Raw genomic sequence first — 72,089 nt, 5'->3', positions numbered from 1 at the left:
TGTAATAAACTACAATTAAGTTAGAGTTCATTTCAATTTGGTAAAAATTTATTGTTTTGTGTTGTAAAATAAAATTAATCAAACAAATCAATCTATACAAATTTATAGTTATGTGAATTATAGTCCACTCAAACTGTCGTTGCGATAAAAACCGCACAAACTGTCGAATCAATCTAGATCGCATATCAGAAAATCCTTTGTTCATCAAGTTCAAATTCTATAATCTGAACATAAAACTAATGTATTTTACACATTTAGATTATACAACTCAAACTAAAACAAATACACCATTTTATAAGATTTTAAACAAACCCGATCTTTGATAAATGTGTTCGGATTAAAATTTATAATCCGAATGTGTAATTAATATATTTTACACATTGAAATTATATTCAGACCAATGTTTTATAGTAAAATACATGTTCAACTTATAATTCAACCTGTATTTCACCAAAAGATCACCAATTAGCCTTAACATGAAGAGAAATACTTGTATGGATACGAACCTAAATCCATATTTTTAGGCACTACCAATGAAAAGAGAGAGAATATTGTGGAAGTTGGTATTTGTGAGTTTGTTTGAAGTCCCACATTGCTTAGGTTCCCGGACTGTTGGGTGTATAAATATGTGAGGACAACCTCACCTCTTGAGCTAGCTTTTGAGGTTGAGATCCAAGCATATTTAACATGGTATCAGAGCCGGGTTAAGGACTGCAATGTGGGCGTTTGGCCCATGCCCACGCTAGGCGTGAGGGTGGGTGTTGAAGTTGGTATTTGTGAGTTTGTTTGAAGTCCCACATTGCTTAGGTTCCCGGACTGTTGGGTGTATAAATATGTGAGGACAACCTCACCTCTTGAGCTAGCTTTTGAGGTTGAGATCCAAGCATATTTAATATGGTATCAGAGCCGGGTTAAGGACTACAATGTGGGCGTTTGGCCCATGCCCACGCTAGGCGTGAGGGTGGGTGTTGAAGTTGGTATTTGTGAGTTTGTTTGAAGTCCCACATTGCTTAGGTTCCCGGACTGTTGGGTGTATAAATATGTGAGGAAAACCTCACCTCTTGAGCTAGCTTTTGAGATTGAGATCCAAGCATATTTAATATGGTATCAGAGCCGGGTTAAGGACTGCAATGTGGGCGTTTGGCCCATGCCCACGCTAGGCGTGAGGGTGGGTGTTGAAGTTGGTATTTGTGAGTTTGTTTGAAGTCCCACATTGCTTAGGTTCCCGGACTGTTGGGTGTATAAATATGTGAGGATAACCTCACCTCCTGAGCTAGCTTTTGGGATTGAGATCCAAGCATATTTAACATGGTATCAGAGCCGGGTTAAGGACTGCAATGTGGGCGTTTGGCCCATGCCCACGCTAGGCGTGAGGGTGGGTGTTGAAGTTGGTATTTGTGAGTTTGTTTGAAGTCCCACATTGCTTAGGTTCCCGGACTGTTGGGTGTATAAATATGTGAGGACAACCTCACCTTTTGAGCTAGCTTTTGAGGTTGAGATCCAAGCATATTTAACATGGTATCAAAGTCGGGTTAAGGACTGCAATGTGGGCGTTTGGCCCATGCCCACGCTAGGCGTGAGGGTGGGTGTTGAAGTTGGTATTTGTGAGTTTGTTTGAAGTCCCACATTGCTTAGGTTCCCGGACTGTTGGGTGTATAAATATGTGAGGACAACCTCACCTCTTGAGCTAGCTTTTGGGGTTGAGATCCAAACATATTTAACAAATATAAATTTATTTAAATTTTAATTTCGTTTTTAATTGACATCATGGGGGTGGTTGAGATAAAAGAGGAGAGAGACAATTTTATTTTTAATTTTTAATTAATTAAAAAATGTGATTGATTGTGTGTAAGTATAGGTGTTATGGTTGTGTCCATGTAAATATTTTTCTAACATGAAAACAAAAAATAATATTAAAATAAAAATGCCCATTAAAAATACATAACATTAAATTATCCAAAATATATAATATTCAGTAGACTAAAATTGCTCCTAAGGTATCCATATTTCTTTGGGATGTTTTGTTGCTTGTCATTATGTTTGTTATTTTAGTAATAAAGTTTCTCACAATAAGCACAGTTATACATCTTCTAAAAATGATTTTTTTTCATGCATAAAAAGCATTTTAGTACATAAAACAGATCTTTGACTAAAAGTCAATGCGTGTTGATTTGAATCAACAGTTTGTGATTTAAATTAAGAATTTCTGAAAGGCATGATTGAAATCATGCATGACTTTAACTCAACAGTTTGACTAAAAGCGTTTTAGTACATAAAACAGATCTTTGACTAAAAGTCAATGCGTGTTGATTTGAATCAATAGTTTGTGACTTAAATTAAGAATTTCTGAAAGGCATGATTGAAATCATGCATGACTTTAATTCGAATCACAAAATATTTCATTTTCTAAAAGTTGGCTCGGGAAACATGATTTAGATCTTGAGAACATAATTCCTCACTTAAAACCTACCCAATGCAATCTCAATCTAATTCTAGACCTGAGTTCCTACTCACTCCCCCTCAATCAAAGCAGTGATAACAAACAAATAAACAAAAAATAAATTCAACTTGAAGACACACTTCAAACAAATCTTGATCTTGCTTAAGAGCTTCAATCAAGAGATACAACACTCGTGCTTAAAATCTTAGAGTGACACACCAAATTACAACTCAAAAACACCCTACTCAAATACAATTATCAAAGTGATAATTGCTTGGATCACAATAGAACACTAAGAACAATAAACCCTAACGCACAAAATGCAACACACTGAATTCTTCACATAAAAATCTCTTCCTCTTCAAGTAGGATTACCAAAATGGTTTTATGTGTCCAAATCTTCCACAGTAGTGACATCTCCATCTTTGAAATTTCCTCTTTGTCTGGTTCCTCCCCCTGTTTCCATGATGTTGTGATATTGGTCTTGACATCTGGTTTGACATGTGATCTTAAGGCTTTGACCTTCTGAACCCTAAGATGGATTCTGATTTACCCACAAATCCTATTCCAGACATGTCTCCAGCTTTCTGACCCACTTGTAGACTGTTCATCATCCTGAGAGATTTGGTCATCTGGTCAAGTTTGGAGTTCAGCATGGTGACTTCACTATTGAGTGAGTGTATGGTTGCAAGATGCTCTTTCATCTCAGATTCTAACTCCTTTATGAGTTTCTTTTGCTTCTCCCCTTGTTGGCACACTTCTGCACTCCTGACACACAACTGTTTATATGATGCTGCCAGTTCATCAAAGGTTAGCTCATCTTCACTTGAACCATCATCAGATACACATACACTAGTTAGTGTAGTGACATGTTTTGCAGATTCTTCTTCAGACTCGCTCTCAGTATCTCCATCAAACCAGGTGATAAATAACCCTTTCTTTTGCTTCTTGAGGTAAGTGGGACATTCATATTTAATGTGTCCAAAGCCTTCACATCCATGACATTGAATCCCTTTGCCTTGGTTGAACTTTTCTTCAGATTTGGATCTTCTGCTGAAATCATAAGCCCTGCTGTTGTCAGAGGGAATGTTCTTGACATTTGGTCTGAACTTCTGATCTATTCTTTTTATAAATTTGTTGAATTGTCTTCCAAGCATAGCTATGGCTTCTGATAGATTTTCATCACTTCCACCATTGCTTTCTTCTGAGTCCTCTTCAGTGCTTGACACAAAAACTATGTTATTGTTCTTCTTTTCAACATTGTCACACATACCCATCTAAAATATTTGGAGGGAACCAATGAGTTCATCAACCTTCATGTTGCTGATATCCTGAGCCTCTTCTATAGAAGTAACCTTCATAGCAAATTTCTTGGGCAATGATCTGAGGATCTTTCTCACCAGCTTTTTTTCAGACATTTTTTCTCCTAAAGCTCCCGAGGTATTGGCAATCTCAAGAATATTCATGTAGAAATCATGGATAGTCTCATCCTCTTTCATTCTTAGATTCTCAAACCTTGGAAGTACCCTCATGAGTTGTTTTGAGAGTATCCCAAACCTATTTGGCCAGTTCACAGTGATGCACCAGTCTGAATATATTCTTATTTATTCCATTGAACAGTGCATTTAGAGCCTTAGAGTTGCCCAGAGCCAACTCTTCCTCCTCCTTGCTCCATTCTTCTTCAGGTATTAACACAGTTTTTCCATCTTTCTCTTTCTTAACAGGATGTTCCCATCCTTTGATTACAGCTCTCCAAGTCTTGCTATCCATAAATTTCAAGAAGGCTACCATACGAGATTTCCAGTAGTCATAGTTAAATCCATCTAGAATGGATGGTCTATTCCCAAATCCTCCATCCTTGTCCATAGTACCAGAATTTATTGTCCCTAGATCTCACCCAGAAATAGACAGGCAGTGTGCCTGCTCTAATGCCAATTGAAAATTCTAGTAACAGAGGATCGATGTCATATCGGATGTTATGACATCCACTACTAAATAGATTATTAAATTAAGCAGTAAGTAAGCAATAACAGTAAGGAACACAGAAAATTGTTTACCCAGTTTGGTGTACAACAACACCTAATCTGTGGGGCTACCAAGCCAGGGAGGAAATCCACTATAAGCAGTATTAATTCAGAGCTAAACTTCCAGTTTACATTCCTCACTTAAAACCTACCCAATGCAATCTCAATCTAATTCTAGACCTGGGTTCCTACTCACTCTCCCTCAATCACAACAGTGATAACAAACAAGCAAACACAAATAAATTCAACTTGAAGACACACTTCAAACAAATCTTGATCTTGCTTAAAAGCTTCAATCAAGAGACACATCACTCGTGCTTAAAAGCTTAGAGTGACATAACAAATTACAACTCAAAAACACCCTACTCCAATACAATTATCAAAGTAACAATTGCTTGGCTCACAATAGAACACTAAGAACAAAAAACCTTAATGCACAGAATGCAGCACACTGAATTCTTCACGTAAAAATCTCTGTCTCTTCAAGTAGGATTACCAATCTTCTTATAGGTAGAACATGGGCCTTGGGCCTAACAAACACAAATTAGGGTTAACCAAGTTAACCTAATTTCCACATAATCAGGGTGTTAATACATATGCTGTAGACGAGATCTTCTACTGTTATCCACTCAGCATTGAATAGATAGTTTCCTAAACTATAGCCTGAGATAAATAAGGAAACATAACAGAAAACATAACAGCCACTGCTGTCAAATACTGATGTCAAAACATCCAGCATGACATCCAACTAGATCCTGTATTAGCTTAAACATTCAAATCCTGCAGTACACTACACAAAGCATGTCATGACATCAGTCAAGACATTATAACACACATGTATGTCTTACCATAAAATGAAGCCAATCATTAACATCTACACCAATAAAGAAAAAAAAGACGTTTTCTCTAAAGAAAATTTAAAGTTATAGCATTTGTCATTAGTTCACAGACTCAAACAAGTTAATCTTAGTGGAATCGAGTGAAGATTGCCGCAGAACTGGAGCTTGGAGTGCTTGGGATATGTGAAGGTGAATCAAATCAAGATCATGGATCTTAGAGATCTTAGAAGTCTTGTGAGCTCTGTGTGGTTGAAGAAGAATCAATAATTAGTTTGTATAGCTTAATGATTAATTCCAAGTATTTCAACATATTATTTTGATTATCATCTATACAAAAGGGCACTGTAAATTTCATAGTGGGATACTACAACCAAATTTCTAATGATTTACTATTCAAGACTGGATTAGGCGCCATGTGAGGACGAAGATATTGAACCAATATAAATTTAGCTTACATTCTCTCTAACTATTTATCTTTCTTTTCCGCTTAGATCTTGCATGCATTAGTTTATATTATTTTTCAGTTGTTTGCATACTTTTAGGTTTATTTATTGTTTATAGAAATTTATTTACTATGTGTAGTTATGTTTAGATCTAATATTTTAAATTCATCTTTTTGCTAATTATACTAAAGAGTTGTAATATTAAAATGTTTAATCAATTAATTCAATTATTTTCAAATTTCTCTATTTGAATCTAAATAGATTTAAATCTTCCATTGTTATTAGTTAATTCATCGTTACTTTGCGTTCCTTAGATTTCCACCGTACATTTATCCAATTGCGTAATTTCTAAAAACCATTTTCAAACTTGTGCTCTCAACACTGTTTTGAAAAATATTTTTAAAAGGGAAAGATCTATTTTCTATTCATCTCCTCCTAGATCATTCTACGCCCATTTTTAAAAGAGAAAGATCTATTTTCTATTCATCTCCTCCTAGATCATTCTACGCCCATATTCACCTACATTACCACCGTGTCACACACTTCCTACCCATCCTCCTTAACCTCGGGTACCATAAGACATTTTGATCCTGAGGATCTAATGCACATCATTGTGAATTGGAGTTCCTATATTGAAAGCTTCACCAAAAAACATCATAGTTATAATATCTCAAATACACGTGTATATAGAAACTAACTTAGCTGCATGATCGACATTTTCATCTACCGTTGTCTTTATAAGTACTCATTCCTCAGATGACATCGATAACTCTCCTTTAAGCATGGAAAACAAGTAAGGATGTGATATCCTAAAATTCTATTTCATATATCCCTGCCTCAATTAAGCTTGAGTGTATTGTGGTTTTGGTTTGTCAGCTTTGCCCGACCGTCCAAGAAAGCACTCTCATATTTTCCTTCACTATAGGTTCGCTATAGCACTATGGGTTTAATTTGGAACTTTGTTTGGGGTATCTTTAGATCATACTACCTTTATATCTGTTTTTGAGAGTTGTGTCAAGTCTTGGAACAAACAAGTTCACCATATTGTGCTAGAGGTTATTATGCATATCTTGCATACAATTTGGATGACAAGGAGTGATATTCGATTTAGCAATGCACATCCATTGTTGCATGCGACTATAATGAAAATCCAAATGACAATCATAATAAGTGAAACAACTATCAAAGGCCACACATATGGAGCACAAGTTGATCTCTTGATTCTTAATAAGCTTCACATCCCCCAACGTAGGATGAATGCACCTAAAATTATCTTGGTCCTTTAAAAATCCCCTATGATATTTCGGGTTAAGGAAATAAATAGGTCTACTATGGATAATTCTTTAGCTTGTGGTGTTATTTTCCATGATCATATGGCAAATTTCTTCGGAGGATTTGCTGAAAACTCCCCTTTATATCAGTATTGCATGCAAAACTTATGACTATTATTCTGGCTTTAGAAATGACAACTACTAAAGGTTAGAGCAATATTTGGATTGAGAGAGATTCTCATATTGCTATTGGGGCTTTTGAAAAACTAGATATAGTCAACTGAAACTTTCCTAATAAATGGGAGAAATTGTCTACTTGGTTTTTTTTTTTTTTTTTTTGAATAGGCAATGGAATTAATAGAGAGTATAAGGGATGCTCACCCGAAAGTACACAACGGAAATACTCCTACCGTTCAAAACAAGAAAGCGGTAGGGTATTCCAAGAGTAAAAGTTACAATAAGATTTACGCCTATAGAAGGAGCAAAGCCACCTCCAAGAGTTGTACACCACCCCACCCCAACATTCATTAAAGCTAAAAGACTCCTCTTTGAATATAATAGCATTCCTTGACATCCAAATACCCCACACCGCCGCCAACCAAATAACCGCTATCATGTCTCTTAACACCGAACCTTTCACATTATGCATAGCAAACGGGAACCTAACAAAGTCCTCGTACGAAAGATCCTTGATAGTACCAATCCACCGATAAGACTTCATCCACACTTCCTTCAAAACTTCACAACCGCCTAAGAGATGTTCAAGGTTCTCATCCTCCTTATTGCAAAAGACGCAAAGTAAAAGACTAGAATCTAAAATGCCCCTTTTAAATAGTTGGTCCTTCGTGGCTATACGATTGTGGATGATTCTCCATCCGAATAAAAGAATCTTAGGCGGAGATTTTACCTTCCATAAATGCTCAGCAGCTTTAACAATGTTAGGATCAAGAGGAGGACCGGACATTTTTTCAAAAAATCTGTTGTAACAAGATTTTACCGAGAAAATTCCGTCCAAGGAAGGCGCCCATATGAACCTGTCAGTTTCGTTAATGACTGGGACGCAGTCTTTGATATGCTGCAGCACCTCTGTCCGCAGCCCCTCATCCGACTCTGCCAGCATACCGAAAATAGCACCTTCATTCCAGTCCCAGCCATTACTATGGAACCCTCCTGCTGCAGCCACGGACAGCAAATCATTACCGGCTGCCACTAACAGATCCGGATAAGCTGCAGCAAATGGTTGCTTCGCTGCCCAGCATCCATACCAGAACGGTATGTCCACTCCATTGCCAATGATACAGTCCACTGCCCCTGCAAAACCATGAGTTAAAAGGGAAATATAATTGTCAGATATGAGCAAGTCCCTCCACCAAATCGAGTCGGTCTTCTCAATGACAGACACATCCCCAACCAACACTTTCCTCTTCACCTCTCCGTATCTAGAAGCAAGAATTCCACGCCAAACCGCATCCTCATCCGTCAAGATTCTCCATTTCCATTTACTCAACAACGCTAAATTCATCACCTCAACATTCTTCACTCCCAAACCTCCTTCGTTTCTCCCCTTACAAACCGTCTCCCACCGAACCCAATGGATAGTTCTTCTACCCTCTCTACCACTCCAAAAGAAGGAGCTTTGAATAGACCAAATTTCGTTGAGAACCTTCGAAGGAGCTTTATAGAAGGACAACGAATAAATGGGTATGGCATTTAAAACAGAATTAATCAAGCTCACTCTTCCCGCTATCGAAAGGTTCAATCCTTTCCACACCGCTAGCCTTCTTCTAAGATGAGATATCAAATCCTTCCACATCGATATTTTCCTAGGACTATCTCCTACCCTCACGCCTAGAAATTTAAAAGGCAAAAAACCAACTTTACACGCAAGAAAACTCGAAGCCGCTTCCATGAACCAATCTCCCACATTGACTCCATAAATGTTACTCTTGTTGAAATTAACCCTCACCCCCGACATAATCTCAAATCCTCTAAGAATAGACTTAATGGTCCAAATATTCGCGAGATCTCCTTCCGCTATAAATATTGTATCATCCGCGAATTGAAGCATACCACACGCATCAAATTAGTTATAAAGAAAACCTCTAAAATCACCCAACGAGGTAGCTCTATTCAAAAGGCCCGTTAAAACTTCCGCGGCTATGACAAACAAAAACGGGGACAACGAATCACCTTGGCGGAGGCCCTTTTCCACGTTAAATTCCTTAGTGACACTCCCATTAATGATAATGGACAAAGAGCTAGTAAACACACATCCTTCCATCCACCTTAACCATCTTTCCCCGAACCCCATTTTCTTAAGAACAAACCTCAACAAATTCCAACTTAACCGATCATAAGCTTTCTCAAAATCCACCTTCATAACGAAACACCTCCTCTTATTTCTTTTGGCCAAATCCAACACCTCATTCACCACCAAAACACCATCCGAAATATTTCTCCCCGGAACAAAGGCCGTTTGGTTATTTGAAATCAACTTCCCTAGGACCCTTTTCAACCTACCCGCCAAAAGCTTTGAAATGATCTTATAAAGGCTACCGACAAGGCAAATCGGTCTAAATTCGGTCAATTTGATAGGATGCTTAACTTTTGGAATAAGCGTGATGAAGGATGAAGTACATCCTTTCGTAAGCTTAGCTTTATCAAAGAAATCCTTTACGAAACACTCCACATCCTTCTTTACCGTCTCCCAACATTGTTGAAAGAATTCCAACGTGAAACCATCCGGGCCCGGGCTTTTATTACCATCGCAATCCCACACCGCCGTCTTAATTTCCTCTTCCGAGAAGGGCCTTTCCATCCACTCTTTTTCTTCAATGTTCAAAGAACGAAAAACCAGTCCCTCCGGGACAGCTCTGTCAATATTCTCCTCCTTGTAAAAACCTTCAAAATGGTCCCTAACTTCCCTTTTAATATCGTCAACACCTTCCACCCTACCCCTCTCACCCTCTAAAACCGATATCGCTCCTTTTCTTTGTCTATTTTTAATAGATTTGTGAAAGAACCTAGAATTCTTATCTCCCTCCTTCAACCATAATTGTCTCGACTTTAGCCTTAGCATACTTTCTTTCGTGTTCAAACAATTCCACATCTCACAAGTTGCTTCTTTCCTTCTCTCCACCAAGTCGTCAATATTTTCACCAAAGTTGTCTACCAACAAAGAATCCATATCGTTAATAATCCCCACCTCCTCCACTATTTTTAAATCAATCCACCCGAATATCTCCCGATTCCACCATTTTAATCTTTCCTTCAACCTCTTAAGTTTCTCAAACAAAACGAAATCTCCCCTTCCTTTAATGATAATCTTACTCCACTCCTCATGAATGAAAGCCTTGAAGTCTTTATGAGTAAACCAAGAATTGTTGAATTTAAAGGGTTTTGGACCCCAATCCACCGTACCGCACACGAGACTAATAGGAACATGATCCGATACATCTCTCGAGCCTATTCTTTGATCCACCACACCCCACACATCAATCAATCTTCTAGAAACAAGGAACCTATCAATACGACTCATCGCTCTCCCGTTATCCTTGAACCACGTAAATCTCCCCCCCACACACGGAACATCCACCACTCCCATACGAGCTATAAACTCTCGAAATTCCTCCATTCCCCTAGAATTGGCAGCCGAACCCGCACCCAACCTCTCTTCTTTCCTCACTACCTCATTAAAATCACCTCCGAGACACCATTCCTCCGCCCCACTTTTGCTCCTCCGCTCTAACAAACTCTGCCACAAAAGATTTCTATTCCGCACACTGTTGGGCGCGTAAACATTCACCAGGTTGATAGCCGATCCTTCCCATAAGATATTAATCCCGACGAAACCAGGCCCCGAGAAACTGAACACAAGATTAAGGGATCCTTTCTTCCACAAGATAACCAAACCTCCCGACGCACCTTCTGAATGTCTAGCCGTCCAATCCACCTCTTGTCCTCCCCAAAAAGATCTCGCCATATCGTCGCTAAAACTAGAAAGTTTAGTTTCTTGGATAAAGCACACATCCACCTTGGAAGAATTTAGAAGAAAACTGACTCTCTTCCTCTTGGATAAAACCCCTCCCCCTCTAATATTATAGGAAATTAAATTCATTATAACATTTTGAAAGTCTCCTTCTTACCCTTCATTCCCAATCTATCTCTCTTCTCCATCTCTTCCAAAAACTCAATATTCGCTTCTTCTTCTACCCCGCTTGAAACACCCAACCTCTTAATAGACTTCCATAAATTACCCCCAACATCAGATAAAGAATTTCTCCCCACCCTATCATTGCAACGATTAAAATCAGATTCAGTAGGAGAAGGGCACTGAACTGACGTACCTTCCAAACTATGTTCTCCTTCGTCTTCCTTAACAGCTTCACCGACGGAATCATCTTTTAGACTAGCGGACTTCCTTGGCGCTATGCAATTGAAATAGGAAGGAACAACTTCCACCCTTTCGCCCAAATCTATCACACTTCTGTATTTTCTCCCTTTGGATTTTGGCACATACAGTTTGGGCTTTGATAATAACAGATTTCTGCATTCAGAGTCAAAGGAAATGTTTTTTATGGCCAGGCCCACTTCTTGCACCGGCCCATTAAAAGAGCTAGACGATTCTGATACAAATCCTTTACACTCGGTCCCACCCACTACACTGTTGGTGGACACCTCACTTAACACCTTTTTCCCCAATATCCTTTCCTCGTTCCCCCCGCTGCCAGCTGTACCTTCATTAAATGCAAGCATGCAAGGCTCATTTAATGCATGAGAAAAAGAGGGACATTCAGATGGTACAGTCTTGCCCAAGACCTTGAAAGCCTCCAAATTATCCTCTCTTGGTGCAACTCTGCTCACCTCCTGCTTCCCTGAACCTGCGACAACTTCCTCCAACCTACTATCTGCCGCCCCACCTACGTTGAAATCTACTGACACCTTCCTGTTGGACCCCACTTGTTCCTCCTCACCTTCCTCTCCGGAACTCCGAACATCCCCGGAGGAAAATGAAACAGAGCTTTCCCCCTCTTCTCCAAGCTTACCCGCCTTGGCTAAAACAATCTGATCGTGAGAATCTTCCCTAACAAACAGGAAGAAAGATTCTCCACCTACCCCCATCTTCACTCTTTCATTGATCAACACCTGAAGATTAGTTTTGATCAAAAATCTAGCTTCTTCCATAGATACTCTCGCCATGGACTTGTCGTCACATTTAATAAAACCTCCAAAAATATTAGCTATGGCCTTGAATAACTTGATCCCCCATACATGACAAGGGATACCAGAAACTCGAATCCACGTGAATCGCTCCTTATCAATGTCTGCAGGTCTCCATGGTCTAATAACACTGAACCATTGCTCCCACCATCTCATTCTTTCTTCAATCAGAATTTCGACCTCCCCATACACTAAATCTTCCAACACGCATAGATTAGGACCAAGGATCGTCACTCTAATGGTAAAAATACCCTCCTCCAGAAAAATTTTCTTCATCTCCATCGCCATACCCGCATTCCTCAAAACCCCGATGAACGCCCTTCCGTATCTGGTAACGTCTTCATCCTCCGCTTCAAAAACAAAGGATTTGACCGCCGGTATAGCTTCTTTTAGAGGGATTCCAGATGCCTTTAAGTTCTGAGTTGCCTCCGCAAAGGAACGGTTATCAACCCAACCTTGCCTTCTGAGGGAAGATTTCGCCTCCGGCTTAAGCTTCGTGTTGACCTCTATTCTCCTAGCGCCATTAACAACCACTCTCGAAGGTTTCTTCTGTGACCTTTGAAATCTAGGTAAGTTAGCAAACAGCCTTTTACCCTCCAGCACCATATTATCCAGCTTCGTTGCCAGCATTCTCTCGTCCTCGACGTTGGCGTATCTGACAAACCCGAACCTTCTCCCTCGTTTATCTCTGTTGGGGGAGACAACCACTTCCACTATGTTGCCCAAGTTCTTGAACTCGAAAAACAAATCCTTCGCCTTCCAGTTGATCCCGAACTCAGTAATAAAGAAGGATGAAACCACCACTTCCTCACCCAGCTTTCCGTTAGCTGAAGCAATGTCCCATCTTCCACCTCCAATCCTCTTTCCCACCTTTCTCCAAGCTTCTGCCATAGCTAAGAGAACACGAAAAATAGAGCCAAGCCCTATTCCTAGAGAGAAGGGATGCGTTGAAAGGGACTGGAACAAATGGAAGCTAGTCCCTATTTTGTCTACTTGGTGTGAATATTGTTTACTCCCATATTTTTTTCGTGAAGAGAATTCTTGTGTTGATAATTTAGCAAACTTTGATCACTCGATTACTTCATTAATGCGGTTGAATACTGTCCCATCCTTTATAAAGGATGAATTCTTAAGTGATAAGTTCAGTCTCCCTTGTTATCGTTTTTCGTAGTTTTAATTTTTTTTCCTTTTTTTCGAGGTTTTGGTTTAGTCCTCATGTACAAGTTTTTATCTTTTTAATTTATATTTATGAGCTATGGACAAGTGATCGGTGTGACTAAGGATGCCAACATAGTTTAGATGTTTAGTTTCTCCTTGATGGCATGATTCTATTAATTCAATATATATAAAATACTCCAATCACATAGAATCTAGAATCTAGAATATCATAATTGGAATATTAATATGGTGGTACTGATACATCAAAGTAGTATAAAACTGACATAAGTACATGAAGTCACATAATATACATCTTGTAAGATAATTTAGGCCGTGCCTTTTCATTGATCTGATAGTCATTTATATACACAATACAAATATGTGGTTATGCCATTGGAGAAAGTTGTCTCAGTGTAGAGAACTTAAGATAGTAGCTCCTGGATGTCCTAAACGGTTGTGCCATAATTCCGTGGATAACGCGGCAAAGGTGGATGGTGGCAAGGATTTATTAGGTGGTATTTTGGCAATGGGATAGAGGTCACCAAAACTGTTACAACTCATTAACAACATTCCTGTCTGAAAATCCTTCACAGAAAAAGCAAAAGGATCAAATTCAACTGACACATCATTATCTATGGTAAACTTACGAACATAGAAAAGATTTTTTATGGGTTTCGGTGCATGTAAAACATTAGGTAATTTTAGAGGATGAAGGGAATTTGGTAAGGATGCATGTCACCAACCAATTACAGGAATATTTTGACCACTATCGACAGTAATATTATTACTCATATTGAAGTAGGACGTGAGATTACCTCCGTTGGCCGTCATATGCGAGGTTGCTCCGGTGTCCATGTATCACTGATCATCAGGAAGAGAAAGTGAGTGAGTATGCATGGCAGCTTGAATATCCGTTGGAGCATGTGAGGAGGTTGGCGCTGCATTGGCGACATAAGCTTGGGACCAAGGATGTCGGGTTGTTCCTTTGGATTTCTTATTGTTGGATACTGACAAGGTGGTGTAGCCCATGGTTGCCATGGCAGGGAGCTCCACTGTTGATATTGATTTGGGTACGGCGGATAAGCCCACTGCTGATGCGGGTAATATGGTGAAGGCCATTGCTGTTGCGGAGTACAACCTCCGCCACGTCCATTGTTTCGCCCTCGGCCTCGTCCATGCTGTCCTCTGCCATTGCTTTGGTCACCACGATTATGGTTGCCGCTGTTGCCGCGGTTAGGACAGGATGTCGATGAATCAACTGGTGCGTCATTGTGAGACGCCATGAAAGATAAATTTTCGACTAAGCTTGACACCTTTTTTTGAAGTGCTGTTTCTTCCAGAATGATCATGGAAAGGCTTTATAGAACTGAGGAAGTGAATCAGCATGACGCATTCGGGATCCCATAGTAGCATATGCATTGGTTAGTCCCGAAATGAGTTGAAGAACTAAACGTTCATTCGATACATGGGCACCAACATTAGCTAGTTGATCAAAGAGAGACTTGAGATGCCGACAGTAGGAGGAAGCATCAGAGAATTGCTCCATATGAGTTCGCAAAAATTCTTGCTCTAGGTAGAGAGCCCTAGAATTCTTGTTATCATAAAAAATGTCGAATAAGCGATTCCACGCGATTTCAGCGGTGGAATTATGTTCGATGATGGTGTTGAGAAGATCATCGGAGATTGTTCCATATATCCACTGCAAAACGACGGCGTCGAGACGAAACCATAATTGTGGATCGGTAGTTTTGAGAGAAGGATATGCGTCTAGTTCAGAGGGAATAATATGGTCAATTACTTGAAAAACTCGAGCCTGAATTTTGAAAAGTTCTGACCACGTGTTATACGCGCCCTTTTCAATGCTTACAGTAATCTTAATGAAATTAGTAATATTTGGGACAGCGAGAGCAGGGTGGGTTGGCTTAGAAGTGGGAGGTGGAGGAGGAGGATCGGTACGACCGGTGGAGTGTGAGGGAGAGTTGTTGTTGGAGGAATCAGAAGTCATGGCTGTTTTGCAGTGGTTGAAGAGAAAAAGAATGAAAGATGGGAAGAAAATAGGTTGGCGGCTGGTTTTAGGGTTTGGGATCAAACCAAGTGTGATACCGTGTAAGATAATTTAGGCCGTGCCTTTTCATTGATCTGATAGTCATTTATATACACAATACAGATATTTTGTTATGATTTTAATAATCATTTGTAATCAATACTAATAATAATCTTTCTATATTTACATATCTAATACATCTAATGTGCGTACAAAATACATGTCAAGATACATAATACTATGATACACAACGCAAATAAGAATAAAAAGGAAAGTTACCTCACATCCATTAAGATATATTGCCTTTCCTTTTTCTTGAAACTTGATCATCTGCAAAGATAAGCAACAACATGGGGTATTACACCTCTTAAATAAAATTTTATCCTTAAAATATGAAATTTACTTAAAGAGGTGCGGGTAACTGGCTTGCATCTCTAATTTCAATTCTCGTAGATTCTTCGGGTGAGATTCTTCTCGCATTACCTTCACCAACGATATCTCCTTGTTCCTTTAGGGACTTTACTGCATAATCCATTATTCGACTTGGTTGCGGTTGGAATGTGAGATCTACTGCAACCTGAATCGTATATGGAAGGATATTTTGAAGAAGATCTGACACAAATTTTCAAAAGTGAGATACATGAAACATATCATGTAGTCTGGATAGGGTAGGGAAGGTGACGAGTGCCAATTGGTAGGCCACATCACCTACTCGACTAATGATCTAGTAAGGAATATTAAGACTTTTTGCGCGTTCCTGAATGTATATTTCGTAATCAAACAGGTCAATCCGGACAAGGAATATTAAATTGTTCCATTTTTTATTTATTTATAAAGAGCACCACTCATTCAACCTCTATAATCATAGATTTTAATATATTAGTGGAACTGTCTTGTGGATTGTGGAGTTCCACTAACAAATCAAATTAGAGCATGAATGCGAAGGAGTTGGTAGATAGATATTGTGCATGTTTTTTGTGAAGTAAATCGGTGTGCTAATTTGGAGACCATGCTGGATGTCTCGATTATTTTGTTCGAAGATTGTCCGTTAGAGATTAAGGAACTTTATGATAGGGGATATTACGGGTTTTGAGGCTCCTAGACTTATTGTAGTGTAATCTCACTTTTTTCGGACTAACGCTCTCTCTATTATAAAAAAATTAAAAATTAAAAATTTCACCAAAAAAGTCGTAGAGTAAAAAGTTTTGTCCAATTTAATAAAATTTCATTATTAACGAATATAAATATAATTTTAAATTAAACTTTGTATATAAAAAATATAGTATATAAATTAATTTGATATATTATATTTTAAATTGATAAAAAAAAGTTTCATCATAGAGTATAAAAATGTTTCATTTTAAATTGATTGAAAATGTAATACATAATTTAAATTAAACGGAGATAGTTTTGATTCTTCAACTTCATTTGGCGACATTTTTTTTCTTCTTATTTTTTATTTTAGATTTCAAAGAATAATTTTTTCGAAAAAAAAAAAGAATAATTTTATTGCATTTTTCTATACTTAACTTATATATATTTTATTTTCATTTTAATAATAATTTTAGATTTCAACGAATTATTTTGTCAAAAGAAAAAAGAACAATTTTATTGCATTTTTCTATACTTATACATTTTATTTTTATTTTAATAATCTAAAATCAATTGTGAAAGAGGTTGAATGAAAGGTTCTTTTCATTAAAAAAGTGAAACGATTTAATATTTTTTAGTTTAAAGATTGAAAACTATTATAATAAAAATTAAAAAATAAAAAATATAAATAGTATTATTTATTTGTGTATTTATTTTTTATTTAAATTTAATTATTTATAAAAAATTAAAAATAGAATGAAAAGAGCATAATTGGAAAAAAAATAGGCTACACCAATATATATATATATATATATATATATATATATATATATATATATATATATATATATATATATATATATGTATATATATATATATATGGATGGAAGAAGTTATTGGTACTAGGTAGTTGCTAGCAAGTGTCACTATTTCCTTTTCATTTTAGCCCGAGCTAGTGCTATCAAGTAGAAGAAAGATGGCACAAAAAAAACGTGGCCACTTTAAAGTTTCAATAATGTTCTTAATTATGGTATGGTATGGTCGATATGATAGAGACTCTTTCTTGCCAAGTATGATCACCATCTTTTGTTCTCATGCTTCCTCAACAACAAATGAATAAAGATAAACAATAAGCTAGCTATAGACTTGAAATATGTCACCATTCAAAAACAACATCTCACTATTCAAAAACAACTTAAAATTAGCCAGAGAAATTAGTAACAAAAATATGAAATATTTCACAAGTTTTTTAAAGCTAAACTTAATGATAAATTTAGAGTAATTATACACTGTTTCTTTTAAATTACATTTGCTAATTTAAATTTCTAGTAACACAGTCCCAAAGCCCATATATTCTAATTCCTAATTGCTCCTTAGTCAAAGAGCTTATATAAATTATTATTTATAATTAAAGTTAAAGAAAGACAAATGATATTGAAAAGATTTGGATTCTCTTATAACTGTATTGTGCACTGCAACGTAGAATCGTCAGACTTAAGAGGTTGGTTCATTGATTCTACTCCGTACTGCACAGTATAATTGCAGTAGAGAATCCATTAACCAGAATGGAGAGAGAGGGAGACATGGTTGTTTAAGTGTGGGATGTTTTGTTGCTCTAAGAAACATTCATGAGAATCAAAAGTTCCAACTCCAAAGAGAATGGTTTGAAAAGGAATCTTCACATTCAATTTGGTCCACAGTGTCCTCCACAAAAAGTTGATTGGAATATTGTATCTCACTCGAGTATTGCATCTTTTCTAGCCCATAATAACCAAAATGAGAGCCATTAGCAACTCCATTATTCATGTCATCCAGCATATCCTCAAATGTCCAATCCATCCTCCTCAAATCACCCTCATTATCATAAAAAGGAGATGAATAAGAATTAGAATTGGCATCATTTTGTGACTCTAACAATGGCACTTGTTGATCTTCTTCTTCTTCAGGAGTACTACTCAACTCAATTGGTGGTGTGTACTCATTGGCAAACCTAGCTGCAATCTCTTGAATCTCTTGTGGGGTAAGAGAGTTATGAGCAGCTACATTGATGGTAAGAGGGGTATTAGGGAAGTTGAAACTAGCTTGAGGACCACGTAGACAATAAAGGGCTGCATCAAATGCTCTAGCAGCTTTCTCTTGTGAGTCATATGATCCTAACCATATTCTCTCACGGCTATTTGGAAGCCTAATTTCAGATACCCATTTTCCCCATTTTCTCTTCCTCACACCTTTGTACAACTTGTTATTATTAGTACTAATAGGATTATTGTTGGAACAAGATGTGTTGTGATCATTGGTAGCATTGATGATATTAGTAGGATTAGAACTAGCCATGTGTGGTCATATATGGTTGGTTTATGATGAGTGGATATAGGTTTAGCTTGCTTTTATATATAAGTTTTGTGATCATTTCCATGAAATTGACAGGTTCATTTGAATGGTTAACATCATTAATGAAATGAAATGTAGATAGAAAAAATATATATATTTTAATACTAACTTTTTCATGGGTCTATTTTTCTCATAAATAAAATGTATAATTTTTTTGTATTAATAGAAATTAGGTGTAGCAAAAGACATTAGTTAGACTTGCACATTATAATGAATTACTATACAAATAATGACTATAAAATGCATTCATATTTTAATGAAAGACATGTTTTGAATAAAATTATTTTAATTTACAGTATTATGTTTGAATAAAATTATTTTAATTTACAATAATGTGATGATCACCTTCTCGTTTATAAAGTTTTACGTTGTTATCCAATAAAAATATATTATTCTTATATGTTATATTGAAATTCTGGTATGACAGACTCAGGATGTCACTCACGATGTCAAGATATCTGATCTGTTGTCAGCTTAGCAAAGGCAGAACAAAATGATCCCCAATTTTTGATTACCCTTAAGAAGAAGGAGTCCATGAGTACTAGGATCATGTTTGTTCAATCAACATAACCAGATTGTACACTTCATTGGTTCTGTAAACGGACAAGTTATCAAACCTGAACCTGATGTTATACACGATGTTACAACATCCAAGACTGAACAGACAATACAATGCAAAAGATAAATAACACAGTGAATTGTTAACCCAGTTCGATTTAACTACCTACTTTGGGGGCTACCAAGCCAAGAAGAAGATTTCACTATCAGTAGTACTATTTTATGTAAACAACCTCTGGTTTACAGATAAACAACCTCTGATTTACCTAGTCACTACCCAATGCAACCTTTATCTTAGAACTCCATCTAAGACAAGAGAAGCTCTACTCACTCCCTAGTGATACCTAACTGTTACAATCCTACAACAACTATTTAAACAATTAACAATAAAAACTAACTTGATCTTACTTCACAGCTTCAATCAAGAACATAATACTTAACTCTTACCTACAGGTTTCGAGTGAGAACAATAACTTCTCTTATCTACAGGTTTCGAGAAGGAAATGACAGCCATCCCACAACCTGGGTGATCTACCTATACAAACCATAATGGCTACATCTTTTCTATACACGGTTTGCTCTCTCAAACTAGGTTACTAAGGTTTCTATTTATAACCTATTCCAAATTGGACTTGGGCTTACAATCGCAACATTACTAGCTGTTACAAATTAGAAGATATCTTCTGCTAAAAGAAAGGTCTTCAATCACAAGTTTCCTAATTTATCTCCTAAATTAGAAACTGCTGAATCTTCAATATTCTGATTTGATTCTTCAATATTCTGACTTGATTCTATTGACCTTTAAATCTGCGCCACATAGGATTACATAATATTCCATAGAAAATTTTGTATCTGTTGAGTATCAGACTGAATCTTCATGTTCTAGTTCTGCAGGCGCGATGTCATGAGTTGATGTCATGACATTCCATATAACATCTTGCTTTTGTACCTGTTTTGTTCTTTTATATTTGCAAGACTTATACATTCTATTACGTTTTGCTGCTATTATATTTTAGCCAAACATAGATGCCAATCATCCAATAAAAACATCAACACATATAAATAACGAGATATATAATTATGACAATATAAAGTTAATTTATAATTATTTGTGTATCAATTTTTTTAAAACATATATTCAAATCATATCTCATATATTGTTAAATTTTTAACATATTTTGTCACACATTCAACATCATCATTAGTGTGTAGATATAAATAGTATTTTTTATCATATACAAATAGTCTATGAAAAGAAATTTAATCTTTGTATTCTTTTAATTCTTATCAAATGATTTCTACTTATACATGTGTCAATTAAACATGTATATATGTAAATTTAAATTTATAATTAAATATATTATAATTCAATAAAAATTAGTTATTATTTTATAGTGCAAGTATCACACTCTTTAAGAAAAATAATATGTAATTTCAAATTTAAACTTATTAAAAAATATAGTTGAATTTAATTCTAATTCAAATTATCTTGTAGGTAAGAATTACCCTAGTTATAAGTATATACTTTTTTTTTTTAAAAATCTTGGTATCCGGCCTTGCGACCGACTAATCCAAGAGGGACTAATCCAAGAATTACCCTAGTTATAAGTATATACTCTTTTATAAGTATATACTCTTAATGCACTCCTTCATGTTCAGAATTAGACATTTAGAACGTAAAAATAAATTATGGGTAATCAGATAGCGAAAGTTTAATAGGAGATGGTTCATCAAATCTTAAACGAGACTCTTGACATGTCAAAAATATATAATTGTACTCAACTCAATCCAACAAAATCAATTTATAAAATGAATATTTTATAAGAAGAATATAAACAAATTAGTATAATAGTTATAACCAATAACAATTGAAATTATATATTTTTCTTGTAATAAAAGGTTAGAAATAACTTTTCGATTTGTAAAAGAAAGTTTATGACCTATGATGACAATGGTCCCAAAACCTTTCTATTCTCAATATATCATAAGATCTTATTTCTTTTAATTTTGTCATTGAAATTCTATGTAAGGACGGAGATAGGGTTAGTGCAAGTGAAATGAAGTAGTTAGGTTATCATGATAGAATTTGAAGCTTCAAACGTGTTGATCAGAAAAAGGTTTAAAAAGTGACACGTGGCATATCACTAGGGGTACTATTACTCTACGACAATGATGCATGAGGACATGGTAGGGCCACACCTTAATTTAATAATAAAAACAATTTTGTACGAAAGAGCACGTGGAGAAATTCCTCAACAAGTTGATGCCATTGTTTTGGACAATTCAAGCTTTTTCGTTTCTAAATTATCTTTTGGTAAAGATATTCTTTTCTTGTTGAATTTTGCAATAGATATTTTCATCTAACAGAAGACTTAATATTGGTAATTTTTAATGTATTGAATGTATATTACATATATAAAAGAAATATGGGTTAATAGGTATTTACACCCCTGTAATGTAAGCGGATTTTGTTTTTCCCCCCTCTGTTGCCAAATGCAGGTTTTGGCAACAGTTTTTTCAAAAAAATCGTTGCCAAAACCTGCCTTTGGCAACGGAGGGGGGAAAAGCAAAATTCGCTAACATTACAGGGGTGTAAATACCTATTAACCCAAGAAATATTGGTATACAAATAATAGATATTGGTATCTTTGTGGTAGTTCCTATGATTAGTTTGTTCACTTGTTGTTGTCTCTGTCGATCTCAATAAAACTTCTTAAAAAATATATTGAGAATGTGTGAAAAAGTCTTTTCTGGTATGAAAAGTTTGAAGTATGTATGGCTTGGCTGGTAGTGATTATGATGGTATCGCCATGGGCTGACCACCGCCAATTATCTGCATTCGCTTTCTCTCTTTAAAGACCGCCTGCCCTTCTTGGTCAGTATGAACAACAAACTAGCTTTGTGATTGTACACAATTTTGAGTGTAACATCCACGTATGTAACACATCACAACAATATACTCATTGTTAAGAAATTAGAGCATATGTGATCTTGATTAACTAGCATAGAATAAACTGTTAATATATGTATGCCACTAAAGCTAACAACAGTTACATATGTTCTTATTTTGTATGTCGGCCAGCTCAAAACATTGACACACACACATATATATATATATATATATATATATATATATATATATATATATATATATAGGAGAGATATATTTACTCCAAGAGTAAGTGTTGAAGACTTACTCCAAATATTAACCATTGATTATCATTAATCTCATTAATCTAACGGGAGCGGGATTTGCTGGAGCAGAGTATGAAGGAAGTAGAGTTATCAGACTCCGATTGAGCAGGTGTTGCAAAGCTTGAGACAATGGCATGTGCTGTGGAGTCAATGACCTTTTGGGTTTGGATTTCCATGTACGTTGGCCACCCTGTTGCCTACGCTAATCTTTCTGCTTCTTGGTTAACAAGGTTCTTAGCTCGTCTTGCCCCTTGGACAAATTCAGAATCAATGTTTGAAACTGGGCATTCTGAGTCTGAAAATTTATGACTGATTGCTCGAGATTCATTTGTGCTGAAATAAACAGCGAGAGAAGATGAGAGATCTGTTGTGGAAACCTGTTATGCGATGTTATGAATGCAAATGCAATGTTTTCAAGGATCTTTAGGAAATTTAGTTTGCGACATTTAGACATTGAATTAGTCACAGTTTCGTCTGAAGAATCTTGGCTTTCGTCCTTGAACGTCCTTATTTGAGAATCAAGCTCACCATATCGAGTGGGCCATCGCCTCTGATTCGGAATACCTGTTCTTCTGAATTGGAAGGCGTATGGCTCGAGGAAAATAAGGTATAGAGTATTTGATTCGAAAGGCATATGGCCAGAGGAAAATAAATCCTCTTGCCCCTTGATAGGAATTCAGTCCTTGATAATTAGCACCTGCAATTGTGCACCCCAAATTCCAAAGATCCTTGAAAGGGTTAGTTAATCATGCTATGTTATGATGTCATGATGTTATGCGAATGCAATGCATCAGGTATGTCGTAAGATAATAAGGACAAACAAATCCTATGTTAAAGCGGTAAAGCGGCAAGCAACAAAGCCATTTTGTTGAAGCGGTAAAGCGGCAAACAACAAAAGATTTGGAAATATTCATCCGGGATTTATCGTGTCCACAGAGATTAGTGCTATCGAACTGTCGTTCAACAATTTCTATGGTTTTGGGATATTTGTTCCCAACTCCATCAACCTTCATTTTTTGGTAGAGAGAGGCTTAGAAACATCAAATGGGGTTGCATCTTGATGATCGGAGGTCGAATTTCTCATCGGTTGGTGTTGACAAACCAAGAAATGTTTGGTTCTTCTTCTTCTCTTCTATTTGTATACTCTATTTTCTTGGGTATGTTTATATATTTACTTTGAACATATGTATATGTATTGATCATGGTGTTGTATAATATATTTGCTTTACAAATCATTATTGATGTCTTCCTTAATCTTCTTGCATTTATGTTTGGATTTGGGTTTTTATAGACATATACCTCACAAATCTTGATTAGGGATGGATATCTATTAGTTTCTAGATTTTAGATATAGATATAGAGCTAATAATCTTTATGGGTGTCGAAGCTTAATGCTTTTGTGTTAGTTGTGTCGGTTGAGAGATCGTCGATACAAATGATATGGATGTCTGTTGTGTTGTTGAGGTTGACTGAGAGATCGTTACCGAGATGATATAGTAGTTCTCTCTACTTTGGGTTAGAAATGACTTAGGATGTGAGCGATGCTTAATGATATTGATGAGTATTGTAGGTTGAGCATAACTGGTCGATAGGTTTAAGTTTGTGATAAGTAGATTATATGCATGCTTGATAAATTTCTTCTCTCTAAAGAATGAATTCTTTTTATGTTCATATGTTATATTTTCTGTTTTTACTTAAAACCCAGTTAACCCAAGCTCAAGAACTAAGAATCTGTCGAACGGCAATTCAGTAGCATTAATCTCTGTGGACACGATAATTTCCCAGATAAATATTTCAAAATCTTTTGTTGCTTGCCGCTTTACCGCTTCAACATCCTACAAACGAAACCTGCGAGGAAAAAAAAGGTTAGTAGCAAACACAAACAAGTCACACAAGTGTCCTTAGATTTAGAGGCTTGCATGAAGTCCATAGGTCAGTACCCTCCCCAATGAAGTTTAGTTGGTTCAACCTGTCCTATATAAAGATCGGGTTCTAGGAAGCTCATATCATTGACCTTTCTCGAAGGCATTATTTCAGTTCAGCAATCGAATCGCTGACCGAAAACATTCTGAAAGTCCAGCTCATATGAGTGTAGCATCGAGTATCAACCAAATTCAGTCGGAACCAAAGCCATCCATCTCGCTACTTTCTAATAGGCCAAAGTCAAGTTCAACTAAGGTTCTAGGGGCAAATTAGTGCTTAATAACACCACGCGGCAGCCAAATGTTTCCCCAGGCCGGATCCCAAGGAACATCAGGACAAACCAAAGTGTCACACTAACAATGGCTACCGTATCAACCATAGCGGTATACGCCGTACAGTCTCCTTGGTCTCATGCCATATACCTAAGGTACACTAGATCCGGGTGTAGGATCTTTCACACAAGAAAATACCCAAACAACCCTTGAAATATAAATCAAACAAGTCAAGCAATTAAAGTGATCCTAACTCTAAGGTAACCCCTCTTTTATAATAGTCCCCATCAGAGTCGCCAGTTCTGTAACACGGTGGGAGAACTGACTATTAAAAAAATGTTGTGGATAGCAAGAGTCGCCACCGACTTTTATTTTATCCAATTAGAAAGGCTAAAAGAACAGAAAAGACCTTTTAAAAGACTTTAAGTTCGGGGGGTAAGTTATACAAAGGGAAGGTGTAAGCACCCTTTGTATCCATGGTTATCTATGGGCTCTTAATTGTTTAGCTCACTTTTGAATGTTTGAATTGTTTGAAAGTAAGTGTAGTGTGTGAATTGGAAAAAGTTGAATAAGGACTTTAGCTTGTAAATAAGCGTAGCCTTTTTTGAAATTGTTTTGAAAAGAGTGTGAAAAAGGTTTTTGAATTTTGAAAAGAGCAAGCAATTAAAAGCACCTATCTTAAGTTTAATGTCTTTCTGTTCTTTAAGATTTTCATTTGAAATGGATATCCATACCATAAGAAGGGTAGGTAGTCCTTTCATTAGATTTCGAAAAAAGGGTCATCGAGAGTTATCGTTCGCCATAAGGCTATCCATACCATAAAGAGGGTAGGAAGTCTCAGGGAAGGATATAATAGTCATTTAGGCAACCAATAAGGATACCTTAGCAATCAAAAAGGGACTATCATCATCTTATCATAGGCAACCTCGAGGGACAATATCATATATTTGTAGGCAACATCGAAGGGACTTATGATCTCTTATGATGATTATGAACTGAGGGAAACATTTGCTAAGGTATCCCTACGCTCGAAGGGACTTGACTATTTTGATCGAAGGTGGCATAAGAGAGGAAACCTTAGGGGTGCGTTTGTGCAGCAATCACGTGGTTCAATTCAATTATATTATCTTGTAATTAGTGAACTAATTTTAATTAGCAAGCTTGTCACTCTCTAAATTACTAACCACGCAATTAAATAGAAAATTAAAGTACGAAAATTAAAATGCGGAAAGTAAAGTCCTACGCTATTACAAGGCTTCGGGATGGGGTATTACAATAAAAACCTGTGGGGAAAAATAGGGCAGAAAATAAAAGGCAAAAATATAAACCTAAACTATTACATGGCTTTGGGACAGTTACAATAAAATTGAACTAAAAAAAAATAAAATTATTACAACCTCGGAGCAGATACAAAATTATGATTAATTAGGCAAACAATAAAAAACAGCAAGGCAAAAAGGCAATCCCCAAACGGGGAAAAAGTTAACCACAGTTAATAGAATCCGATTAATAAACCAGCAAGGCAGGGCAAAAGGCAAACCCAAACAGGATAAAGTTAACCACAATTAATAGAAATCAGGTTAAGAAACCTAACAGGTATAAACCTAAAGGTCGGAGAAACCTAGACTAGGGTTGGTGCTAACCCTAAAATTAATCGATTTTAATTAATCCTAATTATTTTTATCAAAGCCCTTAATTAATTAATTATTGGTTGAGAATCTAATTAATTGAATTAAAAAACCTAATCCTCTGCTAGCAAAAAAACCTAATCCTGATTAAATTAATGTTAATCCTAAAACTAATTAATTAAATTAATTCTAATTATATTAATCATAATTAATTAATTGTTATTAAAAAAATAAAAGTTTGATTTTATAAAAGAATTTCTTATTTTTATTAAAAATAAAAAAAGAAAAGAGAATCACTTTTGAAAAAAGTTTTTTTTAAAAGAAAGGAAGGAATAAAAAAACAATTGAAATACATAAAAAATAAAAAAAAATTATGAAAACCTGGTGTTTGGATCTGGTGTTGCGGGTCCTTGAGGGTGCATCATGAGAAATTGGCCAACAAAGTATTTGGCCAAAACAAGGTTAATGGCCAAAAGAAGTACCTGCAAAAAAGGATAATAATAATGTTAATAATAAAGATAATAATAATAATAGTAATAATAATAACACAAGAAAAGAATTGGGGTTTAGAAAATTAAATTATGGAGAAAATTACAAATAACCTGATTTGGCCAAATACCAAAAGGTTTTTGGCCAAATACTAATAACCTTGATTTGGCCAAAAGCTAAAAGCTTATGGCCAAAAAAAACACTTGGGGTACCCCTTGAGGTCAAGGGATAAAGCTCATTCCACTTGGTCAATCCATAGGAAACCTGTTCATAAACTACTGTAATGTTACGGTTGAGAAAACAAATGGAAAAATAGAAAAGTGATCAAAATAAAATCAAAAAAATAAAACCTGATTATAAATCAAATAAAATAAGATAACGAAGCTACACATTTTTTGAGATTTTTTTTTGAAAATATGAAAATAGAAATTAAATAAAATAAAATAGAAAAACGAGGATGACTTATAGGCTGGAAAATTTATCACTCTGCTGCAACCGGAATTAGAGTGACGGAAGATTATTCGTAACGGTCAGAAACGATGGTAAAGGGTTTTTTGTGGATGGGTGTAAAATCATGAGAGTTGTTGATTGTTAGTGTATGAGAATGGAGAATTTGGTAGAGGTGAATGGTTGGTGAATGGTTAAAAATAAGGGTTGTTAGTTATTTATAAGAAAACATTAGGTTAAAAGGAAAATGGGCTTGGACCTCACTAAGAGAGCTTAATTTATTTTATTTTCCTTATTTTGAATTATTTAAATGAATAATCAAAACAGTTGAAATAAAACAATTTAAGGGGTGATTGGATTAAAACTATGGCCCAATAATAAATTTGCTCAATTTGGACTTTATGCATTGACTCAAAATTTCCCAACTTTCACCAGCCATAATTTTCTCAATTTTCATTATTTTAGAATAATTTTGAATTTGTTGGGAAGCTTAAGATGTCCTCTTCAATTATTTTCGCACTTGAAGATTTTTGTCTTTAAAAATGAAAGGGCAAATTTTGGGGTATGACAGTTACGAAACTAGTGAATCAAATCAAGACGCGTGGAGAAGTGTTAACATCAAGATTGATAACTTCAAAGATCTTGAGGTCAGTGGCTCCAAAATTCGATCACGTTGTAGTAGCCATAGAAGAATCTAAATATTTGTCAAGCATGACAAAAGAAGAGCTTCAAGGGACGCTTGAATCTCATTAACAAAGAATGACTGAAAGATCTGAAAGCAAGACGAAAGGTGATGTAGCCCTGCAGGCACAATCAACAAAAGAAAAGAAAGACAAAGGAAGATGGAATGGTAATAGATGTAGAGGAGGTTACAACAATTTTAATGTTAAAGGTAACTAATAAGAAGGAAATTCGTCGAATAAGAGAAAACCCTCAAACCAAAGAAATCACAGAGGTGGTGTTGCAGGTAGAGGAAAAGGTGGTGGAAAAAACCCGATAAGAGTCATATTCAATGTTACAATTGTCAGAATTATGGTCACTATTCTAGTGATTATCCCGAAAATAAAAGAAATCAAGAAAATGTTGTTGATGGTTAAAATGAGAGATGAAGAAAGACCCAAAGACCAATGGTACATGGACTCAGGGTGCTCATCATACATGACTTAAAGGAAAAATTGGTTTGTCAACATAAGTTCCTCGATGAAGAACAAGGTGAAATTTGCAAATAACAATAATCTAGCTGCTGAAGGTGTTAGTGATGTTCCGATTATGAGGAAAGATGGCAAAAGGTCAGTAATTTCCAATTTATTGTACATATTAGGCATGAAAAGTAATTTTCTCAGCATATGGCAACTGATTGAGAAGAATTACAAAGTTCTGATCAAAGATAAGATGATGTGAGTTCTCGGCTCATGTGGTAGATTGATCTTGAAGGCACCTATGTCTCATAACAGAACCTACAAGATTGAACTTAATGTGACGGAGCACAAGGGTATGGAAACTACAACTGGCATGGATGAATGGGTATGGCACTACAGACTTGGCCATCTCAACTTAAAAACATTAGAGATGTAAAAAGAAGAAACGTGGTTTTAGGTTTACTAGAAACGTCATTCCAAATGAAGTGTGTGAAGAATGTGTTCAAGTTAAGCAACACAAGAATAAATCCAATAAATATTTAGGAAGTAAGTTAAAGTCTATCCTTGAAATGATACACTCAGATGTGCTTGGTCTTATCCAGGTAGATTCGATTGGAGGAAACATATACTTTGTCACATTTATAGATGATTTCAACCAAAAACCGTGGACATAAATGATCAAGAAGAAAAGTGATGTGTTTGAGGTATTCACAAAATTTAAATATATGGTGGATAGACAAAGTGGTCAAAAGCTCAAGATTCTGAGAACTGATGGTGATGGAGATTATGTGTCTAAAGATTTTGATTCATTATGTGAGAAAGAAGGGATTGTGCATGAGGTGGTGCTACCCTACACTCCACATCAAAATGGAATTGAAGAGAGGAGGAATAGAACCATCATGAACATGGTGTGGAGTATGTTGATATGCAAGCATTTACCTAATGAGTTATGGGGTGAGACTGTGTCGACTGCAACATACATCTTTGTAATACAGTGGGATAACTGACTTTTTTGAAAATGTTGCGGATAGCAAGAGTCGCCACCGACTTTTATTTTATCTAATTAGGAAAGGCAAAAAGAACAGGAAAGACCTTTTAAAAAGACTTTGAGTTCGGGGGTAGGTTATACAAAGGGAAGTTGTAAGCACCCTTTGTATCCATGGTTATCCATGTGCTCTTAATTGCTTAGCTCACTTTTGAATGTTTGAATTGTTTGAAAGTAAGTGTAGTGTGTGAATTGGAAAAGATTTGAATAAGGAATTTAGCTTTTAAATAAGCGTAGCCTTTTTGAAATTGATTTTGAAAAGAAGTGGGAGAAGTAATTTTAAAATTTTTGAATAGAGCAAGCAATCAAAATCAACTACCCTAAGTTTAATTTTTCTGTTCTTTAAGGCTTTTGTTTGAAAGGGCTATCCATACCATAAAGAGGGTAGGTAGTCCTTTCATTGGATTTGAAAAGGGTCGTCGAGGATTATCGTTCGCCATAAGACTATCCCTACCATAAAGAGGGCAGGTAGTCTTTAGGGAAGGATATAATAGTCATTTTAGGCAACCAGTGAGGATACCTTAGTAATCGAAAGGGACTATCATCATTAATTGTAGGCAACCTCGAGGGACAAGATCATATGTTCGTAGGCAACATCGAAGGGACTTATGATCTTTTGATGATGATAATGAACTGAGGGCAACATTTGCTAAGGCATCCTCGTATTCGAGGGACTTGACTATTTTTTAATCGAAAGGCAACAGTAAGAGGAATTATCTTAAAGGTGTGTGTGTGTGAAACAATAGTGATTGATTCAAATATTTATCTTTCATTAGGTGAGCTATATTCAGTTAATTGTTATCACTCCCTATTTTACTAACCACGCAGTTAATATATTTACAGAAAATAAATTACGGAAAATAAATATCCTACGCTATTTACAAGGCTTCGGGATGGGGATTACATAGCCAAAATCCCGGGGAAGAGAAATTAAAATGCGGGAAATTAAAGGCGGAAATTAAAGAGCCCTAATTACTATTACATCACAAAAAATTGCAACCTATACACCTTCTAGAATTTAAATGACAGAAAAATTAAATAATTGAGATAAAGGCAATAGTTTAAATAAAAGGCAGAAATTAACACGCAAAATCAAAAGGAAAAATAAAAGGCAAAATAGAAGGCATTTGACAATCACAGAATATTAGATGAGGAAAGAAATTGCGCATTTAAGAAATTCAATGTTTGAAGATAATTTATGATTTTCATGGTGATAAACCTTAAATTTTAAAGGTTAACTTAGTGGCTAAAAAACCTAAATGTAAAAACCTAATGGTTAAAAAAAAACCTAAAGGGTGAAACCTAATGGTAAAATCTAAGGGTTAAAAAACCTAATGGTTATAGTTATTGGGCAACACCTACCTCTTGAGGGCTTCTAAGGTTATCCATGATTTTTGAAGTTGAGGTTAATTACTAAGCCTAATTGCACTAAATTAAAATAACGAAACAGTTAAATAAATCTAATTAGCCTAATTATTTAACCTAATTTACCTAATTAATTAATTAATCCTAAATTAAATTATTTAACTATTGATCCTAAAATTAATTTAAAACTAAACCTAATTTAAATCATAAACCTAATTAAAATTATTAACTAATTATTCTAATTAATTTAAATTAATTACTAAAATAAAAAAAATTAATTTTATTAATTAAAAGAGTTTTGTTGTTTCTAAAAAAAATAATTAATTTAAAAAGTTTTAGTTAAAAAAGAGAAAATAAGAAAATAATTAAAACAAAAGAGAATTAAAAAAAAACTAAAAAAACTTAGCGTATAATCCAGTGTGGCAAGGTCTGAGGAGTCCATGGTAGACCAATGGAGTTTTCGAAGATGCAAAAGCTTTATGCCCTAACAATGATAAACTGGTATTCCTACAACCCGCTCCTCTTTGGCTAAAGGTAGTACCAGCAAAAATAGGATAATAATAATAATAATAATAATAATAATAATAATAATAATAATAATAATAATAATAATAATATAGTAATAATATAATAAAAATAATAATAGTATAATAGTAATAATAACAATAATATTATAATAATAATAGAATTAATTAACAAAAATGGTTAGTAATAATGATAATTATAATAAAAGAAGATTAGTAATGATAATAGTTACAATAAAAAAATATTATAAAAAAGGGTTGGCCTCATATAATTTATAATTTTCCCAAAAAATAAAGAAAAGTTCAGAAAGTTAGATCATGGCTAACAGGGCAAAAATTCCCAAGGGTTTTAAAAAAAAACTATGAACGTAAAAACATAAATTTAAACTAAAATGTATCAACAATGGCCAAAACAATGATTTTAAAAAAACAGGCCTCAGGTATCATCATTGGCAAAAAATATTGTAATTCTAGATAAAGTATTTGAAAAAGGTTTTTAAAAAGGGGAGTTGAAAGATAGTGTTTCGAAAAATAAAGAGGATGTCAAAAACATAAGAATTTTGATAAAAGGTGTCCTCAAGTATCATCATTGGCCAATGGCCAAAGGCCAAAAACTAAAGTTAGTATAAAAACATACATCAGGGGCCTCATATGTTAATCATCGGCCAAAAGGTTTTGAAAACAAAAAGTTTATTTTTAGTTTTGATTAAAAGTTTTAGAAAAAGTTTTATTTAAAAAAAAAAAAAGAAGAAGAAGAAGAGGAGGCCTCATAGGAAATCATTGGCCAAGAACCAAGCAAAAAAAAGAACAAAAGATATTGAAGAAACTCGGTGAATTGTTTTGTATGTAGGAATTAGGAATGAAGAATGGGGTGGAAGGTGTTAAAAAAAATAAGGGTTTAGTTGTGAGGGAGTGAATTGAAAATTTGGTAATAGTTGGTCCTATTTATAATATAAGAGTTAGGTCAAATAAAAAGTAACCATCAATCTATTAACCAATATAATCAAATATTTAAATCAAATTTGATTTGATTTTAATTATTGACATATTTAGCTAATTTTCCTAGAAATAACAATAAAGTAAAAAACTATCTTAAATTGCAATATTTTAAAAGAAAAAAACAAATCTTTTCAAATCTTTTTATTATATTATTGTTTTTGACAATTTCTATGATTAAAAATGGAAAAAGTAAAAAAAAATATTTTAAAATGTATAATTAATTAAATACGAAAATTAATTAAAAAAATAGAAAAATACAATTTTGTGATTTTTTATGAAAATAATTTAAAACAGAAATAAAGTTAGTAACATATAGAGAGAAAATGTTAGACGTGGGATTTGAACCTGGGACCTTGCACCCACAAACCTTACACTCTTACCAAACGTGTCATTACTTTTATTCGTAATAAAGTGGCGTTCGTAGATATATGAGGACAAATTTTAGGGTATGACAATCTTGAACAAATGTTTGACTAAGAAGTTAGAAGGAATCATGCTAGAAGAATGTTGGTATCGTGTCAAGCCTAACTTAAGTCATCTGAAGGTGTTTAGATCTATAGCACACAGATAGTTGAGCCAAATGATATTGATATAATATCATTCTACTGGTGGATACAAACTATTTGATGCTTTGAACAAACAAGTTGGGATCAGTAAAGATGTGATCACAGACGGGCTGAAGGAGTCGGATTGGAAAGACAATGTCAAGAAATATTCAGTGAAAATATTATGTGATGAACCAACTAGTGAAGCTGACAGAGGAATTCAACAACAAGAAGTCATAGGTCAAGTAGGCACAAGCAGACCTCAAAGAACAAGAAACTTGCCTATGAGGTTGCAAGAGTGCGAAATTACATCAGGTGATGTGGTCGATGATGAAGGTGAGTTGGCACACCATGCCTTCTGTGCAGATACTAAACCAGTCAATGTGACTGAAGCATTGAAGAACTCAAAGTGGGTGCAGTGAGTGAATGGGGAAATGAAATCCATCAAAGTTAACAACACCTGGTCACTAGTCAAATTGCCACAAGGCAAGAAGGAAATTGATGTAAAATGGGTATACAAGGTGAAGTTGAATACAAAAGGAGAAGTTACCAGACACAGGGAAAGACTTGTAGCCAAAGGATTTCTTCAAAAGGAAGGAATCGACTTTGATGAAATTTTTGCACTAGTTGATATGATCGAAAAAAGTTAAGTTTTTTGTTGGTCTAGCAAACATGAACAACTAGTATATGTGTTAGATGGATGTGAAATACGCATTCCTGAATGGTTACTTAGATGAAGAAGTTTATGTTGCACAACCAGTTACGTTTGTGAAGAAAAGCCAAGAAAGCAAGGTATACTGCATAAAGCCATGTATGGACTTAAACAAGCTCTAAGAGCTTGGAATAGGAAGATAGATGACTTTCTAAGGGAGAATGAATTTGTGAAGTGTACAACTAAGCATGGAGTATATGTCATTAGAAGCATGAGTAAACTTCTTATACTATATCTTTATGTCGATGACATGTTGATAAAAGGTAGCTGCAAGAAAGAGATCAAAGACTTCAAAGGTCATCTTATCAAGGAGTTCAAAATGTCTGACCTTGGAAAAATTTCACAATTCCTTGGTTAGAATTGTACAAGATTAGTATAGGCCTGATGATGCATCAAAGAAGATATGCAAGTGGGATACTCAAAAGATTTGAGATGGAAGACTATAATGCAACTTCGACACCTACTAAACCAAGATTGTAATTATCGAAGGACTCAAATGAAGATGATGTTGATCCCAACACATTATAAAAGAATTATAGGATCACTAACATACATTTGTAAGGCCTGAGCTAGCATACAATGTGGGTATGGTGAGTAGATTCATGCAAAAGCCAAAGGTATCACACTTGGAAGCCATAAAGAGGATACTAAGGTATCTCTAAGGATCTCTAGACTATGGTATTTTATTTCTTGAAGTTGATGAAGGAAAAGAATGCAAACTCGTGGGATACACCATCTCGATTTGGTGTGGTAATTCTAAGGATATGAAATCCATAATTGTTTATGTGTTTATGCTAGGTGGTGCACCAATTGTTTGGAACTTAAGAAAAGAACCAGTGGTAGCACTATCATTGTGTGAAACAGAGTGCATAGCTACTTATCTTTGTGCATGTCAAGAAACATGGATGGTGAACCTGATCGAGGAGATTTTAGGAAAAACCATGGATCAATGATTATGAAGATCAACAACATGTCTGATATCAATTTGGCGAAGAATCTAATAACACATGGAAGAAGCAAACACATTGATATGAGGTTCCATTATCTTCGAGACCAAGTAGAAAATGGGAAGTTGAACTTGGAACACTGCAGAACTAAGAATCAGATTGTAGACATCACGACGAAGGTTGTGCAGGTCGAACTCTTCAAGAGATTGAGAACTATGATGAATGTAGATAGCTTAGACACAATTATTTAGGCGGTGTATTAAATGTAATTCTTTGTGTAAAAGTATGTATTTGTCAGTTGCCTAAGTATGTAGTTGTCGAAGGAGTGTACTTTGAAAGATTTGGACTTAGCAGTTGTTTTATGTATTAGTTGAGTTAGTTAGAGTTTGCTTGGTGAACAAGAAAACTCAGCTATAAATAGGGAGGTACCCCATTATTGTAAAGTATAGAGTAAAAGCAATTCAATTAGAATTGATATTCAATAAAATCCTCTTCTCTTCTCCCTAAACCCTAATTTTCATATTTCTATCTTTTTCTTTTTCTCTCTTAATTATCTTCTCTCATAATCTTTGCATAGTGGAATCATCTTATAATCAAGGAGTGATTGAAACACTCAAGTGAAGAGTGAAGAATGAGAGAAGTAATCAATAAAAAAGATTGATTCTATTAAAGTCATTAGTATGGTCCATAAATGATAATTACTACATTCTAAATATATTCTTGGATGTTTTAATGCCAAGTGATAATGATCCTTAAACGCTTGTCTGCTGACAACTAGCCTAAGGTAGCCTCTGACTCACAATTTTCTATATCATTTCTTTTTCATTCTCAATCATTGTGAGGCAATGCGTCCTCTTAATTATCTGGGATCTACACAGTCTCCCAAGCATACGGTCTAATGGGGAAAGATGCTTAAGCGAAATGTCATTTGGGTAATCTGATCATTACATATGGACCAAGACTCCAAATCTAACTATTGCAATTTCTTGGGGTGTACTGATCGGTCACCATTTGTATTGTGTTTTCATCAATCTTTTAGCAACAATCTCATCAGCTCAGTAACACAATTGTCCGTCTTTTATAGTTTTCGTTGTTATTTTTTAATGTTTCGTTGAAGTTGTGTGTTTTGCTTTGATGTTTAAAACTCATTCTATTTAAGGTGCTTTGATGCTTGTTTTGGTAGTAATTATGTTTCAGGTTTATGTGGTAAAACCCGTAAGAAGAATGCAGAGCCAAACAAATGCGAATCAAAGTTAAAAATAAAAAACCAGTGTCACCTGACACGGCCCGTGTCAGGAAGCAGGAGAAAAACAGGGAATGTGGCAAGTCACTGGCCTGACACGGGTGCCCGTGTCATTGGACACGACCCGTGTCAGGAAGCCTCGGGGAAATTTCATCAGCAGCATTGGTAGAGGGCCAACACGGGTGCCTGTGTCACAGGACACGGCCCGTGTTGGCAAGCGCGAGCAAATTGTCCAATTTTTATATTTTTGATAGCCTCGACTTCATTAAGGGTAGTTCGGACTTTTCGCATGTTTGGAACTTGAATCAACACTACTAAAACCTAATTCTTATGAGGATTGAGGATCTTGGATCATTGAGGAGAGAAATTCACAGAGAATGAAGGAGAGAGCAAGGGTTTTGGAAGAAGATCTTCAAGAGCACTCGCAATTGGAGATCATATCAACCGATAAATTCTTGTAATGTCAACAATTACTTGTGTTATTTCCTTTATCAGTATGCATTAAGTTACGTATTGAAAGTTTTTATGCATTAAGTTTATTATTCAAAGTGTTTCATGCTTCATTTTATTGGAAAATATTGTGATGTTTTACGGTTAAGATTAGGTCGGACAAACCACCTTAACGCTTTTTGAATTATAACACTTCCGGTAAACCACTTAGGAATAAGGATTTCATCGTAGTGATCATCTATTCTTGGTTGTATTGATATAGATACTGATATGCGATTTAGTGGTCAAGGAATTAAAACTGAATTTTAATATCAAAAAGGTTTGCAGCTAAGGAATTAGGGTAAACTAATATTGAGAATTGATACTTAAGCATTTTAACGAATCTTTCGTAAAATAGCGGTTACATGATTCACAGGGCGGTTCATACATCTACCCTAGCATATTCCATCACACTCGTACCAAATCAATCTACTTATTACTTAATTTCATTACTTTCATTTTAAGTTAATAAAATCATCCCAAATCAATACCCAATATCCTTTTGTTCAATCAAATTCTTATTTTCTCTTATAGCGTCACAGCAGTCCTCGAGATCGATACTTGGATAATCTCCACTTTAATTACTACATTGGTTAAAAAGTAGTACACTTGCTATTTTACCGATCATGTACACAACCCCTAATCAAGAGGACCAGTAGGGATATATGCTTAATGGGAAAATCATTTGGGGCGTGGATTATACGGGATCACTTTATTGTTTAAATTTGTCAGTCATATATTTTATCTGCCTACAAACTTTTGGTCTTTTATGCTTTAGGAAGTGACTTAATGTTTCATGATAGATTTTTATTAGGAATCACAACACTTCTATTTTCATTATTACACCTAATCACTAAGCTTCTTAGTTTCTAATTATTAGGCCTTTCTTATATCTAACGTGTTTCTTTAGTGGTTCTTTACTCCAAACCCTTCATTATCGCTTTACTCCAACACCTAATCACTAAGCTTCTTAGTGGTTCTTTACTCCAAACCCTTCATTATCTCTTTCCAAAAACATTCACAATCAGTTCTCTCTCCCTTCACACTCTCGCTTACGAGTTTTCATGTATTTACTTCACGATCCAAAATCCTTTCAACTCCTACATAGTTTCCTTATTTATTTCTACTTTAGGTATTGAGTTTTTTCCCTTCATTTTATTCTTTTCTTAACACTTTCAATGGTTTTGATTCATGAGTGCGAGGAGTAGGGAGGGTTATTTCCCCTAAATCTGTCTTTGAGAGGAATATGTTGTGGAAATAGTGCATGGCAACATCTAGACGTGTTACGGAAAAAGTGGATTAAAAGTTTTTTGAGAGAGAGGTGTATGACGTCTTTTGTAGGTTCTCCAAGATTGACATGCATTTTGGTAAAACCAACCTAGCTAAAACATGTTGAATAAAAAGCCATATCATTCAGTTTTCAACATGTTGAACAAGATGTCACAACATCACATGTATGTCATCATGTTTACTAGGGCATGCTTGTTGGAGCTGATCTGTCAAGATATATCAAGTGATTTGTTAGCTACAGAATATTGTGGAATATTCAGTTAGCTTATGTGTATTCAAGATTGACTCAATCAGAGATAAATCAGAGATATTTGTTAGTTTTCACAATCTCTATAACTGGAGACAATTTCGGAAATATTGGATGGAAAACCTATTTTCTTGGAGATCAAGCAACATACTTTGTGCAGCCTCCTTGTTGCAGTTTTAGGCCTAATTCAGTCAATACTAATTCTATAAATAGATTGGCCTATACCTAGGTTTAAGTGGAACTGATATTTGTATTTTTAGGGTTCCAGGAATCCTTATTTGTTAGCTGTGCTGAAAGTTCCATATGTGTGCATTCATAAACCTGTAGGTGTTGAATGCAGGTTTAATCTCTGAAGCTGTTAAGTAAGGAGAGTAGTGTCGTTCTCATAAGCTTTTAAGCATTGAGAATTATGTGTTTTTGAAGAGTGTCTTCTACGATTTATTGTTTGTGTTTTTTGTCACGGGTTGTGACAGTGGGGATTTGATAAGGGCCTCATACCTAGGCGAGTCTTAGATAGAAGTCATACGAAGGGTAGTGATTAAGTGAGGAGATGTAAACGGGGGAGTTTAGCTTCGAATTAATACTATCGTATATTGATTTCATCCCTGGCTTGGTAGCCCCCAGAGTAGGAAGGTTGTTCAGAACTGGGTAAACAATTCCTTGTGTTGTTTATCTTTCTGCACTAAGTTTTATTACTGCTGCCGTCTTGTTCCATAATCGTTATCCACAAATATTTGTGTCATGACATCTCATTCAACATCACATATCTGATACTAGAATTTCATCTTTGATAGAACTTCTAATGATAGTGACACTGACTCTATGTCTTCTTCCCCGGGTTCTTTTGAAATCATCATATAGCTCTCCGCAAGCTCTTTGAATAAAGAGGTTTTGAGTTACAACTTACTTTTCCTTGATGAGACTTGGGTAGAGGACTTTTCGAGACGGGTTGGAACTGTCTAACACTGAAAAATGAGACCGATATCATCTTGGAACCCGACTTCCAAGGAAATAATGTTTGCATGTGGTGGCCTCGCGACGTGCCTATTGAGTAATTTTATATCTATTATGGGGGTGATTGACAACTTTGCCATGGGTATCCAATTTACTTTATTCTACTCTAAACTCCTCAAAGCTTTGAATGTTGCCTCATCCCAACTTCATCTAATATTTGGGCTTTTCTAGGGCATTTGAGGTTACCTGTTAGGGTCTCCCATCATTGGCATGTACAAAGGTAGTCGGGTCTGTGTAAGTGTTATGGACAATCAAGCCATATTTTCTCCATATACCTTAAACAACAAGGGCTATAAAGACAAATTTGTTTGGGTTAGGGTAGTGCCCATTGCCTAGAAGTTATATAAGAGGATGATGATATAATTATTTTCCCCTTTAGTGGACTAGTGACCCCGTTCTTATTACGGGTTATGACCCACATAAGTTGAGCGCAACTGAGAGAGAGGCAGTTGATCTTTTAGAGAGATTATGCATTATGAAGGTGCACGATTTTTTTAAGTATGAAGGCGACCTAGAAAAATTGGGTGACTTTCTCGATATATCCTACTTCTAAATTAGTCTTTATTATTTATGCAACAAGGATGATTCATGTTACTGTGATTGAGAAGAAAGCACTTATGGATCAAGCCACATTCTGCTAGGAAGAAACTCTGACTGTTTATCAGAGTGACCTAAGCGGTCTTAAAACCTGGGTCACCATGAAAAGGACACTCGTGTTTGAGGGAACCATGATCATGGTCGTCCCTGTCACGACAATTGCCGTCCTTTGAAGCCCTAAGTGGCCTCCAACAAAGAATAATAAGATGGATGCGAGGAATTCTATTGTTGATGAGGTGACATCGAATTCAATTGACCAGGAAACATGTGGCTTGTTGGGGGAAAGGAGGAAATGTCTGTAAAACTGGCGTTCCTCTACATAGAGAGACGTGGAATTCAAATTTTGGGATCAAAACTTTGATGACTCAAGTTTCATATAAGATTAAAAGCATCACGTCTTCAACGAGAAAATAAATATCCTAACTATGTTGACACCCTTAAATACTCCTTTCTTAAGACCATAATTCATAAATATAAATAAAATAAAAAATATATACAAGGGGGACTAGACCAAAACCCTAAAAGGAAAACAACTAGGAAAAACAAACTTCATAAATTTGTACGGTTGTGGGCATCGTTAGATAAGGTATATGGACCTGCACTTTTAGCTTCTTTATTGATCTTATTTTTCTGTTGCTTTTAGACAACTAGCATGAAACCATCCACATGACCTCTATCACCCGCCCAAGCATTACTAATGACACATAAATCTTCTTGAACTCCCAAAAGAAATGGTACATGTTGAGTGTCCTCAACATCAAAAACTTGTTTTGCCTGGGGTAAATTTAGTGTGTTTGATAATTTTCCTTCAGAGTCAAGCTCTATGTGCATAGGTGCATTTGGAACAAACTCAATTGTCAATTTTCTTTCCTTCATTTTTATTTTTATTTTCATTCATATTTTCATCCTCATACTGGTCTTAGAAATTAGCACTATTAATGTCCATAGGCAGGTTTGTAACTTGTAAAACATTATTGATTGTAGTAGATTTCATCTATAGAGCTGCATTCAGTGGTGCAAAAACCTCAACCTACACCACTCTATTTTCATGTAAATATGTTTTTGGTAATTCCCAAGATTTATTAAATATATTCATTTGCTTGATTCCTACTCTGTTTGATATTTTAAATAATAATTCGAATCCGATGTATGACTAGCAAGAAACATGATTTTGCGGCTGTTAAGTTGTTAATGTTTTAGGACACATGCCCAAATCTTCTGATGATATATTTGTGTTAAATAAGATGTAAATATGTTTAGATTTGAGCTTGAGAAATAAATGAGTTGATTTTGAGTTATTTGGTATGTTTAGAATTGAGTTTGATTTTTTAGATTTGTTAAGGGATAAATTAGTTGAAATTAGAGTACGCCTTGTGACTCTAACTTTTGAATGAAAAATGGTAGAGTTAATTGTGAGTTATGTTGAGTTATAAGTATTTCTTGTTGAATGTTGATGGTTATGTGATGTTGTTTTGACCCTGTTGATGAGCATTGTTGAGAAATTATATAAATTATATTATTATGCCAAGTTTATGTTGAGTGCCTCATGAATAGGAAATTGATTGAGTTATATTGAGATGTATGATTCAGAGAGGAACCACAGTTGTGGCCTTATATTGGCGATGATTTATATTGAGTTTTAGATTAAAAGAGGAACTAGTGTTGTAGGATCTCATTCTAGTGTAGAAGACTTCAAGCAAATGTGGTGATTAATAAGTGATAATGGGAGTAGGATATTCATATGTATATTGTTTGCATTTGTTTGTAGCATTGATAACACAAATTTATATCATATATTTAGCTTAAATTCCATAAATATTATTAGCATTTTCATTTATTTATATTGTTTTATTATGGTGTTATGCGGGTATTTTTGATGTTTCAGGTATTATGTTCGTGCTGAAAACTATTTGTCAAAAGAAGAAGAAATAGAGAAAAATCGATTTAAAAGACAAGTAAAAGATGGAGGTGAAGCATTAGTAAAGGATGGAGGTGCAAAGAGCAGCTGGCCCAGCCCAAAAGAGTGAGCACGTAGCCCACTCAAGGAAGTGAGACGTCCGTCTCATGCTCCTGGAAGACGCCCGTCTTGGGCTTAAAACATGGAGAAGGCCCAAATTGAGAAGAAGACCAAGTAAAGGAGTGGAGACGTCCGTCTCCCACTCCCCTTGTGTTGAATGCAGTATAGGGCAAGCAACAAACAAGATTTGGAAATATTGATCCAGGAATTATCGTCCACAGAGATGGAGAGATGCCATTCAATAGTTTCTATGGTTTCGAGCTCGGGATTGAATGAGCAAAAAGTAAACAAAGATATAAACAGGGATACCAACCCGTTATACTCAACCTACAATACTCATCTATGTTATCACGTATCTCTCACATAAGCGTCCATCTCTGGAGCACAAACGAGATCATCTCACAACTAAGGTTATCTCTAACGCGAAGTCACGAGAACATCCGTGTTCTCGCATCGGCGATCTCTCGCGCGCCGCTCAAACACGAAAGCATTAAGTACAGATACAATCGGTGAATGCTAGCTCTAAATCTATCTCTAGAGTTCAGAACCAACAGATAATCATCCTAGATAAGGATTCAAGAAGTTTATCTCTAAAGCACCCCAAATCCCCAGCATAGAGCAAAAATCCAAGATAACATCAACACAGATTCGTAAAGCAAGTTAAATATAACATTATAATCGGTAAATATACATAAGATTCAAGTAAATATACAAACAAACCCAACCAAAGAGAAATACACAAAGAAGAAGAGAAATGAACCGAAAATCTCCCGGTTTGTCAGCTCCGTTCGACGCTCAATCCACCCCCGATCATCCTTATGCAACCTCCGAAGTTGTTTTCTAAGCTAATTTTGATCTAAGAATGAAGTTGATGGTGTTGGGACTCAAAAATACCCAACCCATAACCTAAAAATGTGATTTTGGCCCCTTTTAACGAGCTGCTGTCTTAGCAGGTCCGCTTAGCGGACCCCCTCCGCTCAGCGGACTCAAAATTGCATCCAGACGCTAATTTGCTCCGCTGGAGCTCCGCTTAGCGGACCCCCTCCGCTCAGCGGAGTCTGCTAAAAATCAGATTTTGTTTTCGCCATAACTCGAGAACCGTAACTCCGAATTGCGCCCGATTCGAAGCGTTGGAAAGCTTATTCAATGCTCTATCCAATAATGAATGAATGGAACCAAAAATGATGATTTTGGTCATCCTTATTTTGAGCCTATGGAAGTCCGCTTGATGGTGGCTAAGCGGGCTTTCACCAAAATTGCAAAATCGAAACCGTGCCTTTGACACTTTATTCCTCAAGGCTCCAATAAGCATGAATATCTATAAAAACAAAGGAAAAACTATCAAATGGTATAAAAGTATATGAAAATACAACTATTCACAAAGTATACGTATTTATACACAAAACGGGGAATTATTCAAACGGTATTAACAAAAGTATCGATAAGTGCCACCATTTACATACTCAAAATATCGACATTTTGGCACTTATCAAACTCTCCCCAACTTGAAACTTTGTTTGTCCTCAATGAATGTCAAATAAATCAAAGAATTGAAAGTAATAAACCAAAGAATTGTGAATCAACAAGTTTTGAAAAACAAAAACAAATGTATGGTTCAACACAAAAACGTATAAACAAAGTAAGTACTTACCACTATCCTACAACGACAACATGTAAACGAAACAAATCCTAAGTACAAAAAGCATACAAAACATTCTAAAACAATACAAGCTCACATCATGAATCACACCTAGCAAAAATTCATCAATGGATGAAGAACACACAAAGGTGAAGGAATTTTAACACTCATCCAACAATCTTGCAAACAAAAGATTAAATTATGCATTCATCCAAAAATCACATTGAAGATATAAAAGCAAGAATCACAAGGGCTTTTCAAGGTTGTAATATGGCTTGGTTAACAAACAAGGGATATATCCTAAGGCTAATCGAAACAAAAACTTGCCTAAACCTAAGGGAGTGATCAATCCACCAAAGATTCAAACAACAAAATCTCGATTAAACTTCTTCCTTAAACACAAGTTTCTCAAACCAATCACAATACTTATTAGCACAATTATTAGCTTCTCTTTTCTTTTTGTTTTTCAAAACTTTTTCATTTTTTTTCTTTCTTTTTCTTTTCTTTTCTTTTCACATTTTTTTTCTTTTCTTTTCAATTTCATAGCAACAACCAAATAAGTACACAACCATTTCTCTCCCCAACTTGATTTCAACCACATCATCATGTGAATACTCCCTACTTTTTAAGGCAAGGTAAAAATTCATACCAAAAATCATGGTTGAGGGTTCAAGAAAACAAAGAATCAATCATCCATGCAAAAATGACAACTAAACACTCAAAGATAAGCATTTAGCAAAAACAACATGGACATTGACAAAAAGGCTCAAAAGGGTTAACAAATGATCACACACTCACAAGGTGAATTGACTATTTGGTTATGGTGGTTGTGCTCAAAATGAATCAAAATGCCTTAATCCTTTTCATGCTTTCATAAAATCAACATAAACAAAAGATTAAGCATAATAAAATCCAGTTAAAACAAAGATTGTGGCCTCCAGCATATGTAAACAATGGAAAGCTTCCTCACATTTATGGTTTGGGAACTAAAGTGATTCAATCAATAAGCAAGTAATGCAAAAAGAATGAATGGCATGGTAATTGTACAAATGAAAAGTTTACTAAACATGTTATGCTATAGAAAGCGATAAATAATTACCTTGGGTGATACAACTTCAAAAATAATATCCTACCATACATCCGCAAGTTGAAACACTCAAGCTTTGGAGAATCACCTCAAAAATCTTCGAATTATCGACAAAATTCGAGAAAAAACAAACAATAAAAAAATTAGAAAAATAAAACTATTATCTACTACTAATAGCCTTGGTGAAAGTGGGAAAAATGAGTGAACCAGGTGGAATGGGAACCCCACTGGTATAGAGCAGAAAAACAAAATTCTGCTATGCTCGCTTAGCGGAGCTGACCTCGCTTAGCGGGCACATCAGAACTCAGAAAAATCAGAATTGCACCAGCTGTTCCAATCACACACCACTTCACCTAAATTCCTCTTAAACAAAAATATAAACAACATTTACAACCGTTGGGGTGCCTCCCAACAAGCGCTTGTTTTACGTCGTTAGCTCGACGCCTTTATTGTTTCGTTGTTTGGAAAGTAGCTTCCTCTCGTCATGTCATGGTGACGTCTCACCGTACAAGCCTAAAGAAAGTGTCCTAACCAACCACTCAACAAACGTTACGGGTAAAAATATATACAATGATTAAACGAACATAAAGGAAAACACAAGTATACAAATATGTACATGAACAAACACATATATACAAACATGAAACACATTTAACTATTAACATACACAAAGAGAAAAGTTAGTGAATGTTGGATTCACAAGTTGAAAAGTGAAGATTTGCTATTAAAGAGCTCATCCGAGATCAACATGTTTCACCAACATTCACCAATAAAAGTATACTTATATGTAACATATACAAGAAACTATATGGTGAACATAAACAAGTAAACATGTACAAGTAAATATATACACTTGAAACTATACAATATATACGTTATATACAAAGCTCAAAACCACGAAAACTATTGCGATGCAATTCACAACCATCCCCGGCAACAGCGCCATTTTGTTGAATGCAATATAGGGCAAGCAACAAACAAGATTTGGAAATATTGATCCAAGAATTATCGTCCACAGAGATGGAGAGATGCCATTCAATAGTTTCTATGGTTTCGAGCTCGGGATTGAATGAGCAAAAAGTAAACAAAGATATAAACAGGAAAAGAATAAACACATTCTTAGAAGAGAAATAACTTATCAGGAATGCAAATATATTCACTCTTCACAAACATACACTTACCAACCCGTTATACTCAACCTACAATACTCATCTATGTTATCACGTATCTCTCACATAAGCGTCCATCTCTGGAGCACAAACGAGATCATCTCACAACTAAGGTTATCTCTAACGCGAAGTCACGAGAACATCCGTGTTCTCGCATCGGCGATCTCTCGCGCGCCGCTCAAACACGAAAGCATTAAGTACAGATACAATCGGTGAATGCTAGCTCTAAATCTATCTCTAGAGTTCAGAACCAACAGATAATCATCCTAGATAAGGATTCAAGAAGTTTATCTCTAAAGCACCCCAAATCCCCAGCATAGAGCAAAAATCCAGGATAACATCAACACAGATTCGTAAAGCAAGTTAAATATAACATTATAATCGGTAAATATACATAAGATTCAAGTAAATATACAAACAAACCCAACCAAAGAGAAATACACAAAGAAGAAGAGAAATGAACCGAAAATCTCCCGGTTTATCAGCTCCGTTCGACGCTCAATCCACCCCCGATCATCCTTATGCAACCTCCGAAGTTGTTTTCTAAGCTAATTTTGATCTAAGAATGAAGTTGATGGTGTTGGGACTCAAAAATACCCAACCCATAACCTAAAAATGTGATTTTGGCCCCTTTTAACGAGATGCTGTCTTAGCAGGTCCGCTTAGCGGACCCCCTCCGCTCAGCGGACTCAAAATTGCATCCAGACGCTGATTTGCTCCGCTGGAGCTCCGCTCAGCGGAGTCTGCTAAAAATCAGATTTTGTTTTCGCCATAACACGAGAACCGTAACTCCGAATTGCGTCCGGTTCGAAGCGTTGGAAAGCTTATTCAATGCTCTACTCAATAATGAATGAATGGAACCCAAAATGATGATTTTGGTCATCCTTATTTTGAGCCTATGGAAGTCCGCTTGATGGTGGCTAAGCGGGCTTTCACCAAAATTGCAAAATCGAAGCCGTGCCTTTGACACTTTATTCCTCAAGGCTCCAATAAGCATGAATACCTATAAAAACAAAGGAAAAACTATCAAATGGTATAAAAGTATATGAAAATACAACTATTCACAAAGTATACGTATTTATACACAAAATGGGGATTTATTCAAACGGTATTAACAAAAGTATCGATAAGTGCCATTATTTACATACTCACAATATCGACATTTTGGTACTTATCACCTTGCCACGTAAAAAAGAGGAGACGCCCGTCTCCTAGATTGTAGTCACTTGAGACGCACGTCTCAAGCCCCTTTTCAACCAACGACTCTTTTCTGGTCACGTGGACGCGCGCTTTAAGGAGAAAAAGGAGGAACGTGAAAACTGAAAAGTGGGAAGTACTTTGCAAACTTATTCCTATAAATACTAGAGGCAAAGTATTTGAAAATGGTCCGAATTTCTGCAACGAAACTCTGCCGTTTTTATTTTCTGATTACATTATTTCCTTTGCAATTTAATTCCTGCTATTCTTTTCTCACAGCAATTTCTACATCGGAAATTGTTGTGAACTTTTAATAGATCTAACCTTACGTTAGATTTAGTTTTTTTATTCCTTGCTTTACTATTTTTACGCCGAATAATTTTCTGAAGAACGATCCAACCGACCTGTGGTGGAAGTTCGAGTACTCGAAGATTCCAAGTTTAATTAATTCAGATTTTATTATTCAGGTTTCTATTTACTGCTTTAATTATTATTGCATGATATATTGTATGCCCACTAATATGCTTATTATTATGAACCGAACCAATTTATGCATGTTTAACCGTATCAATATGTCTGGCTAATTTAATTGAGATATCGGTATGTAGAGTAAGTTAACCGTAGGGATCCGAAATAAGTTGGCTTAAATATGTTTTATTAAATATCACTCGTTTCTGGTTTTGTGTCTAATTAATTATGCTAAAGGTGTAAAATCAATAGAGCGAGAGTTTGAGATTTTAGAACTAACTAAAGTTAAAATCAATAGAGCGAGAGTTTGAGATTTTTAACAGGATAGTAGACACAGGACATTAGTTTTAAGGACGGCGAGAGCGTATTAAAACTAATTAGAATTTATTTATTTTCAAAAAGTGTTTTTAAACCCGACGCGGGACAGGGAGAGCGTACATTAGGGAATACTAGCATGATCCGAGTCAACAGAGCGAGAGTTTGAGACTAGGAGATTTAAGTAGGTAACGTCTTCATGAAGTGAGCATTTTATTAAATATGATGTTTTCAAAAGGCTTTTCTAAATCTAATGGGATGGCGAGAGCGTACATTATGAGTTAGGATAGTAGTCTAAATTAACAGAGCGAGAGTTTGAGAGGAGGACTTTTAAACAACATAGTTAATAGAGATTTTTAATTAAATAAGAACCATAGCCAATGGACCTTCAGATCACCTAAGTTAGACAAAATACATACTGATATCCGTTTATCATTATATTCTTAGAGTTAATATTTTAATTTTCACTTAGAAACAACCCAAGTATTCTTAGCCTTAGCTTTACGTAATAACCTTAGATAACGGTAGGTCGATTCATAGTCCCTGTGGATTCGATATCTTTTAAAACTACACGACACGACTGTGCACTTGCAGTCATCAGATTAATAGACACGTAAAGTCGAGATCAAGTTTTTGGCGCCGTTGTCGGGGACTATTTAAGTCGATATTATAACTCACTGTTACATAGTAGAGACTAGGGCAATTCTGTTCCTTTTCTTTGAACGATTGTATGCCAAATACTCGTTTACAAGGAGGGGGATTAATACAACGAATTAACGAAATCAAACGTTTTATTAACGTAAGACGTCGAATTCATCATCTTCCCGAAGTAGAACCAATTCCAGTTTCTCAGGAATTGATCCTTTCTGATCAACAAACTCCGAAGTTAGAGATGGCTGCTGCTCGTCCTCTTAGAGACTATGCCGCTCCTTCACGAGCTGAACTGCACTCAAGTATCGCACCACCTGTGATTGAGGCAAACAATTTCGAACTAAAACCTTCGATGGTGCAAGCTGTCCAGCAGAACCAATTCTTTGGAAGCCCTGCAGATGATCTGAATCTCCATTTATCCGTGTTCGTGCAATACGCCGACACTGTCAAAGCTAACAACGTCAGTCCCAAAGCTATTCAATTACATCTTTTTCCATTCTCCTTGAGAGATAGAGCTAGAGCATGGCTTCAATCTCTACCCTCTAATTCCATAACGACCTGGGATGAATTGAAGAGAATTTTCTTAGCAAGATATTTCCCGCCTAGCAAAACTGCTATGATAAGAGGTCAAATCAACAGATTTACCCAAAAAGACAATGAATCACTCTTCGAGGCCTGGGAGAGATATAAAGATATGCTAAGACTATGTCCTCATCATGGACTTGAACCATGGCTGATCATCCATACTTTTTATGGTGGTCTATTATGTAACACTAAAATGACCATAGATGTCGCTTCTGGCAGAGCGTTAATGGACAAACCTCATGATGAAGCCTATAACCTCATAGAAAACATGGCGCAAAACCATTACCAATGGGGAGGAGAACGAACCGCTGTAGAGAAATCCCAAACCAAAGGAGGAATGTACAAAGTTAGTGGTATAGACCGCGTTAACGCAAAAGTAGACGCCTTAACTCAAAAGATCGAGAACCTAACCATAACTCCTGCAGCCACCGCGGCAGCTATAACTCCAAACTGCAAGATATCTGGTTTAACTGGACATGTTATTGCTGAATGTCAACTTCTGAGAGGTGTTCCACCTGATCAAGTGAATTATGCTCAGGGAAACCCTAACTCAAACACGTACAACCCTAGATGGAAGAATCATCTAAACTTTTCATATAAGAACAACAATGCGTTGCACGCACCTGGACAAGCACCTGCTGTCCCACTTGGCTATCAAAAAGCACCCGTAGCTGCTCCAAATGCCCCTAGGAATTAGAATCTAGAAATCATGATGGAAAACTTTATAGCTTCCCAACACAAACTAACAAGGATTTCCTGAATCAAAACATTCACAATAGTGAGCAACTAAAACAATTAGCAAACAAAGTAGACGTTTCAGCTACTCACAACAAAATGCTCAAAACGCAGATTTCCCAAGTAGCTCAACAACAAGCACCTACTGCTGCCCCTGCTGGCACATTTCCTGCTCAACCACAACCTAATCCTAAAGGACATGCTAATGCGATTACACTACAAATTGGAACGAACTACGATGGACCTATCGATCCTAGAACTCAAAACGCACCCATGTCACAACAAGAGCCAAAGGAAACTAAAAAGACATCAACCGATGACCAACCCGTTAAGATAAGTGAAAACAACACCGAAGTGGAGACTGAAAAAGAGAAACCATATGTACCTCCACCACCATATAAGCCACCTATTCCTTACCCTCAGAGGCCAGCTAAATCTAAAACTGAAGCGCAATTTAAAAAGTTTGTAGAACTTCTGAAACAATTAAACATAACCATACCTTTCACAGAAGCTATAACCCAAATGCCTTCTTATGCTAAGTTTCTCAAAGAAATTCTTTCGAACAAAAAGAAACTCGAGGATAACGAAATCGTAATGCTTACTGCAGAATGTAGTGCCATCATTCAAAATGACATGCCTCCCAAACAAAAAGATCCTGGTAGTTTCTCCATACCTTGCGTAATAGGAAAGACTATTATAGATAAAGCCTTATGCGATTTAGGAGCTAGTGTTAGTTTGATGCCTCTTTCAACCTGTAAAAAACTAAACTTAAGTGAGCTTAAATCTACAAGAATGTGTCTTCAATTAGCCGATCGCTCAGTTAAATATCCTGTAGGAATCTTAGAAAATATACCTGTGTGAGTAGGTCAATTCTACATCCCAACTGATTTTATCATCATGGATATTCAAGAAGATTCTAATATCCCGATCATACTAGGAAGACCGTTCTTAGCAACCGCTGGTGCAATCGTACTAAGAAGATTCTAACCTTCGAAGTAGGAGAAGAAAAGATTGAATTTATTCTATCTCACTTCTTAAAAGCACCCGCAATAGATGACACCTGCTGTTTCATGGATATCACTGACGAATGCGTCAAAGAAGCAAAAACTGAACCACTCGAAAACCCTGAAATCCTAGAAATCCCTATAACCGAAACAACTGATGATAACACGCAAGAAGAAAGCCAAAACTTAAGCTTAAACGAATGCTTAGCATTAACACCTGATCCTACACCTTCTCCTAATAAACTGACTGACGAACTCAAAATGCTTCCTAAAAATCTAAGGTATGAATTCCTAGACACCGAACTCGAACGACCTGTAATAGTCAATGCTGACCTAGGACGATCGAAACCGAAAAATTGTTAGAAGTCCTAAGGAAATATCCAACAGCTTTAGGCTATAAGATATCTGATCTCAAAGGAATAATTCCCTCCGTTTGTATGCATCGAATTATGCTTGAGGAAGACTCGAAAACCTCTAGAGAACACCAAAGGAGACTTAACCCGATCATGAGCGAAGTGGTTAGGAAAGAAGTTCTAAAACTTCTAGAAGTTGGAATAATATACCCCATATATGATAGTAAATGGGTTAGCCCCCTTCATGTAGTACCTAAGAAAGGAAGAGTCACAGTGATTAAAAATGAGAAAGGTGAAACCATAACCAAGCGAGTTGAATCTGGTTGGCGAATGTGCATAGACTATAGAAAATTAAATAAAGCCACTCGTAAAGACCATTTTCCCCTTCCATTCTTAGATCAAATGTTAGAACGCCTAGCTAGACATTCCCATTTATGTTATTTGGACGGTTATTCTGGTTTCTTCCAAATCCCAATCCATCCGGATGACCAAGAGAAAACAACTTTCACCTGCCTATTTGGAACCTTTGCCTACTGACGAATGCCATTCGGATTATATAACGCACCTGCGATATTTCAAAGATGTATGATGGCAATATTCGTCGATTTCCTTGACAATATTATGGAAGTCTTTATGGACGACTTCTCCGTATGTGGACAAAGTTTTGAGGGATGTCTTGCGAATTTAGAAAAAGTTCTAGAACGTTGCGTGAAAGTTAACCTAGTTTTAAATTGGGAGAAATGTCACTTTATGGTACAAGAAGGGATTGTGTTAGGACATATCGTGTCAAACAGAGGAATTGAAGTAGATAGAGCTAAAATAGAAGTTATTGAAAATCTTCAACCTCCAAAGATCGTAAGAGAAATACGAAGTTTCTTAGGACACGCTGGTTTCTACCGACGTTTTATTAAGGATTTCTCAAAGATAACTAAACCTTTAACCGAATTATTAATGAAAGACGCCGATTTTATCTTTGATGACAAATGCTTAGAAGCCTTTAAAACCCTTAAGGAAGCATTAATCTCTGCACCCACTATGCAACCCTCCGATTGGACTGAACCATTTGAAATAATGTGTGATGCAAGTGATTACGCTGTAGGCGCTGTTCTAGGACAACGAAAGGATAATAAACTTCACGTCATTTACTATGCTAGTAGAACTATGGACGAAGCTCAAATGAATTACGCTACAACCAAAAAAGAGCTTTTGGCGGTTGTATTTGCTTTAGATAAATTCTGTTCCTATCTAGTAGGAGCCAAAATAATCATATACACCGACCACGCTGCAATTAGGTACTTATTAACTAAAAAGAACGCTAAACCGAGACTCCTAAGATGGATCTTGCTACTGCAAGAATTCGATTTAGAAATTAAAGACAAAAAGGGAACAGAAAACGTCGTAGCAAACCACCTTTCTCGTTTAGAAAACCTAGAACCTGAAACCGTACCAATTAACGATGATTTTCCTTACGATAAGCTTATCGCTCAAATAGAAGGAAACGTTTCCGAGGAACCTGTCGCAACCACTCTAGCCATGACCATTACACCCTGGTATGCGGATTTTGTAAACTATTTAGCCGCTGGTGTAATCCCTCATGATTTAAGTTACCAACAGAAGAAGAAGTTCTTCCACGACCTAAAACAATACTATTGGGACGACCTTCTTCTTTTTAAGAGAGGCTCCGATGGAATCTTTCGACGTTGCGTACCTGAGGAAGAAATAGGAAGTATAATAACGCACCGTCATTCAGCCCCCTATGGAGGTCATGCAAGCACGTCTAAAACTTGCGCAAAGATCCTCCAATCTGGACCATATTTGCCTAACCTATGGAAAGACGTTCACTTTGCCATTATAAACTGTGGTAGATGTCAACAAACTGGAAACATCTCAAGATGAGACGAAATGCCTCAAAAAGGAATTTTAAAAGTTGAAATATTTGACGTCTGGGGAATAGACTTTATGGGTCCCTTTCCATCATTGTTTGGCAATAAGTACATCATCGTAGCTGTCGATTATGTTTCAAAATGGGTAGAAGCTATCGCCTCTCCTACAAACGACATACGAGTAGTAACCAAGCTATTTAAAAATGTCATCTCTCCTAGGTTTGGCGTACCAAGACTAGTGATTAGTGATGGAGGCTCTCATTTCATTTCAAAAATCCTCGAAAAACTTCTTCGGAAATATGGAGTTAATCACCGAATAGCGACACCATACCACCCACAAACAAGCTGATGTAGCAACCTGCCTAAAAATTATACTTAGAGAGTCGCCACCTATTCTGAAGGGCGAATAGGAAACCCTACACAGATAAGAGATTGAGGGTAAGTTATTATAATCAGGCTGAGGGAAGGTATGAGGCACCCTCAGCCCTTTCCTAAAGGCTAACAATCAAAGATTAGGGTTGCATGGCAGGGTTCGTAAAGAAATGTGGCAAACAGAATTATAAGGACATGATTGAGATTTTGAAGAGGGGGACTCGCCTTGTTGCCAAGTGCCTACGTACCTCCTTAGGGAGGATCAGAGTCTACGTAGTTCGGGAAGGGTTGTACGCCATTTAGAATTGGAATTTGATTTGATATGTGTTTTTTAGAGGCTTTTTGGTCAGCCTATCGCAGTTTGGGTTTGTAATTGTAGTTTGAATGGATTTTAGAATGATTTTTAGGGTTTGGGGCGTACAACCCTGATTTGGCACTATTAACCGCAATGATCAATAGGTTTGATCACCATGGTTAAAAGATTTGAAATTTGCATCACTACCAATTTTAATCGATTGATTCGATTATCACTAATAATGAATTAAGGTATTTTATAATAATTTTTATAGAATTTTAAATGCATTGTTACTCCTCGCCATCGATTGATTCGATTAAAAAGAATAACAAGTTAAATCGAGGGAAAAACGGTTAATCATCACAACTAATAAAATAGTTGCAACCATTTAACCAAATAATAATAAGACCAATTTTTATTTAATTAAATAACATTTTAATTAAAAAATATTGTTAACCATAGCGATTAATCGATTTAATCGGCACGAATAACAAATTATAATTCTTTGTAATTTAATTGTCATGTATTTATTTTACAAAAAAAATATTATAATACAATTATTTAATTACATTAAAATAGATATTTTAATTAAAACAAATAAAACAATTAAAATTATTAAGTTTATTAAGGTTTTGGATTCAGTAAGGTTAATTATTAGGGTCCATATTATAGGGACCAAATTCTGGGCGCGTGATCTAAGGCTAGTGGGGATCTATGGATCAGATCTGAGGGACCATGGTATTCCTTCCAGACGCGCGTGTACTGGAGTACAGACAAGCTTCTCATAAAAATATAATGTTGGAGGGAGGGCTCGAACCTGTGACCCTCCACTCCCATACGCGTCCCTTTAACCAACCCAGCCAACTTCGTCATTCGTTTATTATACGCGCTTATTGCAATATATGAAAAGTGTGGACAAATGATGGAGAACGCGCGCGCAATTCAAAAGCAACCAACCGGGCCAAGACACGTTATCATCTTCCCCAACGAACCTGTTTATTTTCTGGGGATTTTGCTACGAAATAACTACACACTTGTTCGTAGCAAACAAAACCTACAAAAATAGCGAATAACACTCTAGCACAAATAAATATGGCGCAAACCTCTCTTTCTCCTCGTCCTCACTGTGCGAATCTAACCATGTAAATATCTTAGCCTAATTTTACTCCTAACAGAGAAATCCCAAATTACATCTACGAACCCTAGTTCGGCCGATAATGGCAATCGGTATCAAATGCACCCAGAAATCCAATTAAATGCACAGGAATGTTCACAGCAATCATACAAACCACAATATACAATCAGAATTACATGAGAAGGCGTGAAATACTCTAATCGAGCCGAGTTTCAGAGTGACTTACCTGGGCTTGTTTGGAGGAATTCTGGGGGTGTTGGCGAAGTATGATGATCCAGGTAGCTTCAGAGTGATCCTAGGAACGTGTTATGATCTTCAAATCCTTTTGAAAAGCCTCCAATCTCTGAATCCGATTCTGAATTTTCTTGAAGGTTTTTGCGCTCTTGCAAACTTCTCTGATCCAATTTTCCAACCCCTATTCACTTGGTATATGTTAGGTACTTATAGGCAACGATTTAGGTTAACAAAAACTTCAGAAATCTTTCTTGAATCAAATCTTGCAATATTGAGAAAATTGATTTGATTTCTTGATTTTTAAGTTACTAAACTTGGCTTCTTTTGTATCAATTCTTTCCATTTAATTTATGCACGAAAATATGATTATATTTGGTCATAAACTCTGATTGAGAATCACCCAAAATATACTTTCTATCTAATATTTGATTTTTTCATTTAATTAAATCATTAAGAATCCATTTTAAATGAAATAAATTTGTATAAAATCAAATAAAATACTTATTATTCGTGGCATGTGTTTTGAATAACTTATGGACCAAGTTCAACTTGTACAAACATGGGCCTATTTGTAAAAAATCCAATTTGAACCTCCCTTTTTCACATTTGATCCTCCAAAATCACCTAACTTTGATCAAGCATATCTCACTCAATTTTTAAGCTATGAGGGAGATCTAATACTTTTTAGAAACCTCAAGAGGTCCTCTACCAGCCACTTTGGAACATATTTTTCATTTGAAGCTTTTATCTTGACCATATTCTCTTTGGGAAAAAACTGTTTCTGAAGGATGCCTGAAAATAACCTGTAATCTTTTGCTTTGTATCTCTTAAATGAAGCATTTCTAGCCTTGGCTTGTGAGACACAAAGTTGTAGAGAATTCAATTTCCTTCAAAATAGGCTTTGAGTGGGGAATTTCTGATGTTCCATGTGAAAGTTATGCTCAGTCAAAGTTGGGTTGACTTTCTCCTAAGAAACCCTAATTTGAACCTTTTCATCTTTGTTCATCTCTGAGTTTCTATTAATGGAATCATGATCAATTCTTGATCAAATGATGGTTATGCACCCCATACTTGATATTTGCCCAATGGTTAAAGTTTGGATCATGCCTTGATTATGATTGACCTTTCAATTTGGATCAGTTGACTGTGAATTATCTGGATTATGTGAATGAGCCATGCTTTGAGATTTGAGCCTTGCTTTTGTTATGAGAAAAGTGTGGGAGGTAAATTTTGGGGTATGACAGCTGCCCCTATTTAATTACCTTTGATTGAATGGAGTGAGAATACGCAGTTCTCACGTCTTTTGATCGAAGAGTTATTAAATAATGGAAGACCCCTTGAATTTGCCTTGTACCCGGTAGTGGAGAGGGATGCCTTGTTAAAGTAGTTACCTTACTTATGGCGCTAGCAGGGGTTTGCAGCTTATGGGTAACTCACTTACTATAATTCTAGTAAGTCGTCGCGGTTGGTATACCCATTCACTATCGTAGTTGGAATAAGTCTGTCGCAGATGGTATGACCCACTTACTATAGCTCTAGTAAGTCGTCGTAGTTAGCCATACCTGCTTACTATCGTAGTTGGAGTGAGTTTATCGTAGATGGTAAGGTCCACTTACTTTTCAGTAAGTCGTCGCAGTTGACCGTACCTACTCATTATCATAGTTGGAGTGAGCTTATCGTAGATGGTAAGGTCCACTTACTTTCCAGTAAGTCGTCGCAGTTGACCGTACCTACTCACTATCGTAGTTAGAGTAAGCTTATCGTAGATGGTAGGGCCCACTTACTGTCAGTCTAGTAAGTCGTCGCAGTTAGCCGTACCTGCTCACTATCGTAGTTGGAGTGAGTTTATCGTAGATGGTAAGGTCCACTTACTTTCCAGTAAGTCGTCGCAGTTGACCGTACCTACTCACTATCGTAGTTGGATTAACCCCAAAAGGGTTACTTGTCTTGATGCGGGCGAGTTGTGCGTATAAAAGGTTATCTTGCAAATGTGTATGCTTATGATTTTGTTATTTGTATGATGAATGTTTGTATGCGAATGCAGGTCATGTGAATGTTTTGTATGTAAATGCGATGTGTATGAGTGTTTATGTAAGTGAATATGTAAGTATGATGACTTTGGGGTACTATCTTTTGTCACCAATTGGAATTTGTTTAAGATCTTTCGAGCAACTTTACGGGTCTTGACTCAGATCGCCCGGGGCTAGTATGTTGGAATGTGGCGGTGTTTTTTTTTTTGTGTTGTCAGATCATCAGGCGTATATTGGCTGCCGGAGGTATCGTGGTTTTTATCCCCTTTATTTCGGTCTAATGATTTGTAAGTTTCCTGTTTTAAATTCGAAGTTTAAAGTTTATGAGAAATAAATTATTCTTTGCACTTGGTATTGAAATGATGAAAAGATAAGTATGAAAGTGAAAAGCTTTTATTGATTATTGCCTTAAATTGGCGAATGTACAAAGGGTATGAGAGAAAGAAAAATGACAAATAGAAATGACATTAATACTGCTATTGCTCTTTTTTGCTATCGAGGGCCCCAGTAATCCTTTGACTTCGGAAGTTGATGATTGCTCGATTTCCTATCCTTTACGAATTGTCTTGGGCTCGTAGCTTGAAGCCTTATCCCTGCTAGGCATAGTACCTCTTGACTGCATCTGAATTGATTGGGTGCGGTAGCTCATCCCCATCCATTGTAGTGAGGACTAATGCCCCTCCCGAGAACACCGTTTTTACAATGTATGGACCTTCGTAGTTAGGTGTCCATTTTCCACGGGCGTCGAGTCGAGGTAACAGTATCTTCTTGAGGACAATGTCACCTTCTTTGTAGGTTCGAGGTCGGACCTTCTTATCGAACGCCTTTTTCATCCTCTTCTGATAGAGTTGTCCATGACACAAAGCTGTCAGTCGCTTTTCTTCAATGAGATTAAGCTGATCGAAACGAGTTTTTACCCATTCCGATTCTTCTAACTTTGTGTCAGCTATGACTCTTAATGACGGGATCTCCACTTCGATTGGGAGGACAGCTTCCATACCGTAGACTAGGGAGAAGGGAGTTGCCCCTGTAGATGTACGCACCGAGGTTCTGTAACCGTGTAGGGCGAAGGGAAGCATCTCGTGCCAATCCTTGTATGTTTTCACCATCTTTTGTATTATCTTTTTGATATTTTTATTTGCAGCTTCGACAGCGCCGTTCATTTTAGGCCTGTATGGTGAAGAATTGTGGTGTTTAATCTTGAACTCCTCGCACAGCTCCCTCATCATGTTATTGTTTAGATTCGACCCATTATCGGTGATAATCCTGCTTGGAACCCCATACCGACATATGATATTATGCTTGATGAACCGAGTGACTACTTGTCTTGTTACGTTGGTGTAAGAGGCAGCTTCGACCCATTTGGTAAAGTAGTCTATGGCGACTAATATAAATCGGTGTCCGTTCGAAGCTTTAGGTTCTATCATCCCTATCATGTCGATTCCCCACATTGCAAATGGCCATGGTGAACTCAGAACGTTCAACGGGTTTGGTGGTACGTGCACCTTGTCAGCGTAGATTTGGCACTTGTGACAGGTCCTTGCATATTGGAAACAGTCGGCCTCCATTGTTAACCAGTAATACCCTGCCCGCAGTATCTTTCTAGCCATTGAATGTCCGTTTGCATGAGTTCCGAAGGTTCCTTCATGTACCTCCCTGATAATTTCATTGGCCTCGTTTTTATCTACACACCTCAATAACACTGAATCATAGTTCCTTTTGTATAGGATGCTTCCGCTTAAGAAGAACTTGGATGCAAGTCTCCTCAGTGTCTTTTTATCAATTGTTGAGGCATTCTCCGGGTATTCTTGTTTTTCCAGGTACTCTTTAATGTCGTGGTACCATGGTTTGTTGTCAGACTGTTCCCCGATCGTGAAACAATAGGCAGGTTCGTCGAAGTGCCTAACGGTTATTCGTAGTTCATGGTTTGGCCAGGTCACTTTGAACATAGAGGAAAGCGTTGCTAGTGCATCGGCTATTTGATTTTCTTCCCTCGGGATATGAGTAAAGGTGATAGTATCAAATTCAGCTGTCAACTCCAGTATAAGGTCTCGGTATGGGATTAGCTTTGCATCTCGAGTGTCCCACTCTTTGTTGACCTGATGGATTACCAATGCTGAGTCTCCGTATACATCAAGGAGTTTGATTCTTAGGTCGATTGCAGCTTCTAACCCCAATATGCATGCTTCGTATTCTGCAATGTTGTTGGTACAGTCGAAACATAGTCTTGCAGTGAAGGGTAAGTGTCGGTCATCGGGAGATGTCAATACTGCCCCTATGCCATGTCCTAGTGCATTTGAAGCACCGTCGAACATGAGTTTCCATACCAAACCCGGTTCGGGTCCCTCATCGGGTCCCGGTATTTCATAGTCTCTTACTAGCATAATATCCTCGTCTGGGAAGTCGAACTTCATAGATTGGTATTCCTCGAGTGGTTGGTGGGCAAGATGTTCTGCCAAGACACTCCCTTTTATTGCTTTTTGAGTTACATACTGTATGTCGTATTCGGACAACAACATTTGCCATCTTGCAATTCTACCCGTGAGAGCCTGTTTTTCGAACACGTATTTCAAAGGATCCATTCTCGATATCAGCCATGTGGAGTGGTTCAGCATATATTGCCTTAGACGTTTGGAGGCCCATGCTAGGGCGCAACATGTCTTTTCCAATGGTGAATACCGAGACTCGCAATCCGTGAATTTCTTACTGAGGTAGTAAATAGCGTGTTCTTTCCTGCCTGTTTCATCTTGTTGCCCCAGTACACACCCCATAGACCTTTCGAGTACTGTGAGGTACATGATTAGTGGCCTTCCGGGTACAGGAGGTAAGAGTATAGGTGGTTCTTGTAAGTAGTTCTTTATGGTTTCGAAGGCTACTTGACAATCATCATTCCACTTGATAGGTTGATCTTTCCTGAGTAGTTTGAATATAGGCTCGCATGTAGCTGTTAGATGTGAAATGAACCTTGAGATGTAATTCAACCGACCCAGGAAACCTCGTACCTCTTTTTCTGTTTTTGGAACGGGCATCGCTTGTATGGCTTTTACTTTATCGGGATCAACCTCTATACCTCGTTGGCTTACAATGAATCCCAACAGCTTTCCCGATCTTACACCAAACGTACACTTGTTCGGGTTTAACCTTAGCTTGTACTTCTTTAGACGTTCAAACAGCTTATGTAGATTTGTAATATGTTCTTCTTCCGTGGGAGACTTGGCAATCATATCATCTACATATACTTCGACCTCTTTATGGATCATATCATGGAATAATGTGACCATGGCTCTTTGATATGTTGCCCCTGCATTTCTCAACCCGAATGGCATTACTTTGTAGCAAAAGGTGCCCCAAGAGGTCATGAAGGTGGTCTTTTCCATATCCTCGGGAGCCATCTTAATCTGATTATACCCGGAGAAACCATCCATAAAAGAGAACACTGAAGCTTGTGCTGTATTATCCACCAAGATATCTATATGTGGAAGTGGGAAATCATCTTTTGGACTTGCTTTATTTAGATCCCTGTAATCTACACACATGCGCACTTTCCCGTCTTTTTTAGGAACCGGCACTATGTTTGCAATCCAAGGTGGGTAGTCAACCACAGCAAGAAACCCGGCATCGAACTGTTTGAGCACCTCTTCCCTAATCTTACTATCCATATCTGGTCGAACCCTTCTGCGCTTTTGCCTGACCGGCGCACATCCTTCTTTGAGAGGTAACCTGTGTACCACGATGTCTGTATCCAACCCCGGCATATCACGGTATGACCAAGCAAAAATCTCTGCATACTCGTGGAGGAGCTTGATTAACGTTGCTTTTACGTCCTTACCTAGCGTTGCCCCAATCTTAATGTTTTTGGGTTCCTCATCTGTTCCCAAGTTTATGGTTTCAATGGCCTCTTGTGGAGGGAGCATGCTCTTGGATTCCTTATCCACTAACCTTGACAACTCTTCCGGAAGTTCATCGTCTTCCTCATCCCCTCCTTCAGCCTGATTAGCGAGAGTCTCGAATTTGTATAGAGTCTCAGCAGTATTATTATCGGTGGTGTCAGAAAGTGATCTGCACATGTTTTATGTTTGTTTTCTTTTAGTATGCAGATGTGAACGTGCTTTGTTTGTGCAAGAAATTTATTTGTCATTTTCAGAAATGGGAAAGGAATAAATGCGAGAAAAGACAATATTTTCAATACCAAAATGCAAAGACAATTTTATTAATAAACTTCGAACTTGAAAGTAAATGGGGCCCTTACAAACTAGCTCTATGCTTCGGGCGAGGCATGAGCGTTATTGTTTTTCTTTATCAAAAAGGGGAAATAAAACACACAAAAGCAAATTACTTTGAAATGAAAACTATCTCCGGTATCTCCAGGCTTGTCCAATTCTGAAGCTGTTCTCCTGGCCTGATCTCTCGAATGAAATTGGATGTCCCTTCTTGAGAGTCCTGATTGGACACCATAGCCACATGCTCACAACTGCCAGTCACAAAAGTTTGCATTATTGGGGGAAATGGTCGTTCTTCTTTCCTAATGCTTGTGACCTTGGTGGGTTGGTATCCTAACCCCAGGCGATCCTTCTTCACCAAAACTTCTGGCAGCTTGCCCCAGCCTTTAGTATCTGCGTCTTGTAGGTCTTTCCATGAGGTTACCGCCCTTCTTATCTTCTCCACTGGTAGTGTGATAGCAGTTGCAATTTCTAGAGCTTGAAATGCGGTACCCAATGCTTCGTCTCCAGCCTCAATATATCTGTATGAGTTTAGATTGCTGACAAATATATCCTCTTCTCCATTGATAGTTACTATGGAGTTCCCATTCACAAACTTTAGTTTCTGATGGAGGGTGGAGGTGACTGCCCCAGGTGCATGGATCCAAGGACGCCCTAGTAGGCAGGTATAAGCTGGCTCGATTTCCATCACTTGGAAGTTGATGCAGAAGGTGTGGGGACCAATTATGACAGGAAGGTCTACTTCTCCAAATACCGGACTCTGTGATCCATCGAAAGCTTTAACCACCAGACGACTAGGTCTAACCACGAGTCCCTCTAAGGCTATCTTATCAAGTGTGGCTTTTGGCATCACGTTTAAAGATGACCCTGTGTCGATCAAAACTCTAGCCAGATGAGCCTTCCCACATTGCATGGAGATATGCAAGGCTTTGTTGTGTGACTTTCCTTGTAGGGGTAACTCATTGTCACTGAAACCCAGGCATGCCCCAGCAGTTAGATTGGCCACCATCCCATCAAATTGATTGACTGTGATGTCTTTAGTTACATGGGCAGCGTTTAGGATCTTCATCAAGGCATCTCGATGCTTCTCGGAGTGTATCAATAATGATAAGAGCGATATTTTAGACGGTGTCTGTTGCAACTGATCTACCACTCTATAATCACTCTTCTTAATCAGAGCGAGAAACTCCTCAGCATCTTTATTAGAAGTTTCTTTATCCTTAGGTTCAGCCTCGTCAATTGGTCTCGTGACAACTTGTTCTCCAGATTGTGTCAAGTTTCCACTAGACATTGGTTGTACTCGCGCAGTTTTGAATATGCGCCCACTACGGGTCATACCTCCAGGTCCAACGATGCTTGATACTGCAGTATTAGTATCGGTCTCGTATTCCCATGGTACCGCTTTCATCTTGTCCAAAGGATATGGTCCTCTGATTGGGATGATCTTGGTACGTTCTTGCGCAGGTATCATCACTGGCGGTCTAGAGCATGGGATAATCAATGGTTTCCTTGCCCCTTGTGCAGGTATCATTAAAGGCTCGTTTCTTTCCACCATCGCCACATATTCCTCTTCAGGGTGTTCCTCCAATTGGATCAATCCTTGATCCATGAGTCTTTGCAAAGTGTCTTCGAAAGCTTCGTTATGTTCTAGGATAAACCCCTTTATAAGAAGATACCTCTTAAGTGCATCTGTGGGGGAGTTCCGTTGTTGAACCAACTCTTGCTCATTGACAACTTCTATTGCATTGACTGCGCCTTCATGGTGTGGCATTGGATTTGTTTTCGCATTGGGTTTGTCAAAAGCAATTGCTCCTGACTCTATCAAGTCCTGAACCTTGTGCCTAAAGGCCCAACATTTTTCCAACGTATGTCCAGGAGAATTGTCGTGAAATTCACACCTCTCATTCGGGTTGAATCTGGGTGGAATCTTTCCTGGAATTAGGGGTGGCATAGGTCTAAGCTCTACCAATGATTCACTCAGCAAATATTTTAGTATTTCACTCTTGGAAGTGGGTAGAGGATCGAATTTCCTCGGAGGACCTTGGAACCTGCTTTGTTGAGGTGGGTAGGACACAGGAGGTCTAGGCTCTTGATGCACTACTGCGTTGGTCTCCCCTTCCTTCTTTTTAGCGAAGGTTGAGGTGGGCCTTTTTGAGTGATAAGAGTTAGATTATGCTCCTTGTATTTTCCCGCTCTTAATTCCGTCTTCTATCCTTTCACCAATAACCACTAAATCTGAAAACCCTGAAGACACACTCCCTACCATTTTATCGTAGTATGGCCCTTGTAATGTAGCCATAAACATTTTTACGAGTTCTTTTTCCAACAAGGGAGGTTGGACTCGGGAGGCCATTTCCCTCCATCTTTGTGCATACTCCTTGAATGATTCCTCTTTCTTTTGTGACAAATTTTGGAGTTGCATCCGATCGGGTGCCATGTCCAAATTGTATTTATATTGTTTCAGGAACGTATTAGCAAGGTCGGTCCAGCTTCGGATGTGAGACTTCTCTAATTGCATATACCAGTCAACCGATGCTCCACTCAGGCTATCTTGGAAAAAATGCATCATCAGCTTTTGGTCATGAGCATAAGCAGCCATTTTTCGCACATACATGCGCAAGTGATTCCTCGGACAAGAGAGTCCCTTGTACTTTTCGAAGTCGGGTATCTTGAATTTGTGAGGAATAGTCAAATCCGGCACTAAGCTCATTTCATAGGTATCCACATCGAAGACATCATATCCTTCCATTGCTTTCATCCTTTCTTCCAGCGCCTTGATTTGTCCGCTCTCCTTGGAATTCTCCCCAGAATCAACGGAGGTCAGCTTTGGTTGAGGGACTTGATCTGTGTCATTAGTGTCCCCATACTGTAAATCCAAGTAGTCCTCATCCCTAAGCGGATTGTTGACTGGAATGCGAACGGTGCGAGACGCCCCTTCTTTCTGAATAGTAGGGATAAATCCTTCTTGAGAAGCCTCTCCCTCTTCATGAGTTGTGATAGTCCTTTTTGAGGAGTGGGCTTTTGCCTTGTGAGGGTCATGACCCTTAACATATCCTAGCAATGGGTTGCCATCTTTAGGTATCTCTTCATACTGATCATGAACTTCCTTAGCTTTATCTTGCTTATCTTTGAGTTCTTTCATGAAGCTCAGCACTTGGGCCATTCCTCCCTGGAGGTCTTCAACAGTACCCTTTAGTTGGGTCATTTCCTCACGAAGGGCGGCCTGGTTCTGTTCCAATTGTTCCATTGCCCTTTTCTTTTGAGATCTTGTCTGAATTAGCGGTTGAGTTGCAATGGTGTGACTGGAGATGAAGATAGTTTTTCTTTAATGCTTTGGTAATGAAATATGGCATGCATGATATGAATGTTATGCTTATGCTATGTTCATGTTTTATCCACATTATTATAGTAAATATACATTCTTTCTTTTTTTATTTTTTTCTTTCTTTTTTTTCTCTTTTTTGTTTTGCATATATTTATTTGGTGAATATTATAGGAACAACAAGTAAATGCGAAAATAAACACACTTTATTAATTGAAAGGAAACACCACTTCATTGTTGGTTTGCAAAAAAGAAAGGAAACTGAAAATTAAAAATACTTAAAATAACTTGAATCAAAAGTACTTGGAATAAAAGCAACAAGGAAATAACATAAAACTAAGAGCGCCTTTGGATGCCTTCTTTGAACTTGTCCACCATGCTCCTACAAAGCTCCATAAACTCTTTGACGACTTTAGGAAGGATGATGGGAGAGGATTCTGCTCTTTCCAAACTTTTTGGAATATCCAGGATTAGATCATTACACAAGAAGACTAGCTTATCATAATCATCGCGACATTTCTCATAATCTTCAAGCATCTTAGGAACCATGCTCACATGCTCGTAAGCTGTAGAAACGATTGTGTATTGTCTTTTCCAATAGTCTCTCTCGTTCAAGGCTGCCTCGTGTATCTCTTTTTCTCTCATGAACACTTCCCGAAGTGATACCATAGCTTGAAATGCTCTTTCGTACTCACCAGTGCGCTGTAAAAGCTCTTCCTCCGTGGTTAATCTTCTTGCATGTTCTTGTTGTCCAGCATTGAGGGCTTCTTGAAGATCATATTTGAGACCTCTTATTTCATCCTCTTGATCTTTAGTCCTATCAGTTAATTCAAAGATCACAGCTTCCAGATTCTTCTCCGATTCTGTTTTGTCATGGGAAGCCTTTCCGTAACGCCTTCTCCACCTTGCAATTTCCCTATCCGCTTGTTCCAACCTCTCATTATGTGCTTCCAAATTAAAATTAGCACTTAAATACCCTTCAGTTGCACGCTTCCTTTTACTCCTTTGTCTATCATTCTCTTCCTTCATTGCTTGAAGTTCTTGGTTCTTATCCTTAAGGTCGAAGCGTAGTTGGCTCCTTTCGTTGGTAAGTTGATGCAAATCAAGTTCTAACTTCTCTTTTTCTTTTCGGGACGCCTCTAGGGCAGCCTTGATCCCTTCTATCTCTTCGATGGATAGAGGAACAAGATCAGGAGAATCAGGCTTGTATGCGGGATCCACAACAAAAGGAAGCAAAATCTTCCCAACTCTTTGTTGAACCCATGCGGTGTAAGGTGCTTTTGCAATTGCATTCTTTGGCCCGAAATATTTTCTTTGGACCTGACTCCAAGCTTGAATTACTTTCTTCAATGTTCTTGGTTCACCTTTCCCATTATCGTGCAAGATCAACTCTTCTATTTGTTGTTTGGAAGGTTCACTATCCATAGAATGTCCTAATTGACGTAATGCTAAAACGGGGTTATAATTAATACAACCAAGAGTCCCCATTAATGGTACATTGTCGAAATCTCCGCATTTGTAAATGATCCTATCAGAATTTAATTTCTTTGCATACCATAGGATAGAATCTGCTTTAAGAGCCCTTAGCTTTTGAGCCCAATCGTTTCTAGTCAATTCTTTGATAAGACCACTAGCTTTATAGAGATGCGAAGTCAACCAAGAATATAGCAGGTGGACACAACAAAATAGCATTCCTCTCTTCTTTTCGTACTTTGTATGGATAGCATAGTAAATATTAGCGAGGATAGTCGGAGTAGGATCTTTTCCGTGAACCTTAAAGGAAGTGAAAGCATGAATAGCGGCGGGATCAACATAATCAACATTTTTTGGCAATAAGACAACTCCAAAAATCAAAAGAGCTAATAAATGTCCACAAATGTCCCATTGTTTCTTTTGAGCATACATTAAAGCTTGATTTTCTAAGTAAGATCTTTTGATCCCATGCACATCCCCATCAGTTTTATAATTAGTCTTCAATTCCGTAGCAGATAACCCCAAAGCTTTTGCCAAATCTGAAAAGTCAACTTCTTTACCCGCACCAGCATAGAATTCTTTTTTAATTTTTGAGAACCCCAAAGTAGCATCCATTTCTTCCAAAGTTGGAGCCAACTGAAAGTCTTGAAAAGTGAAGCACCTAAGCGGAGGGTCATAAAATTGAACCAAAGCAGTAATTGCTTCTTCTTGTACTCTCACCCTTAGCAAGTCCAAAATATTCCCATAGCGGATTACAAACCTATCCAAGGCACTTGATGGTAATTTCTCCTTGATTATTTTCAGCTTCTTGATATCCGGAGTGGAAACGGAAAGGTGAACAATGGTCTTCTTGGTGCTCATCCTTCCTACACATTCACCAAATAGAATATATTTTTTACATTTATATCATATTTTTTTATTTACTATTTTTTTGTGGATAAAACATGATGAGGATGCAAATGAGAGATGATGCATGCAAACACACAAAAAAGGAAATCATAGTAACAAAACAAATATATATATATATAAAACAAATCAAACATATATAACACAATATTTTAAGAAACCCAGGTTCATAGGTTCGACGTAGGGGGCTCTAGGGAGCCAACCTTTTATGGGGGGTTCTAGAAGGTCTCATGGGGTCATTCGTAGCCTCCGAGACTCTTTGTCTCTTCGGATTTTAAAACGACTCATTTTATCCATGAGGTTCGAATTTTTTGGGGTAGGTTCTCGGAGAGATCAGCTAAGTATCCAGTCCAGCCCTCAACAAAGTCAAGCCTCGTTTTGGACCTTTCCGAACACTCAACCCACTCCGAGTGGAGTTATCAGTGAGATTCGTAGGAGATTCGTACTCCCCTAGTGACCTCAAGGTTAACTCCCACATTTAAGGTTTAACTGACATAAAATAGAGCAAAATATACAATAATAAAGCAGATATTTTCAGGCAGATAAACAAACATAAAACAAATAAATAATTTAATGTACATTAAAAGATGAACCTCCCCCAAACCCTAGATGCGGCAATTTGCCAACCCTAAAATGCGCCACAAACCCTAAACCATAAACACGAGCCATAAACCTAAACCCACTCAAGCCTTAGGAGCATAATAATTCACTAAAAGTGTTGTCCCCAGCAGAGTCGCCAGCTGTAGCAACCTGCCTAAAAATTATACTTAGAGAGTCGCCACCTATTCTGAAGGGCGAATAGGAAACCCTACACAGATAAGAGATTGAGGGTAAGTTATTATAATCAGGCTGAGGGAAGGTATGAGGCACCCTCAGCCCTTTCCTAAAGGCTAACAATCAAAGATTAGGGTTGCATGGCAGGGTTCGTAAAGAAATGTGGCAAACAGAATTATAAGGACATGATTGAGATTTTGAAGAGGGGGACTCGCCTTGTTGCCAAGTGCCTACGTACCTCCTTAGGGAGGATCAGAGTCTACGTAGTTCGGGAAGGGTTGTACGCCATTTAGAATTGGAATTTGATTTGATATGTGTTTTTTAGAGGCTTTTTGGTCAGCCTATCGCAGTTTGGGTTTGTAATTGTAGTTTGAATGGATTTTAGAATGATTTTTAGGGTTTGGGGCGTACAACCCTGATTTGGCACTATTAACCGCAATGATCAATAGGTTTGATCACCATGGTTAAAAGATTTGAAATTTGCATCACTACCAATTTTAATCGATTGATTCGATTATCACTAATAATGAATTAAGGTATTTTATAATAATTTTTATAGAATTTTAAATGCATTGTTACTCCTCGCCATCGATTGATTCGATTAAAAAGAATAACAAGTTAAATCGAGGGAAAAACGGTTAATCATCACAACTAATAAAATAGTTGCAACCATTTAACCAAATAATAATAAGACCAATTTTTATTTAATTAAATAACATTTTAATTAAAAAATATTGTTAACCATAGCGATTAATCGATTTAATCGGCACGAATAACAAATTATAATTCTTTGTAATTTAATTGTCATGTATTTATTTTACAAAAAAAATATTATAATACAATTATTTAATTACATTAAAATAGATATTTTAATTAAAACAAATAAAACAATTAAAATTATTAAGTTTATTAAGGTTTTGGATTCAGTAAGGTTAATTATTAGGGTCCATATTATAGGGACCAAATTCTGGGCGCGTGATCTAAGGCTAGTGGGGATCTATGGATCAGATCTGAGGGACCATGGTATTCCTTCCAGACGCGCGTGTACTGGAGTACAGACAAGCTTCTCATAAAAATATAATGTTGGAGGGAGGGCTCGAACCTGTGACCCTCCACTCCCATACGCGTCCCTTTAACCAACCCAGCCAACTTCGTCATTCGTTTATTATACGCGCTTATTGCAATATATGAAAAGTGTGGACAAATGATGGAGAACGCGCGCGCAATTCAAAAGCAACCAACCGGGCCAAGACACGTTATCATCTTCCCCAACGAACCTGTTTATTTTCTGGGGATTTTGCTACGAAATAACTACACACTTGTTCGTAGCAAACAAAACCTACAAAAATAGCGAATAACACTCTAGCACAAATAAATATGGCGCAAACCTCTCTTTCTCCTCGTCCTCACTGTGCGAATCTAACCATGTAAATATCTTAGCCTAATTTTACTCCTAACAGAGAAATCCCAAATTACATCTACGAACCCTAGTTCGGCCGATAATGGCAATCGGTATCAAATGCACCCAGAAATCCAATTAAATGCACAGGAATGTTCACAGCAATCATACAAACCACAATATACAATCAGAATTACATGAGAAGGCGTGAAATACTCTAATCGAGCCGAGTTTCAGAGTGACTTACCTGGGCTTGTTTGGAGGAATTCTGGGGGTGTTGGCGAAGTATGATGATCCAGGTAGCTTCAGAGTGATCCTAGGAACGTGTTATGATCTTCAAATCCTTTTGAAAAGCCTCCAATCTCTGAATCCGATTCTGAATTTTCTTGAAGGTTTTTGCGCTCTTGCAAACTTCTCTGATCCAATTTTCCAACCCCTATTCACTTGGTATATGTTAGGTACTTATAGGCAACGATTTAGGTTAACAAAAACTTCAGAAATCTTTCTTGAATCAAATCTTGCAATATTGAGAAAATTGATTTGATTTCTTGATTTTTAAGTTACTAAACTTGGCTTCTTTTGTATCAATTCTTTCCATTTAATTTATGCACGAAAATATGATTATATTTGGTCATAAACTCTGATTGAGAATCACCCAAAATATACTTTCTATCTAATATTTGATTTTTTCATTTAATTAAATCATTAAGAATCCATTTTAAATGAAATAAATTTGTATAAAATCAAATAAAATACTTATTATTCGTGGCATGTGTTTTGAATAACTTATGGACCAAGTTCAACTTGTACAAACATGGGCCTATTTGTAAAAAATCCAATTTGAACCTCCCTTTTTCACATTTGATCCTCCAAAATCACCTAACTTTGATCAAGCATATCTCACTCAATTTTTAAGCTATGAGGGAGATCTAATACTTTTTAGAAACCTCAAGAGGTCCTCTACCAGCCACTTTGGAACATATTTTTCATTTGAAGCTTTTATCTTGACCATATTCTCTTTGGGAAAAAACTGTTTCTGAAGGATGCCTGAAAATAACCTGTAATCTTTTGCTTTGTATCTCTTAAATGAAGCATTTCTAGCCTTGGCTTGTGAGACACAAAGTTGTAGAGAATTCAATTTCCTTCAAAATAGGCTTTGAGTGGGGAATTTCTGATGTTCCATGTGAAAGTTATGCTCAGTCAAAGTTGGGTTGACTTTCTCCTAAGAAACCCTAATTTGAACCTTTTCATCTTTGTTCATCTCTGAGTTTCTATTAATGGAATCATGATCAATTCTTGATCAAATGATGGTTATGCACCCCATACTTGATATTTGCCCAATGGTTAAAGTTTGGATCATGCCTTGATTATGATTGACCTTTCAATTTGGATCAGTTGACTGTGAATTATCTGGATTATGTGAATGAGCCATGCTTTGAGATTTGAGCCTTGCTTTTGTTATGAGAAAAGTGTGGGAGGTAAATTTTGGGGTATGACAGCTGACAAGTGGAGGTATCTAACAGAGAGATAAAACAAATATTGTAAAAGACTGTCGCTATATCTAGAAAAGATTGGTCCTCCGAGTTAAATGAAGCTTTATGGGCTTATAGGACAGCTTTCAAAACTCCAATAGGAACCACTCCCTTCAAACTCGTTTATGGAAAATCTTGTCACCTCCCGATAGAACTAGAACATAAGGCTTATTGGGCCATTAAGAATTTAAATTTAAATTAAACTACCGCTGGCAAAAAATGCATTCTAGACATAAACGAATTAGAAGAACTTAGACAAGATGCTTACGAAAACGCTAGAATCTATAAAGAAAGAACGAAAAAAATGGCATGACAAGCGTATATCTAGGAAAAGTTTTAACATAGGCGATAAGGTATTATTATTTAACTCTAGGCTGAAATTATTTCCTGGAAAACTACGTTCTAGATGGTCTGGTCCCTTCGAAATTACTAACATTTTTCTGAGCGGAGCGATAGAAATTAGAGGAAAAACGGTTGAACCTTTTGTCGTAAACGGGCAACGTCTTAAACATTACCATCGTCTCGAGAACGATGAAAATATACAAATTTTCAAACTTGACGAGCCACCCGCTCAATCTGAAAAATGAATTTCGTTTAAATTGTCGAGCTTACGACATTAAACAAAGCGCTTTGTGGGAGACAACCCACATTTTTTATTACTTTTTAATTTTCCTATTTTTCTTTAATCATTTAATTTTAATTTCAACTTTTTTGTTTTTATTTTAAAATTTTAATTTTAATTTTTATTTCATCCTTTGATTATAATAATTATTATCATTATAATTATTATTATAATTATTATTATAAAAATTTTATCTTTATATTATTATTATTATTATCTTTTTTATTATATCTTTTTATTTTTATTCATTTATTTTTAATTTTCTTCTTTTTCGACATCCATCTATTTCTGACTTAATTTTCATATTTTTCAACTTAACTCACAGGCTAACTTAGTTACTAACTTATCACGATGCAAGAAGTTGACAATATGGAAATGGTGTTCAGAGGTAGAGAGCAAGTAGGAGGATATGCTAAGCTGACTGAGAGAAGAATGAATTTATCTATATATCCTCATTGCCCCACTATGAAGAAATTAGGAATTGAAGAAAGCGTCATGTACTTGTTGAACCAAATTGGTTGGACTGGTTCTCACTTGCTACGAAGATTTTGCACTTACCGAAATCTCACTCTGGAATTCTTGAGTTCACTAACTTATCTGCCAAATTATGGACAAGGAATGAAAAGAGGAGTAATCCTTTTTAGGCTGTTTGGACTGGGTATCAGTTTTGTCTCCGAGATTTTGCTGCTGTGTTGGGACTTCCCAATGGAATGGGTGAATTTACTGTGGTTCAAGAGAAACTATTTGCATACCGTGAGCTAGAGCATTTTTGGGGAAGAATTACTGGAAATGATAATCCTGAAGAGCATGAGTTTCATTCTGAGAATATCCATAATCCGGCCTTCAGATACCTCCACAAGATTTTAGCTCATTACATTTTTGGTAAGCCTAAGAACGTCACTGGAGTATCTAGAGAAGAACTGTTCATCATGTTTTGTGCTTCTCAGAATCGTCCGGTCAATGCTGTTAGTTTTGTGCTAGCAAACTTCGAGCGTATCACGCAAGACAAAGTTTCACCCATTCTGATCGGAGGATTCGTCACCATGATCGCGAATGCTATAGGTTTGGTTCAACCGCTTCGT

At 36.7% G+C, this 72,089-nt stretch overlaps 1 protein-coding gene and 1 non-coding gene across 2 annotated transcripts; both read right to left on the bottom strand.

The window, feature by feature from the left end:
• Nucleotides 1-15,842: 15,842 nt before the first annotated feature.
• Nucleotides 15,843-18,865, bottom strand: LOC131598518 (ethylene-responsive transcription factor ERF018-like). The gene is made up of 2 exons (XM_058871109.1): nt 18,214-18,865; nt 15,843-16,051 (listed from the first exon to the last, which is right to left on the bottom strand). The coding sequence occupies exons 1-2, from the start codon at nt 18,863-18,865 to the stop codon at nt 15,843-15,845; spliced, it is 861 nt and encodes a 286-aa protein (XP_058727092.1).
• Nucleotides 18,866-48,749: 29,884 nt separating this feature from the next.
• LOC131600867 (small nucleolar RNA R71) lies at nt 48,750-48,856 on the bottom strand. Its single transcript, XR_009283471.1, has one exon. It is a non-coding gene; the product is annotated as a small nucleolar RNA R71 (small nucleolar RNA).
• Between the last annotated feature and the right edge of the window lie 23,233 nt (nt 48,857-72,089).

The sequence above is a fragment of the Vicia villosa genome, linkage group LG4, assembly GCF_029867415.1.
Source record: "Vicia villosa cultivar HV-30 ecotype Madison, WI linkage group LG4, Vvil1.0, whole genome shotgun sequence".
Classification (NCBI taxonomy): domain Eukaryota; kingdom Viridiplantae; phylum Streptophyta; class Magnoliopsida; order Fabales; family Fabaceae; genus Vicia; species Vicia villosa.
Note: the sequence above shows the minus strand (reverse complement) of the source record. Positions and strands in the feature narration are given on the sequence as shown.

Coding starts and splice junctions, on each gene's coding strand:
- LOC131598518 (XM_058871109.1), bottom strand. CDS start 18,865: ATGGCTAGTTCTAATCCTACTAATATCATCAATGCTACCAATGATCAC. Junction 16,052..18,213: donor CACTGTGGACCAAATTGAAT/GTGAAGATTCCT, acceptor AATTTGTGTCAG/ATCTTCTTCAAAATATCCTT.